The following is a 72,089-nucleotide window of genomic DNA, read 5'->3' on the forward strand; positions in this document are numbered from 1 at the left end:
ATTCTTTTCAAACATTTGGTCTAAAGAAAAACATAAATACTGGCAAATGATTATTCATATGGAATAAACATTGAATCGAGTAAAATCTTATTTTCTCCAACTGATTTAAGGGGAACATTAAGATATGAGGTCCAGATTTCACAATAAATGTGCCAATCATATGATTTATTTAATTCTTATGTTTCATGTAGATTAAAAAAAATTCCTGTAAAAAAGACAAAAATTGAAAATCTGTAGAAAATAAAAATGTAACAAATTTTATAATAATTTCTATACATAAAAACCAGAATGCTATGAAAACTTAGAAACTTAAAATACAAGTTTTAATTTTAATGATAGTCAATTCAACCTTTCTAAGTTGAATAAATTACAAAAAACACACTTGAAGAAGCCTTTTGATAAAGTTTTGAATATTTTAAAAGAAACTACATTTTTCAAAATTCAATATCGATTCGACTTTCTACTTTTACACAATCATCATTAATATTAATAAAAAAATAAAACCATAAATTTGATGAACTAAAAATATCTTTTACAAACTAATCACTAAAGCATATGATCATTAAAGCAAATGATCATCAATGAGTTTTCATTTATAACAGACTTCTTGCAACAGATCCCAGCAAGGTTTGAAAACATCAAAAGTTCTCTATCTACAGACAAGTTATTATTAACTATAGTCAAACTCCTTTCTGCTCGGGGTAAATTTAAGCTCAGATTACTTAATTTATTTTACCAAAGTTTAGAAACAATTTGAAATTTATTATGTCAAAGTATTAAATAAATTTTAAATTAATTTAAGTTAAATTACCATTAAAATACTTATTCATATTAATTGAAGCAAAGAGTCAAGAAATATTTCAAAACAGTTTCAGTAATTTGCAAAGAATATTAGATACTAACTAAGCAAATTTGTATTTTGACATATAACAATAGAGTTTAAATTTAAAACATAATTTAAATGTATATCACAACACTGCATTAAGGAGATATCTATTAAGTTACAGAATTAGTTTGAACATAATTAATTTAGTGGAAAAGCTAAAAGAAGTACAACACTGAATATATGAAAATCCTTTATTGACAATGCAACTATACATGAAACAATAAAAGTGGGTAATAATAAGAAAAATTAATATAGTGAATATTGAAATTAAAAAGAAAAACATCCAATATCATTTTTAAAGAATGATAAAACATGTACATGTTTACAGAGAACATACATGAATACAAAGAATGGTTCATTATTAAAAAAAAAAAAGCCTGAAATTTTCTTAATTGATATAACTGATATTTTAAAAAAATGAAAGAAGACAAACTTCAACAAAAGTGACATTTATCAATGACTAAGTAAAGTGATCTTCTCTGTCAGCTCCTACACCCTCACTGTCCTCAATGTTGCTAAAATTCAAGAAATGAGATGGTCGATGAAGTTCATGGTAGAATTCTTTAGGATTGGCCAACTGTAAATCATACTTCATATTGGCATCGTGTCTCACACCCATGAAGTTGTAATTCCATGAGCCTTGGGCAGGAACCATGAAGAATCCCAGGAAACGATGAGTTAAAAGCATCTGTGCTCTTTCATAGTGAGATGGTAAATAACCTTTGGGATTATTTCCTCTATCTGTGTTTTGACGTCCCCAATCATAACCACCAGGAGTCAGCTTGTAAGCATTCAATGAGCAAGATCCAGGTGTAAAACTGCAAGTTATAACAATAGTTTTTTCACCATCCCAAGAGGGATTATCATTCATGATATTTGCATGTGTAGTGACATCTTGAGGAGACAGCTGGGGCAATTCATTTGGCTGTGTATGTATCCATCCAAGAGGTTCCATTTCTGACAGATATTCATGGGTAGGTAAAATGCTAGGCAAGTGAACCATTTGATGTGTACCCCATTGAGGAGCCATGACAATGCATCTAATTTCTTTTACTTGAGGTTGGTCAGAGGGACTTACACCATATAGATAACCAGCAATTTGTGTTCTCAAATCAGATATAATGATAAATTTCTTTAGAATATTCTTAGGCAAAATATAGGTGTAGCCAGTTTCTTTGATATCATCAGAAGAAACATAAATGTGATTAGTACGAAGGTAGAGATTAGTAGCTGAAATGGCACGTACACGCCACTCAGTCTTTGAAGCAAAGGTATCTTTTTCATAATTACTGGTTGTTGATGTAATAATTTCATCTCCATGCTTGTTGATAGTTCGGGTTGTTGTAGCAGTCAACTGAGTTTGTTCTTTTGTTTGCTTTTCAATTTCAGCAATCTGCTGTCGTTGGGCAGATGGAGCAGATATTTCCATGCCAAGAATAATATCTCTAATTTCAGACTGCGTTAATGAAGCAACATTAACATTATTCTTTTTACCATAATCAGCAAGAATAAGATCTTTTAACTGAACTTCCACTTTAATCCATTCCTCATCTGATAAAGAAGGCCAAATATGATGCAATTCTGTTACGGTTGTTTTATCAGGTTTCAGAATAACTTTTGTACGCTCATTATTCACATGAAGAGCCCTTAAAATCAAAATAAGCCTTGAAAAGGCAGTATAAGAAGAAATGGTTTTCAGCCAATCATCATATAAGTTGAAGAGAACCATCTGTGGCTCAGTCGCTTTTAAAATTAGATCACCAAATTTTTCAACTTTCAGGCAAGCTTGGAAAGGCAATTGCAGCTCACTGCCTTTAATAACAATATTAGGGAAATCCAATAAATGTACTTCAAGAGGATCTAACATACCTTTTCGAGTGACAATAATCTGTTTAGGTTGTTCTTCAACAGGTAATGAACGGATCAATGCAGCAACTTCTTCAGCAGTTTTCCATTTGGCCAACTGACCTAAACGTTTTTGTCCAGCCCAGACAGAAGTATGAATAATTTTCAAGAATAACTGACCAGTACGGGGATTGAAAATAAAAATTGCACCATTGATAGGTTTAGTGGTCAAGTTACCTTCAAAGGTTTTGTGAATGGTTACTCGATATACATTTGTATCATCAACAAACCAAATAATCTGATTAGAAAACAGTTCACCGTAATTCTGAGATGACAAATAAGGCTCAGTAGGTTCAGAAGAATATAACTGCAGACCTTTTCGGATTCTCTCTCGCAATACATATAAAGCAGGATTTGCTTTCATTATCTTGGCCATAGCTTGTTGAATCAATGGTTTGGCACCAGGGAACCAATTACCATAAGCACTGTGCAAATTATAAGCCAAATCAATAGCTATTAATACACCAGTGGGAGATGGATAAATGCTCATGTTGTCAGTAGTATAATCTAAGAACTTAGCTCTAGCATAGCGCTCAATATCATGAGAATCATAATCTCCCCATCTTAGCTGTACATCAATCCAGTATTTTTGGGTGCTTGTTACATCCATGGTATCCTTTGAGTCTGCTAACAAAGAAGGTCTAGAACAACTCCATTTATATGCTGCAAAGAGCAAAATGTCGGCACATGAACTATTCATTTTGTATGATTTTCTAGGATGAATAGTTTCTTTCTGCACTGTTTCAATTTCCAAAGCATCCAATTCTTGATCAAAAACTTGACATAAATCCATAACAATGCTTTCATGGATCTTTTGCCACAAATGAGCTCTGAATATTTGAATAAGAGAGATCTTCAAAGTTGGAATTTTGCCATGCATAAATATTCCAGTCAAATCGAGCTGCACTTGAAATCCTACATAGACATTGGCCCTATTAATTGTAGGGGACCACCATAAAGTGAACCGACGATTTGGAATCTGATTCAAACCTGAGCGCTGGGCATTTGTTAGTTTCTTGTATTTCATAGATTCTTCAAAACCACTAGCTTTCTCCCAAAACAAACCTTCCCAAGTTGGGAAGTATGTGCCTTTGAAGAGGGTATGTTCTAATATGCCTTCTACACCTCCTAAAGCTTGGATCATATCAGTACGATAATTATTTAGGTTCCACAGTTTACCATCATGTCTTTGATGGGTCCACCAGAATGGGTTCTGCTTTAATACTTGGTATTGTTTAAAGTCTGTACGTACTCTCCAGCCTTTATCATAAGCAAGTGTATGTCTGTCCTTCTGGAATAATGTATTAATTCTAGGAATGCCACGATCCCAGCTATCTTCAAGATCTTCTAGAGTCAAACGTCGATTTTGTGACAAAGCTTCTTGTCTTTTAAGGGCATATTCAGCCCAGACTCTCTGTGAATCAATGAATTCACTTTCCCAAGGCTGAATATAACGGTACAAATTTGGTATAACTTGATCTTCATCATGACTCATACCTGATCGAAAGTGTGTTATTCCTACATCTGTCTGCTTTGACCATCTAAGATCAGACTGGGGGATCAAAACATGTCCCATAGATAACATTCCTAAACCACCTAATTCTTTAGGTGTATAAAAGACAACAGGAGGAAATCGACTAGGCATTTTGGAATTTAATCCAATTTTAATACGTGTTTGAATTTTGTTTTCGCATTTCACAAGCAGGTCTAATAACTCTTGTGTATTAACAACAGCTTCTCTGAAGTAAGTCATCAGTCCAATCAATGCAGTGTTCCACTTATTGACAATTTTTGTAAATGTTGTAGATCCTGAAGCCATTAAAATCTGTCTCACTCTATTATGGAAACGTTGCATGGATTCATCATCAACTCTTAGGAAGCATTGAGCAGTCCTTTCTTTTGTCACTTCATTTTGCAAATTCCATACTCCATCTTTATGAGTAAATTCTTCATGAGTCATTCGACATTTTGGGAGAATTCTGCATTCAAAACCACTCATATTAAATAACAGATTGGGATTATCTTTACTGTATACAGAAACAAAGCTGCTTTCCCACTGAACAGTTGTGACTGAGCGAGGTAACCTGTTCTTAATATCCCAGAAAACAGCACGACCAAGGTTTACATCATGTTTCATTAGTCTCATGCGTGCATCTCTCGGCCAGCATTTTTTATTATTATATCCCACAATATTCTCATTGTTTGGATCAGGATGTTGTGTCAAATATCTCTGAATTAGATCTCTTGCTTCTTCAGCAGTGAAACGGAAGAAAATATGCATGCGTTCAATGTATCTGGAATATAGACGGATTGGATGAGCAGTCTCTGTGGCAACATCCTTGTAAGTCAAAAAATCATTAGGCATCTGTGGTGGTCCAGCCATTTCACTGGCCCTCTGAAGACCAAGAACTAGAAGATCTAGAACAAGTCCGTAATACTGTACTATGAATGATGCAAATTGAAGACCTCTTATGATACCATAGGAATTGATATGATTCATGTCTTTGTAGTTAATAACAACGTTACTTTTGGCTGTCATGTAATCAGCAATATTATGATCAACAATAAGTTTCAATAATCTATTCAGAAGAGTCAAGTCAATTTTTTCATACATTTTTTCATATCGAGATTCTAACATTACACAACATTCTCCTTCTGATGTATCCCAAACATCTTGCAAGTTGTTAATGCCTTGACACCATTTGTAGACAAGTAGTGGAGGTGGTTCAGAATCTGCAGGCTTGATCCATGGGGGGAACAAACGTCTCTTGTCAGCCTCATACCAAAGATATTGGTCTAAGTATGCATCAGTGATTTTTTCCAATGGTTCTACATCATACACAGGAATTAAGTGACTGTATAAATCCATGAATTCAATTCCAACTTCCTTAAATTGCCTGTGAGTGAGAAGATGACGTTTAATACGAGACAATGCTTCATGAGGATTATCATATGCCTGCTCAATCAAGCCAAGTTCTTCACGTTGAGATTGATTCAATCTGCTTTTCACACTGTATGCTTCTTTCAGGCGCTCCAAAGCAAGAATTAATAGCTTGGTATCATGTTTATATGAAAGTGGAGGAAATGGTATAGGAGAAAATCTCCTACTTTCAAGCCAATGCACAGTGGTAGTATAAATAGCAACCGCTTCCTCAGCGCTAATATAAGGACCATCTTTCAAATAGTTGTGCTGTCGTTCTTGTTCAGCCTTCAAGTACAGACGTGTTAAACGACCAAGATTCTTTTTGCAAACAGTTTTATCAACAGTTGCACCTCTCCTGATACGTTCACGATTGTAATGAGCAGTATTAGTCCACCAATCTGCTTTCATTTTTACATATCTCAAGATCATATTTTCAATAGGAGTAGGCAAACCAGGTACCTTCCATGGAATATTAGCTTTCCAGCACCGCCAAGCTTCACTTAAGTGTTGCAAGATGGTCCTAGCTTTGTTTTGCTTCATTCCTTCAGGCATCATGTCCAAGATATCATGCATGACAGATGCTCTCAATTCAAGATCAAAATGGCTTTCAACTCTTTGTTTTGTAACAGTTTTTGCAACACCTTTAGAATGTCTACCTTCAAACTGGCGAGACAAAAGATTTCCTAGCCATCGCTCTAAAAGTGGTGTTACACCTCGCATGAAAAACAGCCATACTCTCCAACCAGGTGCCCAAAAGCCACAGCCAGGTCCTTTACCAATTGGTCCAGTATTAAATCGATAGTATATCAAATGCTTTAGATCCTTACACATTCGGATTTGTCTCATCAGCTTGTATTTGTATCTGTACATGCCAGTCAACTGACCAACATGAGCAAATATGTATTGTAAACCATCTGCTAACTGGAATGCATCAACATTATTCAATCGATACTGTACATGACTGTCAACTACAAGCTTTGTAAGTCGAAGAATTTCTCTGCACAAATGGAAAGCATTTCCAAATCTAGATTTTTTCCTTTCTTTAGTAGTCAAAGTTTTAACAGGTTTTAAATTGAAATTGTAATCTAAGTGCAAATAGTTCAAATTCTTACGATGGATAAGTAAATTCAACATGTTGTATCCTTGACGGCACACATGAAGTCCAACTTCAACCCAATCCAGTGTAGTAGTTTGGAAGAATTTAGTAGATTTGAATGATCTAAACAAATATCTTTTCTTTTGAGGTTTTGGTGGTCGATGTTTTAGAGCATTCAAGACGTAATACTTTAGCAATTTTTGGTAAGAAACTCTAACTTTAACAGGCATAGCAGGTGGACAGTGTTCTCGATACCATGATTTAACAAGTGGAACATCAATAGCTCTTCTTGTTCTTCCTGATCGCAAATTAAAGGGTCGTGGAGCCCAAAGCAGAGCAATACCATTTGCAGTATCATCAGTGTATAAAGGACAATCTTGTAGAAATGGCTGAACATATTCAGGGAGCTCAAATTCTTCATCATCATCTGGTAAGGATTTAGATCCTTTCACTTGATGACGATGAGATATTGGATTGATCAATGGATCAAAATAGAATGCTGGCAAGTCAGGATCTTCCGTTTTGATAAACACAACATTTGGAGTATGATACCACGATAAGTGAACATAATGTGGCAAATTGTTATACAAATATGGAAATGCAATGCGATATTCTGTACGTATGGGCTGACGAATAATAATTTTGTTGATATCATTAAATTCATTCCAATCTTCATCAGCAGGATTGGCATCCTTGATTAGAGGCTCAAATTTTGGTCCACCAGGAATAGACATGTTTAAGGCTTTAGCTGTGAAAAATGATTTCAAATCAAACAGATAAAAATAATTGTCATCAACTAAATCTGTCAGTAACTGATTAGCCAGACGATACAGAGTAGCCATCTGTGGCAATGTAAGATTCCATTTGCGATAGGTAGTTCCATTTACATGCTTTGTATCTAACAAAGGCTTATGATCATATAACCATTTACATACTTCTTTATCTTCCTCAGGATCCAGCACCATCTGAATAGCTTCTAAAGGTTCAACATCCAATATGTTATCAGCATAATCCAAAGGAGGCTCTTCATCATCAAATGGAGGGAATCGCATACGTTTGAAATGTCGACGATCACGCTTTTCTCTTCTCATCATAATCCACATAGTGCCCCATTGAGCAATATACACAGGTTCAATTACCCAAGGTATTTCATTTACAAATGTAATTGCTCCAGTGATGTGATAGAGCACTTTAACATCTCTGATCTGTTCCCATGGCATTGGCATATTTTCCATCAATTTCAGGACAGCATGTGGCATATATTTAAGGGCTCCAAGATATACTCGTTTATCATGACGATATTTTCGACTGCTCATATCGCCATGATCACGGATTATTTTTCTTATATGTTCTGGGGGCATTTCTTCTTTCTGCGCATCAACAAAACCGAATTTGCGCTTTTCTGCATATCTTTTACTTTGCAATTGCTGCCATTTTCTCGCCTTCTCTTGAAGTTTTTCTTCCGATAACACTTCAGGTTGCTTCAATAGTTGTTGTTGCTGCTGCTGCATTTGTTGTTGTTGCATTTGTGCCTGGGCTTGGGCATGAGCCATTTGAGCAGCAGCGAAAGCTTGCTGCTGAGCCAGCATGCCCATCACATACGGATGTCCAATCATTTTTTTACAATATGTTTACGATTTACGCGGAAAGCAAATTCTTGTCGTAGTTTATTTTTCCATTCAGAGTAGTTTTCACATTCTTAAAAGTAAAATCGGTGTTAACGTTAATACACGATAATGGTTTACATAAAGCGACACCATTCGATTTGCGGTTATAAGTATGATACAAAGTTACCGGTAAACAAAACAAAAAAAAAAGCATAGGCAGGTAGTACATCTGTTTTCAGATAAATATTAAAAGTCGTCTGTTTACCAAATATTAGAGTTTTCAAAATGAATCTTTGAAAAAATTATTAAGGATTTGTTGAATAATATTTTCAAATTTTCCCCAAAGAAAGTTAAAGGATATTAACTGGATTTTTTGATAAAATGCTCTAGTCTGATATCTATGCAATGAACCGATTTTAAAAAGACCACCATATGGTTCATCGAGAATATTGGAGACATTTTTTTCAATGAAATCGTTTCTGCATAATTTATTCATGTTTTTTCAGCAAAATATTTTTAGAAAACCGCATTATTTTAATAGCCTTACGGCTGTTTATATTGTGCGCATGAACTTTCTTGATGAAGTCGTCCCATTATATAATAGTGTCATTAAATGCAATTGTAACATTATAAAAACAAAAAATAAAAAAAAAATGAATAGGTAATCTCTTTTCTAATTGCATTTTTTCATTCGTACTATTGTAATTTCATTTGCATATTCTTCACTCAAATTATAGAAATTAACTTTCAGTGATGGAAGAAAATCATGCGATTAAATATCCGACGGAGCGATGAAAAGGGCTTACATTTCATTGTAATAATAAAAAGCTATTGTTCAAAATTTTGCAAGAAACCAATTAAAAATAAAATTCTAGGAAAAATATGATAGTAATTAATCTGATATCATTTAAAGGCAGTTTTTTGAACTTGAAAAAGATATAATAAGTTCCGTGCAGTAATATTTTCAGAATTTATTGCGGAAGAACGCCAAAATTTCACTTAATTTTTAATTAATTAAAATTGTAATAAAATTTCATAAAAATTCTTCCCCAGGGATTATTCTTATATCTTAAAGTACTATGTGCCACATTCGGTTAACACCCTCTAGGTGGAGTAGATTCGATAGTTTTAGCTAAATCAGTCTCGTCTGTAAAGCATCAATACGTACAAACACATTCTCCTTTGATATTACCCGATTCAATACTCAGCGTGTTCGTCTGAATTAATTTATACATCAATAATGATGGGAAAAAATATCAATTAAATATTTAGAACTTCTTGATCTTTCTATGCAAAGTATTTGTAAACTTCATTATTGATAGACATGTAATTCGCATTATTTTAATTGTCTTTTTTGTACCAATCTTTTCATTGGGTTAAGATGCATTCGGTTGTTCTTTTTATATTTTACAAAATAATAAAAGAAATTTCTAAAATAATTCCATTTTGAAGTAACACGAGAGTTATTTTAAGCTAGAGTTTGTAATTTTAATTTACTATCAGATAATGGGGATGACAACCTTAACTCCCCAAATCTGAATCTAAATTCTTACTAATTGAATGCTGCAATGCATCAAAACAATTTTTTAAGAAATTTGACACTATATTTCATGAATTCATAATATTTGTCTAATTATGAAATGTAAGAAACAAAATCGGTTAAAAGTCTAATCCGAAATAGACATGATTCTAACACCGGAAAATTCTCTTATTATTACCATAAATAAGAAGCAATAAAATTTATTTAAATTATCCGGGAAAGGGTTAAAAAAGACATAAATTTACACAAAAATATTTTAGAAAAACATTTATTTATAGTCAGTTTGTAAATATAAAATTATAAATAATTTGTGAAGGATTGTTACGAGCGAGGATAGAACCTAGGACCTTATAGTTCGCAGCCGAGTAACAAGACCACAAGAAAAGGTAATTACTCGTGTTTCGTAGCTGTTATCTGGCTCACTTATAAGCTTTTCACCACAGTGCTGTTTTTTAAAAAATAACATTTTTCTCTTTTTCTTCCGATGAAACAAAATTTAGAATAAGTTCATCTCCTACTTTTCGGTAAATCTTTTTAATGGCATTAATAGGAACTTTGGCTATTTGATTGATGCATTTTATAAGATCAAAACCCGTTCTGGGAATAAACAAGCTGAATATTTGTTCAGGGTAGCTTTTGATTATGAGTGCGAGAAAATATTAACATGTTCAATATCCATTTAATTGAAATTTATATAAATCGACTTTTTCTTTCGCTAAAAAAGCTACAATTCGTATTTGTATTGTTTACTCATAAAAATTAAAATTTTTTACTATCTTAACTTCTAAAGAAAACAACCATAAATGATTGTTGTGCTTATTTAATTAACCAAAGATTCTTCATCTATGTATTATTTAAGTTTCACGGTAGGACTGAAGCTATCAGAATCAATTTTATCAGATTGTGGTATCAAATATTTAAAGATTTCCAGGATATGGCGGATTGGATGTAATTCTTTTTTTATTCACATAAAGTATTCTATAAACTTTGAGTATAGACCCAGAATTATGGCCAAGAACTTTACAAGGTGCCGAAAGAAGATTTTTTTAGAAAGACAGTGTCTATCTAAATCATTGTATAATTATTAATTTCCTTACACTGACACTGATCGATATTTTTTCGATCGACACTCAATTAATATGCATGAATTCTAAGTAATGGAGAGCAGGTTTTACAGTTGTGTGGTTATTTTGTATCAAATGAAGATTTTAAAAATTGGTAGTAACGCGTTAAAACTTTCAAAAACCATGAAATTTCCAAAAAATTTTTCAGACCCAAAAATTAGGGCAAGAAATGAACCGAAGGTAAAATGCAAAATTATCGATACGGCTGCTCGAAGAATTATTAATACATAAACAAACCATTGGTAGGAGGCACTTATAAGAAACGTCACAATCACTAAAATGCTTCATAAAACCAAAGGCGGCAGCAAAGATTTGCCGACGGGGGGACAAGATATAGCCGAAAGGAAGGGTAAGCACGATATCTCTAATTACGCTTCAAAATAACTCATAATAATTAATTTTACGTTTACTTAAAGAAATTCAAGTATTATTCAGCTATTTTTCTATTCAGATGCTGATCCTTTCTTTCATTGTTAAAACTTTAGAAAGGTATTTGTAAAAAATTGTTCACAGTTTCTTTTACTGATCATCAAAAGATTGTTAATATTTGAGTCTATTTCTTTATGAGACTCTTGTAATTTAATTTCTCTGAGATCTAATTTTAGAAAAAATAAGGTTATATTGCATTCTAAATTGAAGTATACAGATAGAAATACATATTGCTTAAGAATGGCGTGTCATGCTAAATGAACAAACGCATGCTCTTATTATTTTATATCAGAAGCTATATAAAATAAATGCTGAAACAAAAAGTTTTATATAAGAAACTTTTCTTAGAACTTCAGAAAAGTATAAAATATTCGACGATTTCGCTAAGAACCGATTTTTCAGCGTAGTCCCCTACCTAAAATATTTGTTAAGTACAGATTGCAGCAAAGAGCAGAAATTCAGATGTGTTACGAATCCAAGGGGAATAAGTGCGCATGCTCTACAAAAATTTATTATAATTCTGATATGAAAAATGTAGAATGCGGAAAAGATAAAATGATATTGTTTCCCAAAAAGTCTGGGGAAAATATTTTGTAAATATATGTACAAATTTACGATTTTATGTGAGATATAAAAAATGGAATGCTTAAACATTAGAGTCCCATGTATTTATTTTTCATTATATATTTAGGCTTTGAAAAACAATGCATTTTATTAAGAAACAATAAGATCTTGAATATGAATTCCTCTATCCTCATTTTTAGGCTTCTAACTTTTTTTTTAATTCGAAGTTATTGCAAGCTAATATTCCTCTCCAAAAGTGAGGTTTATCACCTCAGTTTCATATATTGGTTTTTCTTAACCCCTTCTTGAATAATGACGAGTCTGACTCGCGTATCGAATAACTAAATTTTTAATTTTAATTCTTTGAATTAAGTGAAAGTATTCAGTAATTTAGAATGCAAAAATTACTTGAAAAAGCATCATTACCTCAAATACCCTTATATTATTTTATCAATTAAAATGATAATAATTGACCCAAATAAGGTCTTCCATTTAATCAGGAAGTTAACCAGATTTGTATGTCAAAGGATCAATGTGTTATATATACTACATATTCTAGAATAACTTTTTTAATCATCCTTTTATCAAGACATCTTTATTAAAAGTCTATTAAAAATGTAGAAATATCTAAAATTATATAGTTCTTTTGGCGAATAATAACTGAAAGAAAAAAAGTATCAATGATACGTTCCCCCATTACATAGTCATAATATTGAATGCAGAATCTGAAGAATTTAGTAGTATTTATTAGTTTTAAATACTTGGATAAACTCTTTTAGTGCAGCTAAAAAGCTATCATATAATTTTGTTTTTGTCATCAATTGTAGTCGATAATATTTCTTTAGTGTAATAATCGAATCCTGATAAATTAGATTGTACTAGAAAACGAATATTTTACTGGTACAATCAAATGAATAAAATGACGATTAATTTTAGAACTTTAATTTGAATGATGAATTATGAAAAACAAGTCCTATTCATGAATAATAAAATAGTATTAATTTCTGTAATAATTCCACTGGCAGGTAATCGAAGTTGCTCGATGCAAAGGTTTTCTCCATAACCTATGACAAAATCTTAGGCGAAGGACAAAGATTAGTTGGGGAAAATGTGACGTCTTATTCACTTACCAGATTATTCATTATTCTATTAAATATGGCATAAATTATATGCTGAATGAACATTACAACATTTAGATCAGATGATTGAGAATTTGGACGTAACGTCATCGACAACGATCACACTGAATTCTTAGTCGACCGACCTTTTTTGGCAAAATGTGACATGTCTTATGTCTTATTCACATGTCGCCTTGTCGATTATATTGCCAAAAGTAGTGCAATTCAAAAGCTTGATGAACGACATTTGAATCAAATTTCAAATCTGTGGATATAGTCTTTGACACTCACCGCATTGAATTCACAATCGGCCGACTAAAACTTACAAAATGCGCCTATTCCCTTGTCGATATCTTATTCATTTGTCGGTTATATTGCCAAAAGTAATATACATTATAAGCTGAATGAACGACATGTGATTCTGATGTCTGAAAATCTGCAAAATTAACGTCTTCGACATCCGTTGCATTCAGTTACTAGTCGGTCTATCGGAAATTGTACACAAAATACGGCATCTTACTGTCCTACTACCCTATTGATTATTTTACCAAATATAGACAAAACATTTTAACCGTTACTTGGCTATTGCGATTGTTTACAATATATTATCTTTAAAGTGGTTTTTAAATAATCATGTTCGATAATGAGCAGCTCTCTACAATCATCCTGTAGCCTGATTTTTCAACGTACAAATGACTAGTTATTTGAACTCAGTCTTAAAGTAAGCGGAATTTTTATCAGAATTATATCCTATTATGAAGCAGTACGCTCAAAAAAAGAAAAGACTAAACCTTGTTACATTAACAATTAATTTCTCCTTATATACTTAAGAAAGAATTATGAAAGTTATTGAAAGAAAGTTTTTGAACTTCCCACCATTTGAAAGGTCCACAGGGAAATAAATTATAATTGGAGAACTTAATGACTTGGATTTAAATGTGTTGTATATCAGAGGGAAGATATGTGAACGACGGGTACAGTATGAAGGATAATAAAACAGAAGTTCCATTGAAATAATTAAAATTAACAAGGATTCCATTTGAAAGATGCATATGCCTTGCTAAGTGTTTTTAAAAAAACCCAATAACTTGATAATTTAATACGAGGCCTTAGGTTTATTAAACTGAACTGAGCAATTTCAGTTTTTGTGTCCATAGGCATTTGGTTAAAAATACTAAATTCATTAATCCAATAAGTACGTTGATACAATCAAAATATTATACTGGAATTTTTATAAAGCTATAAAATATTCCTTAAGAGTCTTCGATCGGATAAGTTCTTCGATGAAATCATTATTGATGCATAAGAAATTGACGTTGAGACTAATTTTAAAGTAAGTGACTACGTTAAAAAGTCGATTTTTTGGGGGGCGGGAAAAATGATTTTTTTTTTTAATTTCATATTTTTAATGTCTGAACAAGTTTGTGTATAAAACCATTAGAATTTAGTGTATAAGTCTATTTTTTGGGAAATTACACTGCTTTTTATATTTGCATTTATATATATTTTAATGCTATTTTACATTTTTAGATGACATTCTCTCAAATTCTATTCTTTGATAGAATTTCTTACAAAAAAACCTCGCATAAATTAAATTCTAATGGAAAAATTTTGTTCAAATTTGGTATAATAGTTTCTCAATATGTTCTGCAGTTCCTGAACTAGAGAATAAATAATCTATTCATTTAGAAATCTTTTATAGTTTCTTTAATCCTTCACAATCTGAACAAAAAAAATAGAAAATTTCATGTTACTTATCATTTGAAATCCAATATTTAAAGAATAGATAGAAATGCAACTTATTTTTTTATTTCAGGAAGTTTAGTTTAGTATATATTGTTAAGGAATCTACAAAATTTTAACCAAATCATTTGATAAACCTCTAAACTAAAAGATTTCTGCTTTATAACTCTTTTTTTTTAAAAAAAAATAAATAAATAACAAATAAAGCCCGTTTTTTCCCATTTTTTAAAAAAATTTGCTATTTAATTGATATAATTTTGGTTTCATAAATGTTTTTTCAATGTTCTTTTACGGAAAAATACAGAAATATAGTTATTATCGAACGTTTTTCAAAAAGGTCATCTTGAACAAAACTACATTAAATCACTGATTACAAAAGCAGAAGGAAAATGTTTCTTATTCGAAGTACGAGATGAACAGATCGAAAATTCAAACAATTTTACATTTGAGCAAGCACTAAATGCACTAAATATTAGATTTGGACTTAATTAAAATAGAGAAAGTATTTTTAATTCTTATAAGCATACAAACTTTAAGTACTATGTGTAAAGAGATGCTACTAAAGCACTGTAAGAATTAGACATATATTTGAATTGATGGTAATTCTATTGATATAAATAAAAAAAGAAAATTAGAGAAAATTTCAGGAATAACCGCATTTTTTGGGGGAAAAAGAAAGATCAAGCAAATACTAAACAAATCCCAATATTAAACTTAATAACAAAGTTGAATTTTGCTCCAAATCTTGGCATTGCCATTATGGTAACCGTATCAATAATTGTTAATTATGGCGATTAATTAAATTTGCATTCAACTCATACGCATTATCGTCTTAATGACTTAGTCACTGTGCTATTGGGCATAAAATTGCTGATAAAATAAGCTTTTAAAAATATGATAAAAATTTGCAAAACTAAAAGAGAAAAAAATATTTAGTGCACCTGGGAAGAATTTTGTTGAAATTTTAATTAATTAAAAATTAAGCAGAATTTTGGTGTTTCTCCGTGATAATTTCCGAAAATATTATTGAGCATGTATAAATTTTATGTAGCTCCAAAATTTAAAAAATATTCTTTTTAATGATATCAATCTTATAAGCATGCAAATTTTTTCTAAATTTTGTAACGTCTTAAAAATATTTTTTTGTCTAATTTTCAACAATTGATTATATTATCCTAAAATTCAAAACATTTTCATTGTTTCATCAAATATTTGACTGCGTAATGTTCACCCGTAGTTGAAAGCTTAAAAAAATGTTCTATATATTGTCTATGTAGCTTACAAAACGAATAAAAAATGAAATTACAGTACCGCGAAATTTAGAAGATGGATTAATCAAGCTTCAATATGTCATTGAAAGGATTTTTTTGTAATGGGTTTGGTCTCCATTAGTAAAGTTCATGTGCACAATAAACAAAACATATGTAAGACAATTAAAATAACACGGTTTTAATGTTTTTATAATTTAATGGAGTCAACGCTATATTTAAACGGCATAAAGGAAATTAAATGTAACTAGTGTCACTGGCTAATCAACAGACAGCCAAAGGCGGCTAGTTAAAAAAAATCATATACTCATATACTTTAAAACAGTATATGTTTAAAGGGGCAGCAATTTCACGGCTAGAGAGAGCGTTACTAGAATGTGTGACCAGAATAATTGAAGCCCCGTTTACTGCATCTCCGTAGCAATATTTACTAAAATTAAATAAAATATCATTAGTACAACATCTAACAAGTTTTATTGCCATTTGAACTATCTATATGAGCAATTAATACATACGTTTAGAATTAAAATAAAATAGTAAATTTCAAGCGACAAGCGGGAAAAAAAATGCCAAAACTAAATGCATCTAAAGCTTCGAAAATCAAAATCAAAACTTAACGGCGTTCTGGAAATGTACTCATCTTACTGAGGATTATCCTTTTGTGGATTACAATCGTTCAGAAAGGCTATAATGAAACGAGCAGCATTTTCCTTGTCTTGTTTATCAATACGAAATCTTTTTCGATAATTATGTATTTAGATTTTAAAATATTGTTACGAAATTTCCGGGGTTCGTTTGGATAGTGGGAGTTATATGGTGTGGAGAACACTCAATCAGCAGGCGACAGTAGAAAATGAAACAACGACGTTTATTTACACACGACAGCACAACGAAGACACACGAAGACACACAGGACAGCACAAAGACGACAACTATATACAGCACAGAAGACGATTATCTTCAGCCGAGACGTGCAACATACAACAGCAGCATTCAACAGTCTCTACCGCAGACAGTAGCGCACAGCTTAGTTCAGCACTAGCTTCACTTCGTCGCTGCTCAGCTTATCTCTGGAAGGAAAGTTCTTTACCGTCGATCCCGACTACTCTTCGACTCCACTGGTCCACGACTACGTTCGAGGCATAACTCGGTTCCTACTGGACGGATCTGGAAAATTCTTGATGTTTCGTGTATAATCTATTTTGGCGCCAAAGTCGCAGCCAAGTGACCAAATGGTCGCCAAGTTTGTCGCCAAGCTCTGGGACCTCCTATGGAACCAACTATGCTGGGAAGCCACATCACAGATTCGTAACAATATCATCTGACTGTAAAAATATTCATTAAATACTAAGAAACGTGAATGAGTAAACTATTTTTGGATAGAAGGCTGTATTTTCGCTCTTTCCAAAAGATATATTTAAATTCAAAGAATCTTTATATAAAAATCATGGAATTAGAATATCTAAAAACAGGAATACAATTATGAATAATAGATAATTATTAAAAATGACCAGAAATCTGCAGTTTTCTAATAAAAGAATTCAAAACTTAATCTAAATTCGAAGTCAACTTCTACAAATATTATTAAAATCAAATATCTTTAATTAAAATTAAGTTCAACAATTCAAAGAATTGCGGCATGGCATTTAAATTTTTTCAGCTTCAGTTGTAATCGTTTTCATTGTCTTTCTGTTATATACAATTGCGAATTCGGATAAGAGGTTGTAGACAGAAAATCATTTTGAGTTCCATCCCCTTTTCAGTGTCGCATATTTATAGTCAGCTAAATACTGCGGTATACGTCGGATCAATTTCAAGACCTTAAGGCACGAGAGGAGCACCTCAAACAATTGTACGAAAACCCCTGCTGCTTAGATATATAACTATATTTGAATCTCAAACCAAAACTGTGATACGAAAAGCATTCATCGGATAAAAGTGGGAAAACGCTGCAACAATCAATGAAATTTTAATGCATCTAATCGATTGCAATACATTCTATGTAATAACTGCGGGGAAAAAAAGTGAAAATTCGATATAAAGAATCTAAAAAAATTTTTTTGGTAAAGAATTTAAATTTGTTGTTTGTTCTGTATAAACAGAAAATCTACACTTACAAAACGAAAGAATTTGTCGTCATGTTTGACATGCCGACAAAGACAAATCTAGTAAAATAACATCTTTGAAATTTAGTACACTTTAGTTTTGATTGTGAATGGTGGTTATACACCTAGAAGACTCAATTTTAAAATTTAACGTGAAAAATAATTTAATATTTCGTATTGCTTTGAATTACTTTTAGCACGTATTTTCCTGTAATATCATTTCTAACGATTGTATAAAAAATATCTGTGATGTTAATAAGCAATTGTTCGTTTTGCTTGAAAAATTTGTTTTGTATCTCTAACATAATCTACTGAATTTTGATAAATTCAGATAAAAATCCACTTTTCTCAAATAATTTTGAGAACTAGTTAAAATTACTGCATTTGATATTCTACTACTATCTTCCAAATTTCGTCATCATTTTTTTTTTTTTGCGGTCATTATTTGAATATTTCTCTCAAATTTAAAATAAGGGCGATCAAATTACCTTTATAATTGATTTTTAATTTCTCTGTGGTTTTTCTGATGTGTTTGATGTATTTTTTTTTTGTAGCAAACATTTTAATTTCATTGTCTCGCTTTCTTTTTTTTTAGCACATTTTCATTTACAATTGTTTGTTTTGATTTTTATCGTCTGTAGTTCATCAGACGATATTATTCACAAAAAGAAATCACCATTGTTTCGGACAATATTATTTTCAAGAAGAAAAATAAATCTGCAGGATCGTATTATTTTTTATATTTCGTTTTAATAGCTTTGTTTTATAAATGTTGCTGTGGTTTCGATTTGCATTCGTAGCTTTATTTATGCTATTGCGGTTTCGATTTTGCTGGCATTCGTCATATCATAAATTACATCCAGTTGGTGCTGCTCGTTTAAAATAGAGAGATGACAAGCATGAAAAATCAATTTCTCATTTTATCAAAATAATATCTTATTCCCATTATTTAAGGCCATCTCTTTATTTATTGGCTAAGAATAAGAATTCTATCAAAACTAAGCAAGCCATCATGCCTCTAAATCAACCGGATTAGTCCGGGTAGTCAAATCGAATTACCATGAAAAATAGCGAAAGAAGAAAAAAATGCAAAACAGTAATTTTATTAAAGTTTTGTTGAGTCAGATATCCTGAAACTGGTCTCTAAGCTTGTACCCGAAATATGTTAGCAGAAAAGGGTTTACTAACATTTTTAGATGGAGTGGAAATAAAAAAAAAACTTTTAAAAATTTAAACTGATGTAAAAATCTAATGTTTATTTAATCATATAAGAAAAAAATTTAAATAAGTGAAAATTAGGGATAAGATACTTTTTTAACTTCTTTTAATTTGAGGAAAAAATTTTGAAATTCTTTTTAAGTATATGTTATGGAATAATTGATAAAAATTTCAGATCTACATTTACATTTTTTTTCCCAATTCCATTTTATCAAGAAAAACAAATTCTAAAATACCAATTTTTATCAGTTGGAATTCGAAGAAAGAAAAAAAATATTATTAAAATATTAAAAAATATTATATTATTGTTCGACAACTCCAAATGATGCATAATAAGATTTAAAAAAAACTATGGAAATTAAATTTTAAATTAATCAGGTATTGTAATTATCAAACCAAATATATTTTACGACGTACGTCACGCAAAATGAACTTTATTTTTGCTTGTATTTTTGGCATTTTCAGAAAATTAATCGCTAAGACTTTTTTTTTTTTTTTTTACCATTTGAAAATTATAAAACACTATTACAATTCTTTAGATTTTTTTTTTCTTTTCCGGGATTTCGACTGATAAAAAAAATACCGAAAGGAATTTTTCGATGGTCTTGCTTTTTCGACAAAACCGATTAAAAAAAGTAATGCTAATATAGACCAGGAATTTTTACTAGTTATTACCTTCTGAATAAAGCATTACTTAAGTGGAATTTCAAAACTTCCATTTAAATTAAAAGAAGATTAAAAAAATATGTCATCTCAAATTTTCGCTTATTTTAAATTTATTCCTGATTTAATTACGTTGCCATTATGTTTTATATCTAATTTTTTAGATCTTTGTAATAACTGTAATGTGTTGTTTAAAATCAATAGCTTTTTATTTAAACGTAAGAAAACCGGTGTTAAAGCTTCCGCCCTAAGTTTCCACTACTAATTCGGTAACGACTCCAAGCAGAGGCCAGTTTTGGACAGCTGGTTCAATAGCTTAATCAAATAAAATAATCTGTTCGTTTTGGGCTACAGTAAAGTCTTGGAAATTGGTATCAAACCATTGCCTTTTCCCGATTTTTTTCTATATTATCAAATGTATCATGCATGCTCTTAAATGCGCTTGCATAATTGAATTGCGAAATGATAATCGTAGACTTAAACTGTTAATAGTCTACGGAAAAATGTAGAAAAAGAATAGATTTTTGCAAATTGTTGTATTATCATGGAAATTAAAATATGGATTAATAGATACTGGCAAGAGCAAAGAATGTTATTTAAGTTCTGTTTATTGCATACTTAAAACTATTAAGGTACTAGAAACGTAACCATACGCTAATAAGAACGTATAAATCTCCATTTCATTTATCGATTAAATTTCGTGGTATTGAATCTTCACTTTTTGGTCGCCTTGGAAACTAGACGGATATTAAAAGGAATCCTTCTGCTTTGGTTTCCAAGAATAAAAGAAAATCACACGATTAAATATTTGATAAACAATGAAGATTGTTTGAATTTTAGAACAATAACGTCATCTATTTTTGAGAATGAGAGGGAAAATATTGTTAGAAAGTTTGTCAAAAATCTGGAAAATAACTGTTAAATTGGTATCTTTAAAAAGGCAGTTTTTAAAATTTTGAAACGATGCAACATTAATTCTTGGACAATAATATAAATGAAAGTTATCCCGAGTAAATACCAAAATCTAACTTAATGTTTAATTAATTATTAAATTAAAAATTATTTAATTAATATTAAATTTAATTAATCGCTCCAAGTTACACATGTCTAGCCTCCAAGATATTTATATGCCAAATCTGATAGCTTCAGATCAAACGGTCTGCCTGTAGAATGGCAATACCCATGCATACACATACACACGCACCTATATTATTAGTACAGACTAACCGACTTTAGCGACCAGCAGGTTCATGGATAATATTGGCTGTATTTAATTTCAGTTCAATCTTTTATGTATAACTTGATGCTTCTGATTCGATCGAGAAATTATAATTAGTCATCACATTATAACAGATATGTTATTTTAAAAGCCTTATACCAGTTTTGCTTATTGTGTGCATGAACCTAATGGAGTCGAATCCCGTGATATCCTAGTGCCCTTATTAAATCTATTCCAGTTGCTGTTGTCTTTTGCGATAATACTATTTTAATATCCGATTCCTCCTGCAAACTGTAGAGACAAAAAGCTTCCTTAGCTTTCAAAATTAACAAATTAACAAAAACAAATAACAAATAACCGAAATTAACAAATTCACAAAATTCTAAAACAATCAAAATTATTTGAAATTCATAGTACCAATAAAGCCTATTGTATAAAATTATACAATTTTTTTTTAAATACTAAAGATTAATAAATTTGCATCATTAAGAAAACAATTTTTAAAATTCTAACTTGGCTTTAAAATGGCATTTTCACTCTCCATATTACATCTGTGCTAAATTCAAACTCTAGGTCAAACGATTGTTATATAGAGTTTCAATGCGCTCTCACACTCACGTGACTTTAGACCAAATTTGTAAATTTCTGTCAAATTTTGAACGAAATCCATTCAGAGGAAGTCAGTCTGTCTGTCTGGCTATTCGAATATAAGCGAACACTATTAACTACAAAGCGTAAAATGAATAAAATTTGATATACAGATTTAACATCTAAAATATGGATTCTTATCAAATTTTAATCCAAATCTGCAAAAAGTTTGACCATCTGTCAGTCTGTATGTTCCCAAGCATATAAATATGATAACTCATAAGTCAATGAAACTCGATATATGATTTTTTACAACTATACAAATGTATAATGTTAGAACTGCAACTCCACATTAAATTTTAATTCATTCGTACGGTATATAATTCCAAACATATTTATTTTTATTACCTTAAAACAAATTAGCATTTCTAATGAATCCATCGCGAGAATATGTATTTTGGACACCTTTTTGTAGGATAACTGACATCACACGAAACTGCAATTATAGTCACAAGATCATATACCTAATATCATTGATTTAAGCCTCTGCGTTTATGAGCTTTTGCATTTCCAAGTATGCTAAAGTACAAACCGACAGAGGGTCAACCCGTTCATAAAATTTGTTCAAACTTTGAAAAAAATTTACATTTTAGATGCTACACCTGTGTACCAAATTTTATCTAACGAGCTTTTTGCGTTTCGCCGTTATTGAGTTCACTTATACTCGAAAAGCAAAACAGACAGACTTCCTGTGAATGGATTTCTCGTGTATAGGAGAAAGTAAAAAGACTAGGTAAATTAGCTTTAAAAAAGATAAGTGCATTTGTAAAGAATCAAATGAATATCGATAATACCACTGCAGTTTAGTTTTAGAATCTGAGTTTTCAAGATGAAAACGGTCTTCATAATTCGGAGTTCGATAAGGAAGGATTTACAAGGCAAATTCTCCCTCCGTGCCGCTTTTTCTACTATTAAAAATTATTGTATTAAAATTATTGAATTGAGTTAAATTTTAAATCAGATGTTTGGATTTATTAAATCTATGAAAGAGCTTACTTAGGAATGTATGAAAAATATTGTGGAAAAATAACTTTTCTTATTTTTAATTCATTTGATTTTTTAACGTATTAAATTTCTTGAGTTTTTTTTAATTATTATTTCTGAATTAGTCGTAGTCATTCTTCTTGAAGTTTTCTTACAAAATATGCTGATTCCTTAATCAGCATTACTTATTTATATCTAGCATTCTGTCTTGCATGTCTCATTGAGCTGCGTAAATAAATGTTGAGGTTCTTTAATGTAGGAAAACATTTTTCTCTGCTATGCTTGTCACCACATAATCATTTAAAATATTTAAAGAAGAAAGACCCTATCACACTATTTGAAAGTTTACGTTTTCCGTTCCGGAAGTTTCAAATCTCATCCGTTTAGCTCAAAACGTTTTTTAAGTTGTCTTTGTCACAGACAGACAGATGGATATTTTCCAAAAATGTCTTTTACGATCTCCGAAAGATCTAAAACATGGAGATTCGTCAAAATCTCGTGTTCGAATTTTTTGACGATTATAATATTTTCTATATACTACGTATACGTGAAAGTAAAAAATACATGTTGTTGTGACGCATGGCACTTTAAAGCCCTCTGACAGTTATCTGTCAGCGATTTAAGCCGAATAAGCGCCTCTTGTTTTTTTCGGTAGCGCCATCTAGGGCCAAGAGTACGACAAAGTTATTCACGCGTCTCAACACTTTTTACGAGGCGGATTTCATTCATGTCTTTCATTCACTGATCGTAATTTAGACCTGAATTAGAGAACGATCACCTCTGAACTAGCACCCCCAGTGATATTACTCTGTACATGGAGGACTTTGTGACCACGACAGATTTATCCGTGCGCCAGCCACCCCACACGCGGTGTGTCTTCTGCCTGCGGGATTCGAACTCACAACCTGAGAGATGCGAGTCCAACGCCCTTCCAACCAGGCTAGCGCAATCTAAAAATGCTGAAAAATGATAATTAATTATAAAGTTAATATTACAAAAGAAAAACAGGCATTCGATTAATCAAATAATAAAAATAACTGCGTCATAAACTATAAAAAAATAACTTTGTATGAAAATTATTAGAATTAGCTATGATACGTAATTTTTATATCATTTTCTTATACCTTGTACATATGATAATTTTCAGAAGAATAATAAAATTTTGATCCCATTCTACTAAATTATTTTTAAATAAATATCATGATGACTGTAATATTGCGATCTTGAAAAACGAAACTTAACGAAAAGTTTTAATTTCATGAAATTAATAATTGCTCTCAATATTGTCTAGAAAATCGAATTTAAATTTTTGTAACATTTTAGAAAAATCACCTTTAGTCAACTTATGAATATAACCTGAATTTTAATGAATGTATAAAGCTCATATTATACATCAGTTCGACATACATTTCAAATCTTTCTTTTAAAGAAATAATGATGCTTTCAATTAATTATTGTAAGTAATCGACGCAAATTATTTGGAAGCGTAGCGAGAGTCAAAGCTTCAAAAATTATAGTGATGGGCATGAGCTGTCCTATTATTCCAATATATGCATATGCAGATAAACACACACAAAAAAAAAGGAAGGGAAAAAAAAGGAAAGTAAACAAGGACATTTTTTATTGAAAAGTTATCAGCATTGCAGAACCCGCAGAAACGATGGACCGAGATATTTTTAATTGTTCACCACATCCGTTCACTTTTTTTAGTACATCCTTGGGTCAACCCTGTGCCTCTCAAGCAGAGGAGATGTGAGAAATTATCTCATCAGAAGAGATTTTCATTAAAAAAAAAGTCTTCATTTGACTACGAATTTTTACTTTGCCGTATACAAAGTATAAAGTGAGCAAAGTATCATCATGATTAAAAAAGAAAAAAGAAAAGAAAGAAAACCAGCTGAAGTGGTCTCTCCGAAACTTTCTCACATAAACTCTAATAAAGGTGTTATCCTAGAGACAGCCTTGCACAGCATTGGCGTACAATAGTTACGAAATAGTAACTTTTAGCATGAATTTAGCATTTTTACTGTAATTTGGCGATTAATCCCTCACATGTGGGTAATAGTACCCAAAAATTGAATTTCTATTTTAGACGCGTTTTTCTTAACAGACTAAAATAAAAATTTAACACAAAACTACACTTGTAGCCACAAAATCACGTACCAAATTTGATGTATTTAAGTCATTGTGACTTTGAGTTATTGCTTTTACATGTTTCTTAAAGTACAAACCAACAGATAGTCATTCCGTTGTTAAATCTGGCACAAACTTTAACAAGTATCTACACTATAGATGTAAAATCTATGTACCGAATTTTATCGATATAGCTCTCATTGTTTTGTAATGACTGTATTAATTTACATTCGACCATCCGGATAGACGGACTTCCTCTGAACAGATTTTACACCAAATTTGACAAATTTTGTTAAAAATCGTATGCAGAATTTCAACCATCTAGCTAAAAGCGTTTTTAAGTCACAGACAGTCGTATATTTTCTAAAGATGCGTTTTTTGGACGCAAGGTTTTGTTTAATTTAGCTATATTAACGCCCCGTTTTTTAAAGCAACACTAGAGCTATTTTTGGACAAACCTCGTAATTTTGAACCGCTGTCAGACGACGAGGATGACACCAGAGCTGACACCTCGTTTCTAAACTTCCACACACCACCAGCGTTTGACCCAGACGGATTTAATGTGCACCAGATCCATTTACACGATGATTCTTCCGTGAAATTGGGTCTCGAACCTGACACCCTCCAGTACCGAAGCCAAGACCCTACACCAGGTCACCGCGACTCTTTTGAACTCAAAGAAGTGCAAAACGTGCAGATTTTTCAAAATCTCGAGTTGGAATTTTTTGACGATTACTATGCTTTCTCTTTATTATGTATGCCAGAAAGTAAAAATTGAGAGTTGATTAAATTTTTCTTAACACATGCGACAAGATTGATAATCACTAACACAAGAATTGCAGATTTCTGTCGAATTTTGGCCGAAATCATCGACGGGAAAATTATCTGCCAGCTCTTTCATTTCAACTCAGTAACTCAAAATTTCTTAAAATTGGATGGATCAAATTTGGCGCATAATTTTATAAAAGAAATTGTCTTTATGAATCACAAATTTGTAAAAAATGCAAGGATAACAGCTATAAAATATTGGTAGCTGTTACTTCATTGGCAGCACAAACAAAATTTGCATCGTCTATAACGAATTGTAAATCCATTAAAATTCGTACTCAATTAATAGATGAAAAGAAAGTGAAAGTATCTACACTTTCAAATTTGTTATCTGTTTTGACCAGATAACAATACAAGTCATCCTATACACTTTATTATGTTGTTTTTTCATGGGACGCTTAATGTGAAAATAGATTGAATTGACATATGTCATCCTTAGAAATCTCTAAGCTGAATCCGTTTTTGGCTTCATGGAATTATAGAAGAAAAGTCGCATCGGCATGAAATTGGTGCAAACGAAAATTTTCATTTCTCCACATTTTAACGAAATGTGTTATATATACTGTTGACAATTTCGATAAATTCATGAATGATTGGCTTATTCTACATGACTGTTGTTGGGATGCACTTGAATTTTACACTCTCATTAATTCGACTTAAAGTTCGCGAGAGTTGTTTGGATTCTAGGAAATACAATAAATCAATCAAATGAAAAGCAGGGTTTTAAAAAACAAGAACAGAGGAAGCACCGGAGTGGACAATCTGCTAAAAAAACGGAAAAAAAAAAAGAAAATTTAGTTAAAGTTCCATTTTGTCAGTGTAAAGTTGGTTATATACGGTCACTCAAAGTTCATACTAATGGAATGAAGATATTCAATGCCATCCTTTTTTCTATCAATTTGGATCGGCAATTCACAATAGCTTTACACCAATCCACTCGGTGAATGTTAGCTAACAATGTACTGAATTCTTTTCCTCCACTCATCTAACGAGTTCTCTTCTCATTTGCATTCACCGATCATTCATTCCAAATGACACTATAAATACTCGGATGGATTGGATTATAAATCTTCCTCTCCCCACCATGCCAATTTTGACCGGTTTTTGAAATTGACGTTTGATTTTCGTTACCATTCCATCAGTGTGGAATGATTGTTAATGCTCGACTTAAAAGTACAAATTTTTAGACTCAATCTCCAACTGGGCGAGTGGTTGGTAGCTAGCAAAAGTTTTTTTTTTTTTTTTTTTTAATCATCAATAAAGAAACCAAACATAAAAAGGCAAAACAAAATTAAAAAAAAAAAAAAAAGAAAAATTACGAAATGATGAAAATATGTATTGGAATGTATACAGTGAAGACTAGGAATGAACACTTGATGAAAAATATTAGGATGACAGTTTAAAGAAGTTGAAACTGGAGCTTATTTGTGATTTCCTGTAGTTGTTTTAAGAATGGTGATTTAGATATCCCCATTATGCTCCATTTGATGTCTGATTTGAAAAGGATAGACGTCTGTATGTGAAAAATAATGCATTTAGGGATCATTTGGTTGATTTTTCGGAATTTCACCACATGATTTTCAACAGGCAATCAGTGGGTATGCAAATGCAATTGTGCACTTTGTAAGATATGAGAGTGTGAAGTTCTATGGGAATAACTTATTCCTGGAACACCAAGGCCCCCTAATCCCATAGTATCTAATTTTCCCCATGTTTTCCTTATAGAGGCATATTTTTTTATAAAGCCGGGCTTGACATTCTGGAAAAATGCCGCGGGCAAAGTAAAATTGTTTGATGTGAAGTTGCAAAGACAATTTTTTTTAACGTATTCCGAAAAAAAAAAATGATTTAAGTATTGCGCCTTATCTACAATTCGGCGTTTGTTGGTGAAAAGATACTCAAGTTTGGAGATTTTTAAATGTTTCCTACATCATTTGAGTAGTGTTGTCTTTGATTAATTTATTTCACAATTACGAACCATGACCTTGCCAATTGAAATCGCATCTTTTTTTTTTTTTTTTTTTTTTTTTTTTTTTAGTATTTCCTCGATTCTGAGAATAATATGGCAAATGTTGGTAATAGAAAAAGAGATTTCACGGCTAGCACGGAGTTTATGTAGAGGTGATGGTATTCTGACAAATGAGCTCTTATTAAGATAGAGCATAGGTTCCCAAAGTGGTCCAGGTGGACCCCCAGGGGTCCATAGGGGACCACACGGGGGCTTGGATTTACCTATCAACGCAGGCAGGTAGCATCATTCACTAGGTAGGTACTCAAAAATATTCGAGACTCAGTTCAAACACAGAATTAAATAGAACAATAGATAATAGTACAAATGTACACCACCACCAAATTTTTGATAGCGTTTCTCTCGTCATATCTTATCGAACGAAGCTTTAGTGTCGTTTAGTGTTAACAAAAAAAGGAGCAGATTGAACATCACAGAACGGGGAGATTTAAGATTACTTCTTACAAAACTGAAGCCAAATATTGATAATTTGCTGTCAATTCATCAAGTACATCCGTCTCATTAAAAGTATGACTATTTTTTTGTTGTTGATTTACATTTCAGAGTTCATTGTTGATTTTTTGTCAATTGTTGATTGTTTGTAATAATAAATGTTTATAATTTTGTATAACCACAAGTATTATTTTAATAAATAGGACACAAGAAAATGTGCTACTTTTTTTTTCTTCTTAACACCCCCAATTTAGGGTGATAAATTTTAGGAGTTTTGGGAATACAGTAGAAATGTAGCAGCAGGGGGTCTACCGAAAATAATAAAACTTTGAAAGTGGTCCACGAGAAAAAATAGTTTGGGAACCTCTGAGATAGAGCATATATCAAGTATAGATGAAAAAGCTTCTAAATATAACATCTGTTGAGAATCAATTAAAATCGAAATTCATTATTTGGAGAAAATAACATTTCAAAGGTCTTTTTTTTTTTTTCCATATTGTATAAATTGCTTACAGGAGAAAAGGACTTGAAATATTCTTCGGCTTCTTTTGAAAGTGAAGAAAGATTATTCTTTAAGAATCATTTGGTGGTCTAAACGAGTAAATAAACTTTTTCGAATTCTGCCATATGACTCACAATAAGCGATTAGATTGTCATCAGGCTTGTAAAATTTACACCATTTGTCGTATGAAAATTAAGCTTCTCTCATTTTGAAGACTTTAGATTCATCCACTTCATAAAAATATTTCATATATTTTTTTTTCCAGAAAATTCTAAACGTTGCATTTATAACACTTTGTAATTAGTAGCTGTCACTTGACCTTCCTTCCTCCTTGAATTGCGATTTTATTTTAAGTTCTGATTAGATACGTCATTTTATTTTTGGTATTCCACATAAAAATGAAAAGGATATTTGAGAAATGTAAGCGAATCCAATTAAATTTTGCCTTTTAAGCTTAATACAAAACCTTTTTACTGCCAATTATCTGCTTTTAATTAAATTTAGGTTACAATACCAAATTCAGTAAAAAAAAAAACAATTCTGACACATTATTTCATTACGAAGAACTAATTTTCTGTTTTTTTAAATTCAGCTGTAATAATATTTGATGCCAAAATAAACAACAAAACAAGAAACATTTTTTTTCAAATAAAAGAAAACTGCATGGAGAATAATAATAATAATTGAAATCTGCAGTCGTAAATTTCAAATTATCTTGTGAGAACAATTTTATTTGACAAAACGAATTTTGAGAGCAAAAATTGAATGTTTAAATCATAGCTTCTTCCATGAAATATATTGATAAATTGAAACAAAGAACTCATTTTGAAAAAAAGAATTGAAGTTCTATCCATGTTCATTCTGCAAAGATATTTTTAATAATTGTTAGATGATTTTGATTCGGATACCAATCTGAAACGTTCGAGATTTGGAATATATTCTGATATTTATGGTCCCGATTAGAAAAAAAAAAATTCCTACAATTTATGAGTTCCAACAAATCATATTCGTTATTTTTCTGCTACGCATTTTAAGATTACAAAAACATCATGTTCTCATATAATTTTTAAAAAAGCGCCTTTTCACCTCTCTATTGTAAATATAATTTTCAGTTATTCACAAGATTTTGCATGACAGTATTGGGTCTATTTAATCTTTCTGCTGCATCATCTAGATGTAATTCATATTTTGAAAAGGCAATGACTGTGTTTCTTTTCATTAAAAGATAGCATTTAAAATCTTTCTATTTTAAAAACACCAAATTTTACAACATAATAACAATGACTTATTTCTCTATATATACAATGAGTAAGAATAAATAAATTCAAGATAAATTAATTTTTTAACTAAAAAATAGAAAAACAAGAACTGGTTTTTAATGCTAGAATTATTATTCTCGATTCTTTTTAACAATGCATGTAATCTTCCTTTAATTTCATCTTTCGCAGGATTTCTTATATATTGAAACAATATGATTGCGTATTTATTTTTGTTGCATAATGAAAAGAATAGAATATACATTTAGCATTTTTTCCGTTCATTGACTGCGTCCGAAATTTTATAGAGATCAATAATTTCACTAAAAGATAATATATGAAATTTCATCATATCGCTCGATGCGATTTCGAACTATCGTGTTCGCATGCAATCGGACAAATAGCTGCTAATTAATTTAAAATTTTTATTTTCCATATAAAAATTTTAAACTAATTAGCAGTTGTAGTGCGAAAACCACATATAAAATGTCATATATCAAACTTTTTCCGTTCTTCAGTTACCGTGTTTACAAAAAAATTACAAAGATTTTTTTTTTTTTTTTTTTTTTTTCAAATTTGGGCAGATTTATTTTGCATATGATGTTTTTTCATCTGGCCTTACCTCGAAGAATTATTCTGAAGAATCTATAGATGGTAATTATAATTAAATTTTGAAACACTCAGTTTTGACAATTTTGTTTCTTTTCTGATTATTGTTAATTGATTGTTTAACCGATGTTTAAACAATAAATCCAGTATTGAAGTAATGGATATGAAAAATCTTAATGACGATGCTCTTTTGATTATTTTACATATTTTTTTTTTATCGAAATATGTCCCATAATGCCAGGGCCACCGCGTAGGGGTGGCAAAATTGTTCACCGCACAAGGGCGCCTGGGCCACGGAGGCGCCAAAATTTATAGTACTTATAGTTTTTTTTATTTAATGTTACTTAAATAATAGTTGTTAACTATACGCTAGCAATTTTGCATGTTTTGTATTTTCTAAGCAATAAAATGAGATTTAATTTTAATTTTAATTTTATATTTTAATTTAGTTTTACTTTTTTCGTTCCTGCGGGTTGTTTTCGTTTGTGTAAAATAAAATTTGATTGCCGATACGAACAATAAAAACACGTTCCATGTAGAGTTAGTGCTACCACACGGAACGTCTTAAAAATATAAGAATTTGTAACATGTAACAACAGGAATTGGGAATGTTTTGTATCGGAATATATTTATTCTTTATGTGCTGTGAAGCTGTTGCGGCTGAACGTCGTTGTTTAGTTTGCTTTTTTTTTCGTAATGGTGGTGGCGGCACCACCGTGTGAGTGTGCCCGGGAATTAACAAGGAATACCCTTATCTTTGCGATGTTTTACCAAAGAGGATATGCCACCTATTGATATTTTAAATGAAAACAATCTTACCGATGTTTATGAAAACAATCTTACCGATACATTTCCAAATATTGGTATAGCTTTACGGATTTCTTTAACCCTTCCAGCTTCGTTGGCTACTGGAGAACAAAGTTTTTCAAAACTTAAAATTATAAAAAACTACATGCGATCTACCATGACGCAGAAGAGCTTACCGGACTTGTCAATTATATCCATAGAGAGCGAAATTTTGGATAAATTAAATATAAAGGAATTGATACGAGCGTTTGCAGCTGTTAAAGCTAGGAGAATCCATATTTAAATATATTTTCTAATTCTTATATTTGACTTAAAAAAATGTTTTATCCTTATCTTGTTTTTAAAATTTATGAAATAATAAAAAACAATAAGATAATTTAAGTAATAATAATAAACAATAAGACAAACGTGTTGTTTTAATATTATAATTTTAAAGCTTTTCAGTTCGAAAGTCAAATTTTGAATACTATAAAAGAATATTTCACATATAATTTGCAGCACTTTATAAGAGTGCAACAGAATCCCATAAAGGGGCGCCAAATTTCAATTTGAACAAGGGCGCTTAATACCCACGTGGCAGTCCTGCATAATGCAATCTGAGGGGAAAGTAATTCAAAGAACTCGCATAAGGAACAAGTGAGAAAATTTGTATTTCAGTTAAAGGAATGTTCTCTCTACTGCCAATTAATGAATACTGCACTTCTTCTCCTTAATTATTGCTATCAATTCGTAAATGCATACATTTGTCAAGGACTTGAATCATTACGCCAGATAATGGTAAGAAATTGGAGATTAAAACTCACCGAATCTTACAATTAATCCACCTTCTAGCACATCAAATATTAAATTGATGAAAACCACAAAGTGCTAACTTAATCGGGGGAATAATTGACAATTTCATATCATAGGAAATAGAAAATCTGACGTTCTTCAGAAGTATTATTTGCAGTATACTCTTTATAATGATAAATATAATTGTAGATAAAAGTTTTTATATGTATATATTGTGTAGTAAATTGAATATTTTTTCTACTAAATAATAAAATTGAATGTTTTCTTTTTTAAGTTGAGTCTTAATTTGGTAAAACAATGCAAAGTGACAATGACAAAATAACATTCACAATATAATTCACAAGATGCCGGCGTCCTAGCAAAGTGGTAGCGCGTCTTCCCCGTGATCTGGGCTTTCCAGGTCCGAGTCCCGGTTCGGGCATGGTTGTTCTTAGGGTCCGACAGCCTAATTGGGGCCCGGGGCAAAAACTTCTACGAGGACCCCCCTCAGCTTCATTTCATCAGTAATGAAGAACCGATTTTTATGGTGGTATTTAAATTTTTCATCTCATTATAGATATATAACAAGAAAATTGACGAGAACCTAAAATAGCTATCAAGTCCCCCCCCACCCCTCCCAGAAAGAAATGGTCAGAACAAAATATCGATCTGTTCTATTGATTATCTATTTTTGATTATCGATCTGTTTTATTGATTTTCTAACAATCTGAAACGTAAAATAAACTTTCTATTCGATTTGCGTGCCCCTTATTATGTGGGGGCCCACATCAGGCTCTGGTTGCTCATCTTCTGTTCTATCTGTGAGGTGTGTGAATGTGTCCTCCCTTTAAAAAGGGGTTGTGCAAGCGAATGTGATGCATGAAGTAGCAAAGTCGTACTCTTGACTTTAGTTGGCGCTACTAAAAAAGCAAGAGACGGTCACTCGGCCTAAACTGCTGACAGATGTGTCAGCGGCTTGTAAAGTGCCATAAGTAACAACAACAATTCCCAAAACAGAGAATTATTTCATAAACAATCATAACAAATCTGAAATATTTTTTAATATCTACTTTCCAATCCTGATTCTATTGTTTTGTGATTGTTTTCCCATGTGTATTATAATATTAAATTAATTTATAAAATTTAAATTAATTGTTTATTTATAAATGTGAAAATTATTTTTTAAAAATAAAGTAGAGTCATAGTTATGCTGCTTTGAAGGAGAAGCACACTTGCTGAAAGGAACTTTTATAAAACTAATATTCATACAAACACTTTACACAAAGGAAATATTACATATAAAATTTCTATGAAAGTTATTTTCTTTTACACTCACTGAAAACATCAACAGTATTGAGCATATTTTATTAAAAAACATTTATTGCTAAAAATATAAAACATAATTATTTTTCATGGGATCGGTATTTATGTAAACAGGATTTTTAAGTTCGCCCATAAGATTAATTTTCTAAACAATCAAGAAGGGGAAGGGAGGGGACTAATGACATTTTCTGATTTTTTTTAAAACTTGATTATGCTTCAGACGCCTATCGGCATAAAATCTTATACTACATTTTCATGATTCTGTAAAATATTCCGAATGTTGGGCAATAACCTGAAGTTATCCTCCGAATGTTATTTGAAATTTTGTTCTAATGGAGATATTCCACACGTAGGATATAATGAATGAGTGTTATATATGTTACGGATAAAAATCTTTCCGTTATTTGTAATATGTAAGTTTGAAAATGGGATGGAAATTCTATACTCTGTTTCACCCTAACTTGGCAGTAGTGTATATTCTAGGCTAGCCGAATCGCAGTCGTTGTCAGGGGAACTGGGTTACTTTAAAGTACAAAGTTACTAGAAATGCAGATCGCTGGCGAAACTTTATCTCGCAAATTTTTCACCAAATAGTAAATATTTATTTACTTTATTATATTTATCACTTTATCGGAGAATTAATTGTTTCTTTTTTTTCATTATTTTTTCAATATTATTGATACATTATTTTAATAAATCATTAATGTTATTTCATTTCGTTTAATCGTTTCTCAAAAGAAAACCCTAAATCTTTCAATATTCTGTAAAGCTTAGTTCGGCTAAAGTTTTTCGAAAAGATATCTGTATCATCGTACACATCTTTTAAAACTTTATCTAATGTTGGAGTCTCATTTCTACTAAAAAATGCATGGATTTTTCGTCAAACACAGGTTAATGTAAAATCATCATATTTTAAAAGATCTGAATGTTTACCTACTGAGCCAGGTCGCTTCTTTCCAGGGATACTTAAAGGACTGGATGCCTTTATTTCTTTTTTCAAAAGGAAAACTGTTCATTGCGAAACACCTGTAAGGTGCGAAACTTTATCGACGATTTGATTGATAGAATTTTGAGGGTTTTCTCGGAGTCGAGAATAAACATTTAATATGTTTCTGTATGCTGCACTTTTTGTTGGTTTCACTCGTCTTGAAGGTGTTCACAGCGTAGTCGGTGATAACACTTTCTCTTTTTCAGACATTTTAGAAGTGAATAAAAATGACGAATCGAATAAATATTCAACAATCAAAACTAATAACTACTAATGTGATTAATGGTATCAAAAATATCAGCTGGTAAAAAAGCGAGAGTAAAAAAGTACGAAAGATGATAACGGTTGCGAACTGAATGAAACTGAGTTGGCGGAGACGTAAAAGAAAAGCGCGCCAAATATTTGACCTTGAAGACCGGTTCTAGCCAAAGTGGAATCTTTTAGTTTTATTCGTTCGCTTTATTTACAAAATACTTAACAGATAAGCACTTCTAATTTGAGAATAATTTTAAATACATACTGATAAAAAAAGGATTTATGTAATTTATGATATTATTTGATAAATTTCCGCGCATTTTAAGTATCTTAAAGTCGGAATTGATGGGGAACTCTTTCCCAACGCGGAGCGTCACATTTTCTGCCTTTTACAATACTGCCAAGTTAGGGTGAAACAGAGTATAATTTAGTTCCTATCTAGCCTTTTTTCAAGGCAAGAATTAAACCAATCTTAAGCAAAAATCTTTATTTCGAAAAAAAAAATGAGACGAAGATGATTCTAGAACTTTTTGTTACAGCATAAATTTTTAAATCAGAAATTTAGCGCATTTCCTTGACCTGAAGTGGATCATCGTGATACATCCGAAACATACAAGAACATTTGCATTCTTGAAATTATTTTTACTGATATCTCATAAAGAGTCTCTTAATGAATTTAAAATTCAGAAATTAAGTTATAAATATAAGCTTATTTTTTTTAAAAAAAATTTCTAAATTATTTCTAAAATTCCTACAAACATTTATACTACGGTGCAATCCTTTGTGCGAATTTCTAATTATTATTGATTATTCGTCAATTTTTCCTTCATCGAAAGAACGGTTTCTTTTTGGTATAGTGGTGCGAGTCATTTTCTTTCACTAATTAAAAACTTTTACTTCATGAGAATTGGGCTTCAAAGCAAAAATTGAAATTCTTTTGTTCTTTCTTTAAGTATAATTAAATGCTATATTTAAATTCATTTAAATTGATTTGACGTTGCAGAGTTCTCTTTTAATCTTTGAAACACTGTACATTTTTCTCAATTGTCGTTTCCTAATATTCAAAACAATGGTTATGAAACTCAAGCAGTTTCAGGAAAGGACTCAAAGCAATTGACAGTATTATTAATTCCCCCTCTGGACAGAAATGGAAACCAGTAGAATCAGTTGTCACTTTCCGAGAAAGAATGTGTTTTTTTCATTCTTTAAATTTTAATTTCATACTAATTGTTTGAAAATTATTTTTTTAAATCCTTGACTCTGTTTCTTGACAATGTTTCGTTGTAAGTTGTAAGATTTAAAAGATGTTCATTTTCTTTGGAATTCATTTCCTAAAGCTGTACTCCCTTTCTTAAAATTCATAAAATGTAAGCGATGCATGATAAATAATAATACCTTTTTGAAATTTATTAAAGTTAAAATGAAAGTGCGTTTTTTAACCTAGGTGCTTGAACTTTCAGCTTCCTTGACTTTTCAGATCTATCCTCTCTCAACCCGACTGCAATCCTGTTTATTTCAGTTTCTGACGTCAATTTCAGCTGTTGTGTGAAGTGAAGTGTGAGACTATCTTTGTGCTTGTGGTGCTTTGTCTTCGAGCTGTTGTTGAAACAAATACGTTGAATTATTGTACGACGATTTACTTCATCTGGAATCTTAAACTGAAAATTTTAAACAAAAATTACTTAGAATGGCTCAAAATCCTACAAGTAGTGCTTTACGAGCATTAGCCTTGGAATTCAAAAGCCTTCAAGAAGAGCCAGTTGAAGGTTTTCGCGTCAAGCTTGTTTCGGAGGAAAATCTCTTTGAATGGGAAGTAGCAATATTTGGGCCTCCTAAAACATTGTATGAAGGTGGCTACTTCAAAGTAAGGATTTATTTTCTGTCGATCGTATCATAAATGTATTGTCAGTAAATAGAAAATTTTTATGTTCGATTTATCTTTGATTTTTATTTTTAGTTTTGTTTTTTTATTGCGTAACTTGTTTCCGTTTCGAACTGATTTTAATCTTTGTATTTATTCATATGCATATATATTAATTTTCAAATGAATCAGAAGAAATTTGCGAAGTTTTATAATTATAAGATTGATATATATTTGCTTATCTGTCGCCCATTATTCAATCAATCATTTTTGTTTACCATTGATATATGTGTAAAAATCCTCGAAATTATGTAATTAAAATAAATATTGATAGACATTTTTCACGTAATTTATATATGCAAAACTACTTTTAGTTATTATTCAAATATTTCTGCTAATGAAGTTTAGAAAATTTACTCAAATCTTTAATTTTCATATTTTGTCCCTAAAATTGCTTCAAAATTTTATAAAAATGCATATTTTATAATAGAATTGTTATTGATTTTTATCATTGAACTTCACTGTGTGAAATTTTTTATTCTGTAAAAATATATATTTCATCTAAATTAGGTTATCCTTTTCTGTTTTAGGCCCATGTTAAATTTCCACCTGATTATCCCTATTCACCACCGTCTATTCGATTTTTGTCTAAAGTTTGGCACCCTAATGTTTATGAAGTAAGTAAATGTTCAGATCATTTTATTGCTGCAGTTGTGTAATTTTGTGTAGTTATTACTGATGATTTAAAATGTATTTTGAATATAAGAGCTAACTTTTGAAAAACAAGCACTAAATATAAAATTTCCAAAAAATCTCTTCTATGAAATAATTCATTTATTATAAACAAATTATATTCATTTTAATGATTTTGAATAAATTGTTTGAGAGATTGATTGAAATTAAAAATGTTTGTATATTAATAAAAATAATTTACAAATTTAATTTCAACCATTAACTGTATAGCCTTGTTTACCATTTTTTTATTTTAGAATGGTGATTTATGCATCTCTATTCTTCATCCACCTATTGATGATCCTCAGAGTGGAGAACTTCCATGTGAACGTTGGAATCCTACCCAAAATGTCCGGTATGTTTTCAATAATATCCATTTAAGGCTGTGGCAAGCAGTAGAATATATATATATTCTATGTGATGTAAATATGGTGTGATTGTAATTGCCGCACATCTGAGCAGCGTGCTGTAGAGAAAAAATTTTATTTTGTCGCGAATATACCAATTTACAGTAGTTTATAAAGTTATAGTGAATATACCAATTTTCAGTAGTTTATAAAGTTATAGTGAATATACCAATTTACAGTAGTTTATATTCTGGATAAATAAATGATACAGAGAAGGGTGAATCTGTCAAAAGTGACATTTTTTAAACCTTTTTTGTATATTAAAAAAATAATAATTGGGGTATTGATTTAAGTGTTAGTGTATAATCAATTCTGTCCTAATTAAAATTTGTAATTAATATTCATTAGAATTGTATTTGATTTGCTTATCTCCTAATATTTATTTAAACCTTTTTTTTTGCATCGCATGTGTTTTTTGGTTTAAAATGATTTACTAGAGAAAGATACCTTAATTCTACCTACTGTTCTGATTTTAATGCTTTCATATCTTTTCAAAATGATTTAAAATTTATGTTGAGACATTGCTTTCTATTTTAAAAGTTCTAATTAATATTTATTGAAAATTTTCAATTTTTAACCATAGTTATTCAAGAAATAAAATTAAGGAAATAGAATTTTGTATATTAAGGGTTTACATTTATGTAATTTTTTGTATTCCTTTGTTTATATTAAAAGTTATTAATATGTTTAGTTATTAATATTATATTTGTAAATCATTAATGTTTTAATATGCAACAAAAATTGAATTAACTGTTTTTGATCAATATTAAAAATTTGGAAGATGTCTTTTTTGTGATAAATTGATATTTTTATTCAGTTTTTCTTTTTATATTTATGATATTGTGGTGAAAGCTTATATAAGCCAGTTAACAGCTACGCTACATGGGTAATTGCTTTTGTATTGTGGTCCTGTTATTGAGCTGCGAACCATGAGGTCCGAGGTTCCATCTTCACTGATATTAATCCGCCACATTGGTGATCTCGGACGATGAACCTTCAACCTTCGTACAGCTATTGTGCCGCCATCTACGCGCAACCAAAGTCGTCAAATTCACTTGACGCAGCAACAGCATCAGCAACCACACGCGCTCGCCATAACGCTTGGCACTACTCAACTGGGTACAGGCCCATTAGACTCAACAGCTAATACATCACCACTCGACAGCCATATTGTTCGTCTCACCTCCGACTTACTGGAGGGAGAGTCTGTGGTGAAAGCTTATATAAGCCAGTTAACAGCTACGCTACACGAGCAATTGCTTTTGTATTGTCATGTTACTGGACTGCGAACCAATAGGTCCCAGGTTCTATCCTCGCTCATACCAATTCAGAACAATATATTAATTTAGAAATTAATAAAAAAAGCTATTGATTATTTTTTTTATTAAATTACTTATTTTTGTTTGAATTTTTATTTGTCTGAATAAATCAAATATAATAAAAAATTATGTGATTAATTTAGCAGTTAATAGCGTGGTTTGCATAGTAAATAACCATATAATTTTTAAAATACAGTTTAATGTTACTTTCTGCATATTAAAACTTCTAATAAACAAGTTTATGCTTAAGGCTTATTAGAATAAATGATATCCAGGGATATTTTTATTTTTTATATGTAACATTATTGTTTTCTGTGATAATGATACAATTTATAGTCATGAATCAAAATAAAACAAATATTTTCGTTAAACAAACAAAAAATGCATTAAAGTAATGTTGTCTTGCATTTTGTTTAATTTTAATTTTATGAAACTAAAAAAAATATGTTTTTAATGGTAGAATTAAATACTCTATCATCAACACAAAAACTCTGAATTGTCGGTCAGTTCTGTTCTTTTTCTCTATGTGTGTGTGTTTGAAAATTTTTTTAAAAATTATTATTAAACTGTTGGATTATTAAAATTCTTGTTCCTTTTAAAAAATGCGAAGTTAGAACTAGATTATGGATGAGAATTTTAAATATTATGTGAAAAAGTCAATGCATACATACATTGAGAAAAGTTTACTGGCCTAAATATCATTTGATTGATTTATAATGAGTTAACTATTTATTTTTAAAATAGTTGAAAAATATAAAAGATGAAGAAATGTAGATAAGAATATTTCTATATTTAAGTTCATATTTTATAATGTTACAAATTATGTGATTTTGAAAGTTTTTGTTTTTTATCTTTAAGATGTTTTTTTTTAAATACTAATGAAACATTTTTTATTCACATGAGAAATTAAAACAAACAAACAATAGTTTTCTTTTTGAGAATGTATTGAATTTAATAATTATTAAATATAAAAAAAAATCTGTATTCATTATTCTGTTTGTAAAAATATAATTCATGATTAAAACTCTTTTCCAATAGTTCATTTAAAAAAAAAAACTTTCAAAATGGACTAAGATTTTTTAATTATCAGTTTCTTTTGATATATTTTATATTTTAATTTTTTAAAAGTGTCTATAAATAATGGGTTATGATTGTAAAAGTTATCTTTTTATAAGATTTTAGGGATTTTTTTTTTTTAATGTGAATCATTGCATAAATATTTTACCTTTTTTATAAATTCTACTTTGACCATCTAAAGCTTTTCATTCAAACATCCGTTGGAGAATTATAATTTCTCCATTTGTCACTAATGTACCTGAATATTTTCTCATTGAGCAATATTTTTATTATTCAATATAAATTTATATTTAATTCCTATAATTTGAACCAGTGCTTAAAATTAGTTTTCTTAAGTTCTTCTAATTCTTGTTAGTCTTTGTTCTCATTATTTGGTAAAATTTTAAAATCTACCAAATTTAAAATGCAAATTCTTACAAGATGGATCTTTAGGTTCTTTATATTTCTGTTTTATATTATGTAAGTATATGTGTATTAATCATATACCAGTGGTTAATCACTGTCAATATCATATATATTGCAATCAGCATTTAATCAAATAAAATCAGCAAATAATCATCATAAAAAAAATTGCCAAATATGTTGTGCTAATCCATTGACTGTGTCCGTCAATGATATGTGATTAAGCCTAAAGTTTATTAGTGGTAAGTTGTTTATACACAAGTGCTGCCATTGAATAGTTAATTGATTAGAAAATAATTTCTCAAAATTTGTTTGAGATTATATTTCTGTCTTTTTTTATTTTGCAGAAAAATAGAAATATGGATGTAATTCACTAGTTCATTTGTAAAATTTATACTTATTTAATAAAGAATTTCATAAACATTTAAGTTTGCAACCTATATTGCTTGTTACTTTTCAAATTTCATTTATTAGGATGAATTAAAAAAAAAATAATAAATGAAAGTTAATACTTTTTTTTAATTCTTATGTTTGATAAAAGGAGAATCATTATGTTATGTCTTTATTATGTATGTTGTTTAAAATAAAATGTATAAATTTATATTTAAAAATTGAATCAAACCACTGAAGTGTGAATAGTGTGTGTGAATTTACATATATTGCTACTGGTTTCTAATTCATGTTTGAATATTTTTAGAATCTGCAAATACTGTTAAAGTTCTGACAAATTTTGTTCTAAATAGATTAAAAGAAGTACATGAATGCTAGTATATAAGTAAAGTATTCTGAATTAAAAATTAAAACATTTCATTGCTTTATAGAGCATGTTGGAAGAAAAAAATCACAATGGTATTTCTTTTAATATAAGAATGAATTGAAGACATTATGGTAATGAGCAATTTTTAAAAATATGAACTGTGGGAGAAAACTAGATCATTATTTTATCTTTTTTAAAATTAAATGATTTTTGTGGTATTAAAAAATTGTCTGATTTGCAAGGAATTTTTTTTTTATTAAAAGCCTTTTTAAAAATAAATTAAATTTTCTACCATATTAAATTTACTTAATATAATTATTTTTAGCTTTATCTGTTCTATTTTAAATTAATCCATTAATATTCAATGATCTTATTCATGTAACAATTCTTTTCTGTTGTTAAACCAAATGTATTCAATTGCTCTCTTTTTTACCTCCCTCCTTTATTTAATAAATCTGCAATTTATGCAAATACCTTCCTAAATGATTTTTAAGTGGCATATACCTCCCTGATTTTGAAAATAATAATGCTTAATTTTGAGATTCTTTGTTTTCCTTTATCTTTTACGTTAATGCAAAGAAATTTTTTAAAAAAAATTAAATTAAAAATTTAATAAAATATTAAAAAGTAATCTTTATTCTTTGATGTTTTATTAAATTTTTAGAATTTTCTGAAGCATTTGGTTTAGATTTTTTTTGTGTGTATTTTTCTCACAATTGGAAAAAAATGAACTGAAATAAACTTTGATTTAAGTTGGACGATAATGGGTTTGATGCAATATAATTCAATACTTAATATTAGATTCATATTTTACCAATTAAAATTACTCATGAGTCGGTTGATTTAAAATTATAGAACAGTTTTGTTGCGTCTTCACTTGATTTTACTTCACATGCATATTTCTAAAACATCTCTTGTATTTAGACAATTTTCATTGAGCGGGGGGGGGGGGGACTTTTATGCTGATTAATTCAATTCATGAATTTTTTGAGATTCAACTAAAAATAGGCTGAATGAGAATTATCAATGATTTGCTTATAACATATATAAGATATACCTTATCTGTATTTGCACTTGTTATGATTGATATAACTTGATTAATTTTTTATAGAATTTATAATCTATGAGAAGCAGCGTGCAAATTAAAAGGAATTCTTATAATATTTTCCAGAACTATATTATTGAGTGTAATATCACTTCTAAATGAGCCAAATACATTTTCTCCTGCCAATGTGGATGCATCTGTAATGTACAGGCGCTGGAAGGAATCTAAAGGAAAGGATAAAGAATATGAAAATATAATAAGGTAAGGTTGTTATTTCTTTTAAATCCTCTGTGACTGTCATAACAATTAACTTCATTTGAAAAAATAGCAGTAAAATTAAGTTTATTTACCTCTGAAAATCATTGAAAATGACTAAAATCAAGAAAACCTATCACTCAGAGGTCATATATAGGTAGAGGTGCAATTTAAGATATGGTAGGAATCGATTTGGGTTAGTATAGTAGAAATCGTATGTTTATAATGGTCTAGACCTATCATTTGCTTGCAGTAATTGAATTATTCTTATACCTATTTATAGTATGATACTGCACAGATAATGTTAGAGACTCTAGCTTTTTTTACTGCAGTTATTTTAATTATTGCAGTCTTAATGAAGATTAAGAGAAATATATAGTTTCGAAAGTGTCTTAACTTTCTCTGTGTTCAATCCTCTCAGGAAAACGTTTTTTGATACATATTTTTAAAAAAAAATATTTAATGATTCTCGAAGAGTTAGAATTAAATACTAAAAGACTTAAAACTGTTAATAGAAATTTTCCTAATTGTAGTAGCTTCTTATTTGTATATTTAAAGTTAAGATGGTCTAGAATTGCTTTTAATATCTAAAGAGTGTACATCAGTGTACATTTTATCAGTTTCTATTGTTATTGAACTGAAGATTAAAAATGTTAAACAATGCTAGTGCCAAACAAAACCCCAAACACTGTTGCTTTTTTTTTACATTAAAATATTAAATGAGTAAGGTAATTTAATAAAACAAGGAAAATGCTTGATAGCCTGCTAAATAGTTCAAAAGAAATTTTATAGAGTTCATTAATAATTAGCACTCTATGCATTAATTAAGCAGATTTTTTTTAATTACCCAATAGCAACAACATTTACAATATTCACCATTTTCAGTGTTCATTAGTTCTTTGAAGCCCCATTTTGGGCCGTAATGTAAAGAAGCATAAGTTGTTTCTGTAAGAAAATAGTTTTTAATTAGAATAATCAATAATTTTTTTCCTTTTATACATTTGTTAAAGTTCTTATGGGCTTTGTTTATTCTTTTTCTTTCTTTCTTTCTTTTCTTTTCTTTTTTTTTTTTTTTTTGGAAAATTGTAGGGATTTTTAAAATTTAATATTAAGATTTTTTTTTCTTTTTTTTTCTGTATTACAATTCTAGATTTTAGCTTTATTTCAATTGGAGATAATTCTTTTTAGAGAAATTTTCAAGAATTAGAAATAACTGTCTGAAGAAAAATAAGCAGTAAACTATACTTGTGCTAAACTGTTATGAAGAAGATCCAAGTCACAATGCATCCAGAGATTATTATTGCTTATTTTGAAAAATAACCTTCAAAATAGACCATTACTACAGTTTGCTTTGAATAAATGCTGAGGAAATCATTGAGAAAGAATATCATTCCTTAGTAATTTTATTTAAGTTATAAATCAATTTTTATTTCTGAGTTTGTCACATTTTTTGATAAGTATTCAAATTCAAATTTCATGATAATTGAATTTTGAAATTTGCTACTTTAAGAAGATGTCTTTACTGTGCTATATTCTGACCTATCATTTAAGATTCTGATATTTTTTCAGGAGTTTAAAACTTGATAGTATAAATAATTCTATTATCCTATTGTTGTAGTTTTCATCTATTCTTCTTGCTGCTTCCAAATCTCAAAGAAAAGGCTTCAATCTAGATCTAATTAATGCCTGAGAAATTATACAAAACTTTTGATTACTTATTTAGCTTCCAATTATCCTTATATTTTGAATTTTACAAAATTACTGAAGTGAGTTTATATGGTAATCCACCTCTACTGTATTCATTAAATAAAGCAGGTGTAAATAAGAGTTTGTCTTTTTAATTCCATAGAACTAAAAGATTGTTTTTTTTTTTTTTTAACAATTCTAAACTATATTTTCATCTTTTATATTGTTGAATTATCTTCATAGGTGATAAAATAGTATTGATTAGGAATTCCAGTCTAGGTCATTTTTTTCAGTCACATTGTTTTATAATTAGTTTACATTTATATATGTCAAACTTTCTAAGAAAAATCTTTGCACATGTGAACTATTTAGAAGTATGTGAACAATATAGTTATCAAAATTACATATTAGAATTAACAACCTTTTATCTTCAGACTTTTTTTAAAAAAATTGCATGCCCTATATTTTTGAATAAATTAGATAAATCTGTTTTTAAAGTATTTTGTTTTAGTCTATGAATAGCTTATTTGTATTAAATATTAGGAAGCAAAGTTATTATATCATTTATTTTATATTGATTCATTAATACTGTAATGTTTGGCTAGTTAGTATATCTGAGATTGCACAAGATTAAAATCCTTTCATGCATATTATTTTTAATGTAAAACTAGTTTTAAAATATCAGTTGAATCAGAAATGTTTTTAAAATAGCAAATTTTCATCATAAGTTATTTATATGTGTACATGAGTACTGATAATTTTGTACAAAATTGTTCTTTTACTACTTAGCTATTTATTAATTCTTGAAAATTTAACAAGAAAAAAATTTACATATAAATGAATTTAGCATCATTGAAAAGATTCTCGCATTTGTTGTAAATGATGTTCTTGTTGGTCTCCTATACCCCAATCTGTGACAGTTTGGTTTAGTTTATTATAGCCAAAAGATGCAGCCTTTGCTGAACATCTGTTTCATTTTATCTCTAAAGCTTTATTAATTCTTGCTTTTATTTGAGTGATTGACTCAAACTTAATTTTAAATATCATTAAATCATTATTTTAAAACTAAGGAAAGCACAGGCAAAGGACATATTAAAATAGAAGGGAAATTTGAAAAAAATAGTGGTAAGGTAGGCGATATGGAGGAGGAAAAAATGTGGCTATTTTTTTATGAATTGAATATGTGATTTTTATAATTTGAAATGTTATCAGTATTCTTCCTTTTGCGTTATTTTATAAGTGCAAAATGTGGTTGAATTCAGCACAATTATCAAAGGGAAAAAGTGGAACATATATAAGCCACAGTGATTTATATTTATATTATAAATAAGTACTTATAAGCAGTTTATTTTGATTTTAACTTTCTTAGAATATCTTTCTCACAGAACATTTCAATATTTAAAGAAAGCTAACTTGAAAATATTGATAAATTTAATTATTGAAGGCGGTTGAGAATTTTGTGTCTATAAAAAGTTAGTGTAAAATAAAAAGATAAATTCTGCTGAAAAGGCAAATTTTTGTGCATGAAAACTGAATAACAAAAGTAAAATTAAATTTTAAAAAATTATGAAATTGGGAATAATATGGCAAGAAAAATTAACTAAATTAATAATATAGGATTACAAGTTCTATTGATATATCTGCAAAAATATGTAATCATTAAATATAATTTAAAAGTAAAAGCATTATTAATTTTGATTTCTAAATTATTTTTATCAAATTTTGCTGGAAAACTTAGTTAAATAGTAATTTAAATTTATATTTAAAAAAATATATGTAAAAAGTACAAAATATGTATCATTTGATGAAAAAAATATACATTAGTTGAGTTTGATACATTACTGAAATGTTTAGGAAATACTGAATCAGAACAAAGCCTACTATTTTGATCATCCTAATGATTAGATTTTTGTATTTTAAATCTCTTAGACCATAATTAGGAATCTTTTTCTCTTTGAGGTGTATCAAAGTTGAATGGTAAAGTGTATGAAGAAGAATGGGAACCCCTCCCCTCTCTCTCTCCAGCATATATGATTAAGAGCAAGTTAAAAGTAAAAATAATTAACATTCCCTAGTCAGGAAATACCTGAAAGAATATTTATTAGATATCAGTTTAAAAAGGTTTTATTAAATATTAGTTTAGACAAGAAACCAAAATTTCTTTATTAATTGTATTAGGAAGAATAAATTTAAATTAAGAAAAAATCAGGAACAGTTTTATATTTTGGAAACAGACAAAAGATTAAAAAAAAAAAAATGAATGAAATGTGAAAAAATATTTAAGTTATTATTGATTAATTCTTGTTATACATTGTTTTAAAAACTTAATGTAAAATTAAAGAATGAAAAAAAAAAAATGTTTTGAAAACATTAATTAATATACATTTCTTAGTGATAATTTTTTAAAAAATGGAGAAATTTGAATGTGCAAAGAAGAGTTCATTTTGTAAATTAAGCATTTTTGTAATATATGTAATCCATTATGACCTTTAGAAAGAGAAAGATAAAATTTTAGCTTCTGAAGAATGCTAAAGAATTATGTAATATTTCCCTAAATAAATTAATTATAAAAATTTTAATGGGATGTTTTGGTCTTAGACTTTAAAATAGATATGGGAGTTTGTAATTTTAATTCAGATTATTTCAGAGTTTATTAATAATTTTTAGTATTTTTTTGTTTGTAATTTAATTAATTTATTATTTTAATTATTTAATAGTTTAACCATGATTGATCCAATTGGATTAATTCACTGCTAGAAATTCAAAATGGAAAATTATTTATTCATATGTTATTGTATATTTTTATAATTTATAATTCTGATTTTATTTAAAAAATATTTTTGCCTGAATTTTTTATAATTCTTATTTTAAATTATTTAGGAAGCAAGTTTCAGCTACGCATGCCGAGGCTATGAAAGACAATGTTATAGTGCCTATGACTCTAGAAGAATATTGCATTAAGCATACTGCTAAACCTTCTGAGCAAGAATCCGATTTGAACGATTTCTATGATGATGACTATGGTGATGACATGGATGATGAAGAACAGGAAGAAGACTATGATGAAGATAATGAAGATTCTGGCAATGGTGAAACATGATAAAATTCAGATTCCACATAGCATATTTCTATAAACTTATTGAATGTGAAGCAATTTTAGGACCTTGCCAGTATTGCCAACAATGTGCAAAAACATTGAGGTGTATCAAACTTTAATGGCAAAGTGCATAAATAATGATTAAAAAAAAAAAGAATGTGCATAATGAGGATTGCAAAAATCATGTAGCCGTCAGCATCTCATCTTGCTCATTTTACTCTGAACATTTTAAAAAAAGAGTTCCATGATTATTAAAGTTGTATGTAATTTATTCTTTTGTTGATTTATTCAAGATACCAGTGTTTGGAATTGTTACTTTCTTGTTTTTATTAGCCTCTTCATACTTAGGTGTTCTTCTTTTTGAGTCTTCCATTGTGTGGCTGGGTTTCTGAAAATTTATGCATGTTACACCGTCTCAAATGAAAATGAATGCTTTTTCACCATGTTACCTAAATCCTGTTTTTTCTGCGCTTAATAAAATATTCTTTTGGTGATTGAAGTTATGGATGATTTCTTTTTTTGCAATATTTATTTTTTTCACATCATTTATGTTTAAAATTAATGTTTCAAAGCATCAGATTAAATCTATTTATTTACAAAGCAATACCATTTACTAATGCTTCTCGTGTGCATATTGATATATATATATATATATATGAAGTGTTTGAATATTTTACTTGTAGATTAGAAAGAGTACTTCATTATAGGAAAGTGGATACTTATCCAGTTCATATCTTAAATTTCATAAATTGATATTTTTAAAAATGAATCCTAAACTGATTAATATTGGCAACTTCTGTCTTTGAAATGCCTGATATATCATTATGAAATAGATTAGGACTCATAGAAATGTTAACTTATATTTAAATCAGTATATAAATTTTCACACATATTGAATATTATTCTACAGATTAATGCAGTAGATTCAGCAAACATGCAATCTTCTTTAAGTTTTTAAAGTTGGAATATTAGATGTTTATTTTAATTGATATTGTTCCTACCAGTATATTTTGATTAAATTCAATGTTATTGTTTAACTCAGACTATATTGGATCTTGGTTTGTACTTATGCATAGAAATTTTGATCTCAAATATTTTTCTTCTCCATCAGCTACAATCTCTTATTTTAAATGTTTTTATCAACCTAATATAATTTTTAAAAAAAAACACTTGGTGGATATAATAGCTTGGAAAACCTTTACTGATTTAAAGTTTGATTTGAGCTAATAATTGACATGAATGAGATAAGAATTTTGTATCATGATTTATAAATGATTGGTTTATTTCAAGGCTGTTGATATTTCGCCTTTCGAATTATAAAAAGAGTTGAGAATGATTGCATCTTTTGGATATGCTTAATGTATTTTATATGCGAGTGAAAAAAATTGCTGAATTTCTAGAAAAACAAAAATTTTATAAATTGATATTTACTTTACAATACGATATATATTAGTTGGATATGCTGGCATACTGATGTCATTGATAGATTAAGCACATAATGAGTGTCTGCATGGTAAGATTTGAAATGTTAGTATATAATTTACTATTGAAATAAAAAAAATTATGCAGTTAGCCATTTTGTGTTCATACCCCCCCCCCACCTCCTCCTCCTTCACCAAGTGTTAATTAACTGAAATTTTTGATAATAAACTTATGCTTTTTTCAGACATGTTTTTCTATTCAAAAGTTCTCAGAATTTTCTTTCAAAATATTTTGAACCTGGCATATTTTAATTTTATTAAAATTGTCTGTTCTATTTGAAATTGATAAAATTTTATTTATTTCTGCTTTGACTTAAAATAGTTACTGAAAACAAAGTTCCTTTTAGTTGTGTGTAAATTATTGTGCATTATAGTGAATTCGTAGTTACACCTGGAACTATCTATATATTACAGGACAAAAACATTATTACCTGATATCCATTTTCATTGAGTATTTCTGTTTCATTGATACTATCTAGTCTCATCGAAATTTAAATACTAGTCTTGGTGGCTGATAAACAATTAGTGAATGTGTATGAATGAATTGAGATGAAATTATACGGATTTGAATGCTATTTAAGTTTTTATTGTTCGAAAGAAATGCATAATGTTGGATTTGATATGAATATTCATATTCAATGTACTGAATTATTTGTTTTTAAGTGGGTTCATTTTTAAAGACATCTGAACTTATCCCTTTGAAAGACTGTTAGAACTGTTAATATATATGCATTTGATTCTTCTATTATAAATATAATGTGGGTTGTTGGAAAACTATCAATATGCTTGTAAATAAACAGTTCTATATTGCTTGCTACTATCAATATTGTAAATATTTCTATTCCTAAGGAAAGTGAGAGGAGATACCTCAAAGTGATTCAGTTGGTATCCTGTTGGCATGATAGTCAACTGATTAAGGCTTTTTTGGACAATGATTAATTTCATATTTTTCTTCAAACACTGACCAATTACAAACAAAATTTTGTGATATCAATGGAATATGTATTTGTATTGAATACAGACTCTCGTTTCCTCTGCAAGGGAAGAATATTATGTCTGTATGTTATTGTAAAAACTTAGCTAACTAATTTTTATTAATAAATTAAGATTCATTAACATTTTGTAAATAATCCGATTTAATTTTTTAAAATTTGGAATAATGATGATGCAGTGTATTCAATCCTAGCTCCAATATTTTTCTTGGTTAATATATTTTTTTACATAAGTTAAATATTATTTCTATTTCTCTGAACTTTTGAATAGAAATTTTTATAAAAAGCTTGTATATTCTCATGCTTTGTTGTCAATTTAAAATATACATATATATGGCTACTTAAATACATGTTCTGCATAGCGTAACAATGATATCAGCTATTAATATATTTGAATTTACATTGAAATGTGTGATTTGGAATTGCAAATTAACCTGTTAAATGTAAGAAATGAATATTACAGTGTGTCTTTATTATGTATTTATTTGTATAGAACTTGATATATGTGTGTATCATATAGTATTGCTATTATTAATTTATATGCACTTATTTGATTTAAAAACAAAATTACTGTTAAACTCCACTAAATCTACACTGTTGTTTTGGTTTTGAAAGTTTATGTTATCTTTAAATAATATTTATGTAGTTGCTTTAGTGACTTCTTTTTGAATGGGTGGTTAAAATTTTCCAATAAAAACTTTTAAAATAAGATTTTGTTAATATTATTAAATTATTCATGCTGTATAATGATTATCTGAATCTGAAAAATTACTCCCTTGATTCCCAAGAGCCTGGGAACTCACAATACTGAAACATTGGAGTTCCTCTTTCAAAGATAAGATCAATTCCTTCATAAATAACAATGATAGCTTATATTTTTAATGCCTTCATGTACAAAAGAGGACTTAGCTAGTGGCTATTAAGGGATTTGTACAAAGATATGGGTTCCTCTCTTTTTTGATTCAGAATAAGATACTCAAATGAACTATACATTGTCTTCAGGTATTCAGTAAATCACCTTTAATGGAGTAGACATTTTGTTGGGATATTCAAGTAATTGCCATATTTTCCTTGAATAAACATTTCATTGATAAAAAAAATCCTTTTATTATTTCAAATTTATTTATAGGATTCACATATTTTTTAAAAGCCTTCCGTTTTAGTACTCCTAAAAAAGAAAATCTTGTGTATTTTCCAGTTTTAATCTTGAATACTTAAACAGAAGCTAGATGCAACATCTACAATTTCCTTCCGATTTATTACAAAGTTTCAACAATCCTTATTTAGCAAAGGCTTTGGTCTGGGAAAAATTTTCCACCTTTTTGTGTGAGAAATTATTCTGCTAATGATTCAGTGTCAACAGTGATAAATGTAAATGATTATTTGTAATTAAAAACAATCTTTTGAAAGCGAAATCTTGGTCTTTTCTTTACTTGACAAACATTTGGAAAATATATAGATTTCAATTTTATAAGATATGTTTTATATCTGGGTTTGTGATGCGTGGCATTAAATGGTAAAAGAGAAAATTTTTTAATATACTTATTAAGAGTTAGAAATTTCATTTTTCTTTCACCTTGTTCACAAATAATATCCCTGCTGTTATTTGCCAATGCTTAACTTATTCCTCATTTAACATTGAATAACTTTGTTTATATTATTTTTGACTTGAATACTCGCTTAGATTCTGTATTCAGTTAAGTTCTTAGCATGTATGGGCACTTAAATGAAATATTTAATCTGTACTTACTGAACATAATGTGTTAAAAGTTACAAAAAGAATCCCCTCCTCCCGTCTTTTAAATGTTCATTCTTTTTAATGGATTTCTGTGATTTAAAGTTCTTGAAAATAATTCATTTTCACTTATTAAAAAAATGTCAGTTAAATATGAAATCAATAATTAATGCAAGATTTACATTTGATAATTTTAGGAATTAAAGGTTAGATATCACTTATTGATGTGGCATAGTCATTGTCGGCAATAACTTTATTCAGCTCCGATATACAGAATATATCATTTTTTCCACTGCGATGAAAAAAGGCTCATTTTTTATCAGTGGCTTTAAAAATGTCAGTCGTTTGCTTTGTATTGTATTATTTTTTCACAACCTAAACCTTTCCATTTGGTTGGAAAAACTATCGAATGTACTAACATTTATTCCCACAGTACCTGTATGTATATATACCCTTGCCAGTGGTCTTTATACTATTGCTTAAACATTCGAAATGCATAATGAAAGAATTTTTAATAATTATCAAAATAATAATAAGAAAACAATTCAATCTTCTCTACAGTTCTTAGACTGTTATCTTGTTTTCGAATTTGTTGCAAATTTCTTCGAACTGGGGCAGTATGGAAGTTTGCAGTTCAATTAATATTTACTCCGAAACAAGATTGAATATTATTTCTGAATCGTTGCCAGCATGACGATATGGATATAAACATCGGCAAAATAAAAAAAAAAAAAAAAAAACTATTATATTTGTCAGATTCTTTCAAATGAGATACTATGTTATAAAATCTTGCGCTCTTATTTTGCGACAGACCCCCGCCTCCTTCAACTTTGTGCCAAGAAAACATTACCGTCTATGTCAAGGTAAAAGATGTTACAAGTGGAGCTTCGAAGGAATTTCCTCCTTGTCCTGCCACCAATACTCGCGCAAACAGTTCCATTTTGGAAAATCGCAGCAAAACATTGCAAAAAGTTGGCAGTGCTTCAAAACAAGCTCTTAAAGATTCTAGCTAACGCATTCTACCATGTCCAAAATTCATTTTTATTTTAACGTCAAAACCAATAAATATGTTGAAAAACTGGCAAGGGAATTTTACCAGAAGGGAACCCTATTAATCAGTGATATTTTTCATGCTTTCCAACACGAAACATAATTATTTTAATTCTGTGAATCAGTTAAATGCGTTCGACATGTTTACACATCAATCCAAATCTTCATTTTGTTGCGACATGTGTACACGTCGAATAAAATAAAAAATTGCTATTCGACATAAAAATCAAAGTTTCATCAAAATATAATACAAATATCATTTAGTGTATGTTTTTTTTTATAATACTAGGAAGCCCGTTATAAATTTTGAAAAAATTCAGTTAAATTTTTTTGATATATAAGTTATTCATCGTATAATATATTTATTGCTTTTTCAAAATGAATTGATTATTTTCTCCGATAACTATTAAGGTAAATAAAATGTGTGAAATATGAAGGCCCTTAGTAATTTTTGGTTCGTGGGGCAATCTGATATATATAAGCTTCAAAAATAAAAATTACCTCGATTTTTTTTAAAAAATTGTTCTCGATGTAAATGTTGATCGATCAAGTACAGCTTCAAAACTTGCTTGACTCTTTGGAAAACCTTTCCACAACTACATCATCAATATTTCTATCCTTAATATTTCAACAATATCTTTTTCACCAATGAATTGGTAATTTCTTATTTAATAAAAATAAAATCTTATTCGCTTTACTATGATTTTTTTTCTGCAAAATTTATTATGCAAATATTTACATTCTGTTCGACGTGTATACATCCATAGCTTGATTGTGATTACGCACGAGAGTGTTTTTTAAAAATTAAATCCACATTTAACTGGTTAAGGATTAACAAGCTAACTCAAAATAATTCCCTCACAAAGAATTTATGAAGAATCCTAGAAATTGCGCCAAAGTGAGAAAAATTCCGATATTTAAGAAAACATCTAATATTTAGTTCTAAGAATTAATAGAATAGATAAACAATCAAGACGAATGGGATCAAAAATACTTCAAGCAACTGTTTCAGAGTTGAAAACTAGGCGATTAAATATCCGTTTTTGTGGAGCAAAATGGATGATAAAATAGTATAACTTAATTATGGTTTGTTTTTTTTGACGTGAGGGGGAAAAAAAAATCAATGCTATGCCTATAAATCATTAATTTTTAAAATAAGTGCATTTTTTCTCACCTTGAAACAATGATCTATTAGAAGCGATTAAAAAAAAAAAAAACTTCATTCAATATGAAAACAAAGATAGCGGCGATTTTCTATTTGCATTGATTCTGAATCCTGATTTTTACTTTTCTTAAATGTATATACCAAAATGAAACTACAAATAGATAGATGTTTAATATTGTGATAAGTTTTGATGCCTTCTATAAAAGTACGTTAATTATTTGGGCATAACTGTCAGTTTATGAGAAAAAAAGCTCACAATTACTGGTCTCCCAAAGGCGAAAAAGAGAGATAGAAATTAAAATTTCTAATTCGAATATATAGTTACTAGGCTTGATTCGTATGTCTATATATTGTTTTTAAACCAGTGGAAGTGGTCTCTCCAGAACATTCTCGTATAATGTACTTGTGTAATATTAACTGTGCCATGGGCGAACAAAAATTACAAAAGAGTCGCCAGAATGCGGTTATTACGCCATACCAGAACACTGAATTTATATTTTGGACTTCTTTTTCTAACCGATTGAATCCAAAATTGGACACAGAACTATAATTGTAATCACAAAAATCACCAAATTTCATACATTGCGTTTTTGAGTTATAGTTTTTAGATTCTTGTGAAAAAACAGACCAACAAACGGTCAAACCTTTTGCGAATTTGGTTCCAAATTTTATCGTTATATCTACACTTTAAATGTTAAATCTGTGTAATAAATTTTATCCATCGAACTCTTCGTTTTGTAATTACTGTGTCAACTTATATTAGAAAGTCGAACAGATATCCTCTTAATGAATTTTGATCAAATTTTAATAGAAATCAATATATTCGGCAGTAAGTCTATATACAAAATTTGATACGTCTGGCTCAAAGTGTTTTTTTAAGTAATCGTTTTCATAGACAGACATATATAATTCTAAAAATATATTTTTCAAAATCAGGAAGGTCAGAAATGTGGAAATTAATCGAACGCGATTTTTTTTTTTTTTTTTTTTTTTTTTTGATAATTACAATATTTTTTCTTTGCACTCTTCATATGAGGGAAAGAAAAATCATTCTTAATTATAATAGTTAAATGCACTCAAATATATGTATTTTATATATTTGAAAGAAGCGTGGAGTAAGAAAAGTGATAATAACTGTAAAATAATTTTTAAATGATTAAAATTTGAGAAAAAAATTGTACTGAAATAAAACTAGCATCACTAAGACTTTTTTTTAAAGTAGTGTAAAAATAATTTTTCTATATTATATTCGAAGTTAACGAGGAAAAACTTTAAAATATTGATTAATTTTTAATTAAAATATAATTAAAAGATTGACAATTCTTTCTTAATAGGCATCTTTTACCTAAACAGTTACTATGTGCCCAATTTGATAGTTTTAAGTCCGATTTACTCCTTAAAACTTTCTAAAGGATTTCCTTTTCCCATTAAGATGTTACAATTTACAGAGAATACTATTCATTGCTGTACTTAAAATATTTCTTGGAATATTCTGTACTTAAAATATTTCTTGGAGTATTCGAATCTGTTCTGTGAAACGAAGCTTCAGCGTTTCAGGCATTGACTTAGGAACTTAAATACGCTTCTTAAGCTTGGTAAACGAACTTAGAATCGTCACTGTCTTAAAGTAGAATCTGTGCGTAAAGGTGTTCCAACAACCTCGCTCGCAACGCTGTCTTTCGACGTAAAATAAATATCTTTGTCTTCCTCCATGAAATTCTGATGCAACTCATGGAGTGGCGCCAAAAGACGAAGAATTACGCCACGCTTACTCCTGTTTATCTTTGTTTCGGAAAAGTTAAATGATCCAAAAGAAAAGCATTCTGCCTTGAAAATGAATTCAAGAATTCTATTATGAGGGTCAAAGACAAATCTTTTCAAAGAGAACACAATGGATGATCAAGATTCGAAATTCTTATACTATATAGCGTTCCATAAAAGCACCAGTTACAAACAAAAGCGCAGTTTATTATCTGAGCATTTCAAGGAAGGACTGTTGCGACTCGGCGTCACGAGAAAAGGAAAAATTACGACTGGTTTCTAATATAATCGTGTAGATCAGAATAGAATCCCAGATAAATTCGTTTAATACTCCATTAAATTCTAAAAATTAGAATTTAACGCAGATTCTTTTTTTTCCTTAGAGAATTGTATGTATAACTCAGACTTTTGAGTACAGAAGATTTACAAACAAGCTTGAGACAATATTTAATCTTTCAGAAGAAACTACTTTTCTTTATATTTTCTCGTAAACATAGTTTAGAAAAAGTATTGTAATGGATAAAAATGTCGGACTTGAGATTTTAACTAATATCCATGTTCTACACCTCCTTGAATTCGAAAAACACCTTTTTTGAAAATGTCTATCTCTGTGAAAAAAGATAACTAAAAATCGCATTGAATTTGACAGATGAAATTTTCTATGTGGTCTTTATACTAAATTTGTAGATTTCAATATAATTTTGAGTAAAATCCATTCAAAGGAAGTCTGTCCGGGTGTTTTCGAATATAAGTTTACACGAACAAAGATAATATAAATTAATGCGATAACTACAAAACGAAGAGAGCTAGAGGGATAAAATTCGGTATGTAGACTGAACATGTATATTGAAGACACCTATCATATTTTAAGCCAAATTCAACAAAAGATTGGACGTCTGTCGGCCTGTAATTTCAAATGCACGTAAACGCAATGACTTAAATACATCAAATGTTGAATGTGATTTTGAGACTGAAATTGTTGTTCTGTGTCAGTTTCTGGTTTCAATCGGCTGGGAAAAAACGCATCTAAAACACAAATTCACCTTTATTAGAGAACACGCGAGAAAGTTTTGAGACCACTTTTACCAGTTTTAAAAAGGGAAGAGTATGTTTCGATACACGAAAGCTTTCAGCAGTTTACAGGACATAAAAAGAGGAAAATCCAAATCTCTAATCTGAAACATTACACCGTGATGACGTTTTATGGCTTGTTTTATCAGCCTTTCTTTCCATTATTTTTTAATTGCAGCAACATTAATACGCGTACGCGTACAGACCCGCAAATCGATTTAGTAACATAGCAAGTACCTAAAACAATGAAAATATTGTAAAATAAACTTTAAAATAATTTTTAAACTTAGAGTCGGGGAATAAAACTGGCATCAATGAAAGCTTATTTTTAAAATTTGATATAAATAGATGTAAAAATGGCTCATGTGAGATAATTTGCCCCAAATTATTGAGGAAATACATTAAAACTACTATCAATTGTCAATTAATTTAAAATTTAATCAAAATTTAGAAGTTTTTTTTTTTTTTTTTTTTTTTTTTTTTTTTTACGAGGTGTACTGCCTAAGAAGTTATTATGTTCTATATTTGTAAACTGCAAGTCCAATAGTTCCTGAGAACAATTTTTTTAATCTATAGATAGTATCTAGTTTAACCAGAATCACATCAAAATAATATACAACAAGTGCATGCCACTAAACGAAAAAAAAAAAAAAAAAAAAAAACAGCTATGTCATGCATTTGTTTTGTTTTAACGTATGGAAAGTACTGTACGTCTTTTTCCATCCTGAAAATTTAAATAGAGCGCGGTAAAACAGTGACAATTTTTCGGCTCCAGAGAGTTTCAGGTTCGAAACTCGAATCCATTACGGATCCGTTGTGTACGTATGCCTGTTGCACGTTCAATCTGACATATTCTGATGGTAAGATGTAGAAGTTTGCAGTGAAAGTGCCAATTCTGGTGTCATCCTCGTTCAAAATTAAAAGGCTTGTCCCCAAACAGTTCTTGTGTTGCTTCAAACCAAGTCGTTATATTATTTGTCTTAAAATAAAAAGAAGTCATGGTGGCTATTTAAGTTATATATGTATGTTCCACATCTTCTCTTAAGAGACTGAGCCGATTTCAAAGTTTGAGCACTAATTCTTTTGGGCAAGAGACAGACAACTTTTGAAAGTAAGAAAGTCCATTAAACATTGAATTAATTTAGAAATTAAGTGAAATTTTGCGGTTTTTATGCATTAACTTCAGAAAAATTATTTTCCTAAAAATATTTTAATTTTGTCTTAAAATTCGAAACTTAATTTTTCGGCGAATAAAATTCCTTTCTGTGCAATCTTATCTTCAATTTTTATTAATTTTTTTTTTAAAAAAATTCAACGAACACGATTTTAAAATACAGTAACAGCATGATTCTGATCTACTCTATTGCACTTTTTTTTGTTGATATTTCTGTTTCTATATTTTGGATATTTTCAAAAAATGGGTTAAAATAGTAATGAAACACTGCCTAAAAAAACTCATATTTAAGTGATCAAGGACAATCAATCAATTAGAGATATAATAAAAGGATCCCTTGACTGATACAAAATCAGTTTTTATAATAAAAATATTATACGACAGTTTTTAAAATCCAAGTAATGCTGTATATATCAATTAGCCTAAATTAAACTTTCAAAACTCGGGGCATTTGATGCATGTCACATGAGCAAGAATGGTCTGTTTAGTTTAGTTAAATTAATGTCCCGTTCTTTTAAGTAACAATAACCCTATTCTGCGACGGATCTCGTAATTTTGAACCGCGGTCAGATGACGAGTACGACACATGAGCTGCCACCCCCCTCTCCAAGCTTCCACATCACACCAACGGGAGGGCGTTTGGCTCCGACGGTTTTAGCATGCGCCAGACCCGCTTACACGACGGTTCCTCGGATCTCGAACCAGAAACCCTTCGGTTCCGAAACCGAGACCTTACCATCAGGCCACCTCGACCCATGAGCAAAAACAGATTCGGATACAGAGGAGTAAATATTTTTTTAGATATTTAAATAGGATTGTACTGCATTCTTGTGTACTAGTATTACACAGATGTAATACACACTTGTTTGTTAACATTATAAATTATTATTAATGTCCATTGCTTTTTAGGGCTTCTAAATAAAGGCAGAATTAATTTGCTTCGTTCCATGATATGTGATAATTATTAAAAGCAATGTCATGATGACATATTTCAGAATAAAAATAAAAATATTTTTAAGAAATCAAAAATATTTATTACTTGCAATGTACTAAACAACAACTGCAAAGGAAGTGTAAAAATGAGGGAAGAAATTATAAGTATATAATTATTTTTGATATATAGGTTAGGATTTTTTGGTAAGTTTACTATTAAATTTCCATATTAAAACAAAATATCAAAATGAAATTATACTAAAAATCAATCACATAGCAAAATAATTTCAAAAGAGAATGGAATTTTTAGAAAATTTTATCCGATGCAATAATGTATTAATAGAAGCTATAAAACTAATGCATTTAAAAATGAAATAATGTAAAACAATTCATTTATTCATGCAAGATTTAGACTTGGTTTGTAGCTCAATCTATGAAAGCAATTTATAAAAATTCTTCAAATACTTATGAGCTTCTTAGTTTACACTGTTATAAAAGTACATAAATCAAAATGAACACTAAAATTTTGCCTCCCTCCACCCCCCTAATCGATGTGTCCCTTTCAAGTACTAGTTCCCACTTCAATATGAAAAGACATAGTGTTTATACTTGGGACTTCACTTCTCCCAAGTGTGGAGTTTTTTAAATTTTAATGAGACTAAATGGTTGAATAATAAACAATATAAAAAGTACAGCTTTTACACAATATTTTAATTATTTATCATTTACATACTGAAAATCCTTAAAAATTATATAAATATAAATCTATCATAATATAATGATAAATAAATGCTTTCAAAAATTAAAGCTCATGATCATCAGGATGGTACAGTTCTTTCAAAGGTCTGTAGGCATAAGAAGGCGAGTTACCACCAGTATTAAAAATAATCAGAGTAATTTTATCAGGTGGAACATAGTCATATGCAGGATTAACAACTTCAACCCCTCTAAACAAATCAATATCTTCAAATGAAAGAAGTTCTTCTGGCGGTAAATTATGGTTAAAGCCCTCTTGATCAGAGGAAGACACATACTGTGGAGTTAGTTTAAATACAGGAGCTAAAACATAAAATGGAACAGAATGATGTTCAGCAGCAAGCGCAAGAGGGTGTACACCACAGACTGCTTTTAACCCGCCATTTCCCATAACACAATGAGCCCCAACAATAACTTTATTCACATGAGGCATGATAGGCAACATGCATGCACTTGAAATAAGGGTAACTTTAATACCACTTTCCATGAGACTTTTAGCCATTTCTAAAATTCCTAATTTTCTTCCACCCTGAACAACTATAACATTACAAATCCGTTTTGCAGCAGCCTTGAGAAATTTCTCAACTGTCCTTGAATACCCAAAAGTTAATATCACTTCATCAGAGTGAATATGTTCTTCCGATTGCATGGCAATGACTTCAGGACTCCTTTCACATTCTTCCATTAATTCTCTGAGATTTGCTGAAATAGATTTCTTTAACGAACTTACTTTTTCACTATAATCCATTTCTTCATCTTCTTGTGCGCTAACCATCTTTTGTAATGATTCTTGGACATCATAATCTTCAATTTTACCATACACAGCATTAAGATATTCATCCCGAATAATCTTCAAAGTTCTTTTTACCATATTGCCTACAACAGTGTGGACATAAAAAGGCCGAGTCAATGTCTTGCCAATATCTCTGATAATCTTCATTAAATCATTTGCAGTTTCCCATTCAGAGTTTGTAACAACTCGTTCCAGAAGTTTAATAGTTTCACTAGCTATTTCACTTGAGAATTTAATATTTTTCTTCTTTAAATTTTGCAAGAAATCTTTTATAGATTTATTCATATCAAACTGCTGCACCTCTTCTGTAACAGCTTCTTGTTCATCTAAGATGATGGAAAATACACAATGCATTGAAATCAGCAATATAATGTTACAATTAGAATTATACATTTATAATGGAATTATTTAAACACAAAATTTCTACAAAAAATATTATTCAAGAAAACATAATCCATAGATTTAAAATTAAGAATTAACTGTCAATTTTTTTAAATAAATAAAAATTTATTTCTCCAACATTAAAATAATTTAAAATTATTTCAAAGCAGGTACTGAATAATTCAAAAATACTGTTTATGGTTACACAAATAATAGGATGGTTACAAAATAAGTAGCAATAAACAAATATTAATTTATTTCTCAAATATATATATATATATTGTTTATAATTCTAATGTTTTGTAATTTTTTATTAATTAGTTTTTAATTATATACAAGTACACAATTATATATGTAATTTATATATTATTATTATACCACTCATGGTTCAACAGCTGATTTCCAAATTGTGTAATAACAGTTGATGATATTCTCGCTTTATGTTACAAAAAAAAAAAACTGATTTTTGGATAGAATAATGATCTTTTTCCATTTAATCATTTTTGAACGAGCAGGGTTGAATCACGATACTGTATAAATATGTGAAATATTATATGAATTATTCTTGAGACATTTCATTTAAACTAAATCAAAGGAAGAACTAGAATAGATAATGAAAATTCAAGAAGGATATGAATTTGTGGATTTGAATATACCTATTAAGTACCTTTTATTAAATTCTTATTTAAATGATTCTTAAAACCTTGTTGAAAGTATCTCAGAAGTTCTATATAAAATAGTTTTTATTTATCTGCTTTTATCATGATTTGTTAAAAATCAAATAAAAAATATTTTTTGTAACTGTATAATCCTTTCTCAATCAGATGTTTAAATATATTACACATTTTTTAATAGTAGAAAAGTTCATGAAATTTTTTTTCACTATGGGGGGGGTTATATCACTGCTATGATACAGTGAAAATTATTAAACTATAAATTATATAGTAAAAAAAAAAAACTGTTTAATTGTGAAGCAAGTAATTAAGTTGTGTCATATTTAAGATGTATAATCAATGCATTATTAATTACATCTCATTAAAATTAATTATGTGATTTACTATGGGTTTTTTTATATTGTTTGGTGATGTAATTAATCAAAATACCAAATAATGATTGATTGTATGCATTTACTTCAGAAAAAAAATTATAATATTTTCAGTTAAAAAAATTTTTTTTAGCTCTATCTAAAATAAAAATCCCAAACTATAACTTCACAAGGTAGAGAATTAGCATACTGCACCAAAACACACAATCTATGCTCAAAATAAGAACAAAAGTCATCACAATTATCACTGCTTAATAAAACTTCCCTTTCTACACAGAAAAAAAAAAGAAAAGAAAAGAAATAATCTTACTATCATTTTTTTTAACATTAGCTACTAAAGTAATGAATTTCAGTTTTTCAGGAAGAATATGCTGTTTCTTTTATTAAATAAATCTTCATTAAAATTCTCGAACTTCACATTCTTGTACATGTGTGTATACTATATATTTACCATATTAATTTCACAGTTTCTCACTGTAATAAATAATAAATGTATAGACAATGAAATTAGCGTGATTTTGAATCTTACTAAACTGATACAATAAAGGAAGGGGAGAGAGAAATGAATTAAACAAATACTATAATAAAAAAAAGAGACAAAGCATACTAGTAATTACTTATATTTTATGAAAGGCATTTATTTATATATATACAATTTATCCAAAAGAGTAATGAAACTGGCTTTTTTTTCATGTTTATTTAAAAAAAAAAGGTAATTTATATTTATATGCATATTTCTTTTAAATATCCATGAGTAAAATATTGTAATGATTTTAAAGATATGTTTAAATTCAAAAAGCTCAATTCAATCACTTTAAAGGTCAATCTTTTTATAATATTAAAATAACAAGGTTTTTAGATAGAAACTGATTGATTGAATTGACTACGTGATACGAAATCATTAATTTTAAAGTTGTTGAAAAATATTATCATTTCACTAAAAAATACACATATTATTTAGTTCAAGCAGTAGAACTTAAGATACATATTTATGCACATTACTATCAGAAATATTAGAAATAGGCAGTTATCCCCCCCCCCTTCTCAGAATGTAGGATATATATACATACTCATCTTGAAAAGTATAATTATCTGGCCAAGGGATAAACAGCTTAAATTTCAATGTCAAACAGCCAATATACCAAAGAGCTGCAAGCGAAAAGAAAAATTACATTAGCTATTTCATCAAATCAAATAAATTAATTGCAATTCAAAAATATTCGTAAACACAGTTGAAAAAATGCAATAATAACTGACTTTCTAACAAAGCATTATAAAAACAGATTTTATTTCTAATAGGGAAGAAAAAAATGTTAAGCTTTAGAGTAAATATCATAAAGGATACATGAGATGGCTCTCTGTGTCTTGTATTTATCAATATTTGAAATTTTAACAACAAGCCATTAGTAAATGAGAAGAGTGCAAAAAATAGCCAGATTTACAAATAGCTTACAATATTACAATATGCATAAAAAATAATTTAATCAAGATAATCTAATTAGTAATTTTGAATGATAGCCAAACATTTAAAAATTATGTATAAACATATTAATTCTAGATAAACAAATATCTTAATTTTCGTTCTTTTAGATACAAGAACAATGTATCATCTATTCAAACCTATTACCACTACTTGTATTTAAAAAAAAAAATAAAGAACAATGCTATTCAGGATTTAATAATCTCGCTTATCTACAATTTTGTTTTTAATTAGTTCTATAATAAAGCACAGCACAACAACACAGGGCACTATAGTAATTTAACAACTTTCATTCTATGTAAGGCCATTTATCATTAGTTGTAATTTTAATAAATTCAAACAATACATTATTTTGCATGGTTTCAAAGAGCTAATTTTAATTGGTAAGAACATGAAAAAGTACATAATATACTGATGTAATTGAATGAGTATGTGTGAGAGGGGAAGGGGGAGAGCAATCCACCACAGATGATATTAGTTGTAATAATTCTATTCCCTCCCCATCCATTTTGTTATTGTGCATTTTTCAAAAATAATCTTTTTTAAACATCAAAATTGTGTATGCTTATGGTTTCATATTTTGAATTTTGTCTTTCTTAAATTTTTTTTATTCAAACACAATTTAATTTATATTACCATGTTTACTTTTGTGAAACATTATACAAATTAAAATAAAATTAATTTCTAACAAAAATTAAATGAAACATATGCATTTTGAACAAAAGATCTGCAACCGTGTCTTTGCTTTTTCTTAGAAATTTTTTATTTACAAATCCTTAGTTTTTTTGGTTTTTTTTATCATACAAAATTAAAAAACTTTCACAATATGAAATTTTTGTAATTGAAACTGAATCTCTACATTAAGCAGAATCAATTTCCCCTTCTGCAAGAGCAAGTCAACTCTTAGTTTTTGTATAAATTTTTAAGAATTAGCAGTGAAAGTCACAAATCATTTGGAAAAGTAACACTTCTTTTTAATTACATCATGATGCTGAAACATAAAAAATAACATGCTTTGATATATTTTTTTTAAGAATTAGCTCCTCATTTTACATAAAATTTTAGAAAATAATTTATACTTTTTTGCTTCTAAATTGGAAATGTCTAATTTTGATGCACACAGTTTCCATAAGATAAAAATTCAATATAATTTTATATTATAAAGATATTTCATTTGTCCTTTTAAAATTTTAATGTATTTGTGAGATACTTTTTAAAAATAAAAATGTAACTGAAAAAATAAATGCACTAATTAACCCTTGAAAATAATGCTTTCAAGTTTTCCTAATTTCAAACACATTTTAAGTAATTATTTTGTCCTCCGTTGTCTCAAGAAACTTTCTTTTAAGTTCTATTATTAAAGTTTATATCTGAAAGAAATAAAAAAATTCCTGTCATGAATAATAATTTATGCATCAGATATTCTAAAAACTTTCACTGGTCTAACTTGTTTGAAAGAAATAAAATAAATCGTTTCTTATTTCATATAGCTATGAAGGTAGAATTTATAAAATAAGTTATATTTTACTTATAAACAGATTTAGATTTCAAAAACACTTTTTTTTAAGGGATTAAAAGAAATATCATGCATCTTGCATGAGTTAAATTTCTGAAAATTAGTTAAAAATACATTAAATATACATACTTCTATATTTATAAAAATTCTAAGTATGAAAACCTACAACCAAATAAATAAATAAATATCTAAATTAGCTTTTAAAAAATCATAATAAAGTCAGTAAATCTTTTCAGAATAACCAAAGTACCATATTACAAAATGGATAGAAGATATTTTAATAATAATAGAAAAACTTTAAAGTCAAGACATTATTATTTGAGAAAACAATCAAGAGCTTTTGATGAATTTAATAATCTTTTAGTTGCATTCATTAGTTAATACCATGGTATGCTTTTGTTGCCAAGTTTGTGAAATGTTGTCAACAATTAAAATTGCATAATAGGTGTTAGCATGGATAAAGAGAAAAAGCAAAGTATTGCTTTAGAAAAATTTAATTTTCATTTTGTTTAGCAGTTAAAATTATATAGCCTGCTATATTAGGAAAGCAATTTCTAGAAAAAAAAAATTATAATGTATTACACTAAATATCCATTAGATATTCTGAAAAACATAGGGTCGATATATATATAACCAATACAACATGAGATTACAAAAGTTATGTCCCAAAATAATAATCTTTAACTTTCAAAAATAAAATGATTATCAATATTTCAATGGCATTTTTATCATAGAGAAAAATCAAAATTACAGCTCCTATTTTCAGTTGCTAATAGTAGATACATAAAACATTTGGACATAATTTCAAGTACTACAGTAACAGGAACAGCAACTGCAAAACAAGATTTTCCAAGCAACAAGAAAATGGTTATATGGGAAAATTTTTAGTAATTGTTACTGGAATGTACCTATCTTTATGATAGCCATGTAATTTTGTATGATAAATGTCTGAAATATTAGAAACCAGTAATCAAAGCATAATCTAAAGAAGTATATATCTTGTCTCTCTCATTTAAAACAAAATGAAAATCTTCCACCTTAAAATATCTTTTTACAATAGCTGAAAATATCTGAAGTATATAAAGTATCTGAAAGTAATTGTCTTTACAAACTATCTTAAAGTTATGAAAAGCTTAGTATAGATCTTTAAAGAATTGAAGAAGAAACTAAAAAGTAAAATCAAACTAAAAAAAAAAAAAAAATCATTTATAGTAATTCAGGCCATGAGAAGTTCATTTACACAAGCCTTAAACTATTTACTTTTCAAAGACAACAAGCAAATAAAAAAAAAGAGGGAAAAAGTATTATATTGCACAGCCAAGAACTATATTACGACATTAAATGCCAATATAGTAGCACAAGCGAACAACAGGTTATTTAAATTATCAATCTTTTTGCTATCCATTGCAATGAACAAATCCCTGGTGATCATACTGAAAAGTAGATTTCAATCCCTAAACCTTATTTTTCAAAACATGTGATCTACTAATTTTTCAAAATAAAATTGTTGTATTTACAAATTTGAATACATTTTGGTGGTTTTTATTCTATTGTAACAAACATTTTGTGTCTACATATATGTTTTCTGACAAATGCTATCCAAATTAAACAAAAAGTACCATTAACAACAACAACAAAAAGTAATAATTTGAAGAATTATTGAATTTTTTTGAAAAAGTAATAATTTGTAGAAAAGTTAATATCAAGATGAAAGCAAATTTGATTCATGATTTTATTACTTATCATGTTTGTAGGGGAAAAGCAGCAACATGGTGCATAAGACTATTAAATTATTATAAACATGCCAAAATGGTACAGAAATCAGTCATATTTCTTCCACATAATTGAATATATATAATTTTTTTAAGTAATGCAAGTAAAAAGCATACAATTAAGTTAATTTGCATAACAAACTGATATGGGGCTAAACATCATGCAATCTTTCAACAAATCTATTTTAGTAACAAGCTTGTTCCTTTGAATATTGGATTTTCAATCTGTTAAATTATTAATATATAAATTTAAATACTTCTTCATTATCACTTATCATGACTGAAAAATATAAATTATATGGAAATTCAAATGAATATGAAAATGATCAACTAATATCTATATATGCTTTCAAAATTAAAATATTTTAATATTAATTCATTAAGGTTAAGTATTCTTGCCATACAAATTTAACAGAAAATACTTAACAGGTTAAAAAAATTTTACACATAGAAACACCTATGTCATCATTTACATTGCATGAAAGAATAATATGATGCTTTAAAAAGCAAAATAATACTGAATTTCAAAAAAAAAAAAAAAAAAATCATAAAAAGATGTATAATATCAGAAATGCCAAATATTAAATTCTGCGAGAAATGGCAATTTCTTTTTTTTTTAACTATAATGTCTAATTTAACATTAGTCTAATTAATCATTATAATTACAAAATTAAACAAACAAAAAAACTTTGTAATTAGATAAGAAAACAAATATTTGCTACCATATTGTAAATATTGGGTAAAAATATTTTACTGAACAAACGGGATAAAAATTTCTTAATTCAAAGAGCTTGAGTTGAAAACAGATTTTAAAGATAATATCCTACTTTAGGTGCAGAAAACTCTAGAACAAAATTCCCCTTCTTTTATATGAAGTTAACATTAAAAAAAAAAAAAAAAAGAGAGAGAGAAAATTGGTTAAATATGGATTTAATGAAGTCAAGAAATTGATTACAATTTATGAGAACTTTTAACCATTTACTATTAAATTCAAACTGCAGTTTAAACACTGTTATACAACATAACTGCATTTAAATTTTCTAAACAAATTAATAAATGCAAATATTTTAATAAGACAAATGCTCAAAATGTTAAAATACTTTTGTTAGTCAATAAGATATTTACATTTTTCTAATATGAGTTTCTAAAAATCCTGATAGTATAAAGATATATAGAAGAAAGAAAAAAAAAAAAGAAAAGAAAAAAAAGACTATTTGGAAGCAAAATAAAAGATATTTTTTAAGAGATGCGACTGCTTAAAGTAAATCTTTAGAGGTATAGGAAGTTATATAAAATAATCAATTTACTATCAAAAGCAATACATTTTCATAAAATGGTTATATACGAAATGTTATCTAAGTACTGAAAAACTTAAATGCGAAATTAAATATTTTGAACACATTTTAATCATTTTGACAAAATCAGGTTAAACATACTTTCCCAAAATGCTGAGATTTTTTTAAAGCAAAAGCTTGAACTTTAACATTCAGATAATAGATTTTAAATAGACGGTGCTGTTTCATATAAATCTTTGATGATAAAAAATCTGATGTAAATAATCATCAGATTTTCCACGTGCTAAGTTAGGATTCGATTGGAGGAAGTTAAAACGCTCACCTTTAGGTTAGTCAAGATGTGAAATCGGCTTTACCTCTTATGATCTATTCATAAATAAAATCATGCAACAGTCTAAAAGTAAATGTATTTGGTAAAGGAAGATATTTCTTTTTTTTTCTTCATTATTTTGGTGCGAGTCATAACATATCTCATTGAAAGATAAATTTGAACAAAAATCTGATTCCAACAATTCTTACATTTTAAATTTTCTAAGATAATGATTAACACCTTTAATGTTATCAAAAAAAAAAAAAAAAAATTATGTCCTCAAATTTCTGCTGATTTATTTAATAATATAATATCCCATTTTAGGTTTTAATCCCAATTAGATACTTACGGTGTTTAAATCTTAGGCAGATTTTCAATTTTCCACATTTTATCAAGAAATAAAAGGCCAAAATTGTCTGTAAATAAACATAATAGAAAGAATTGCGATTAGTTTTTCGCAGAGTACACTAAAACTATGCAAATCGTGCAAACATACGCAGAAGTCAGACTTTTTGGATCACAATAAGAATAGGTAGCAAATGGCCTTCAGGGTTGGAATAAAAAATTGTCAGGATTAAGTTTGGCGAAAAGTCGACCCCAAAAATCCAGCTTTAGTAAACGGACATAAATCTTAAATTGAGCAAATATTATCTCATTGAATTTAATTTTGAAATATTCAATAAAATATGGGTCAATCAGGTGAAACAACCCTTTCGCACTATTCATGTATAATATAAATGCTCCAATTTTTCAAATACGTTTACCCATTACAATCTCTTTGTGAGCAATTCTGGTTATTATAGAAAACTTTATTTCGCATTTTTTGTAAAAACTTCTTAAATTATTAGAACAATTCATAATTAAACGTAGAAGAGCGCGATTTTCCTAAAGAGCCAGGCATCTATAATCTAACAAACTCTCAGAAACACATTGGCCAATGGATAAGACGGTACCTATAACTCGATGAGTCTCGGGTTCGAATACAGTTATTTTCTATAAACTAATGTTAATTTCTTAAAGTTATTCCTTTAATTAAACTGATTACTGAACTTACATATTTTTTTGGTATTCTTAAAGCGTTAATTTTGACAATCCAAATCGAATCAAATGAGAAAATATTAAAAAAGAATCAGGAGACAAAAAAAAAATGATAATTAGTTAAACTACATGTAGATGCATTACAAAATGGAAATATCCTGAACTTTTTGCATCTAATTAAGTAAATAAGTTAGGCTTTATATTTAATAGTTAAAAAATTAAATACAATGTTTTTCAAAAAAAAAAAAAACGAGAATTAAGAATATTTATTATTTAAATCAATATGAAATTACAATAATTTGACATTAAATAATTACAGAGGACTTCAGAGGACTACTTGTTAAATGAAAAAAAAATCTTTTATAGGAATTAATAGGAAAATGAATTCCATTCCGTAAAATTCCTTAAGCAAATATATAATAATGCAATCATTAAAATGCTTTTTCCACAAGAAAATTGTCTGAAGTCATTTGCTTTTGGCTAAATTTGGCAAAAATTTGACGCAGTATTACCATTAAATGAATTTATAGCGAGCACAGAAACTGCCTAATTAAAGCGATGAGTGTCAATATACGATGTAATATCTTCCCATGTTTTCGGCATCTCACTTATTTCACTTTAAGGTTGTTGCTTTGTTAAATCTTTTATTTCCTCTTCTCCTTATAATATCACTTCCGCTATTTTTTTGCTCATAATCTTGACTAGACATCCAATCTTGTAGATTAAGGCTGCATAGGCACTTGCTGAAACATTTCGGAGTCACGTTCGACAACGCTATTTGGCAAAAACCTCTTTCCTGTTCATATAAGTGTTCTTATGAAACAAGGCCTCAGAATAGACTGATACAAGCATATGACGTCATGATGTTTCATCACCAGGCACCCTGAGTAGAGATGCATAATCCACGATTTTTTGAATAACAAATAATACTGCTATTGTTATTTTTAAATATGCGTTCCAAATATCTGTTATTTCAATCATATTATTAATTAAAAATTATTAAATATAAAATTTATTAATTGTAATGAATACTTAATTTACTAATTTAATTAACGTGTGATTGAATTAATTTATCTGTTTCAGCTTACTTCTTAATTTTTTTTTCTCAAAACTATTTATTTAATTTATTTATTAGAGTGAACCATTTTCTGGAAAAGATGAGTTAAAAATATATGTCATTTCTTTAAAATGTTTACTTTAGTCCTATATTCTACCAACAGATGGCGCCAGCAGTAAACAGAGTACATGTAATCAAAGTCAATCTTGTCACGAGCAATTAAAAATGATCTGTATGGAATAGCGCATTATCAAATACGAATATCGGTCACTCCCGTAAAGTTGAGCGGTGACTTCGCACTTTCCAGTGAAGCCTCGCACTTTCCGGTGAAATCACCGCTCCGATAAATTTCAGTGATATGCAATTCAATGATACGATACGATAATTCCAATAACCGGTCCGTTCACTTTTCAATCCAATTACAGATTTCTTTCGAGAGCTTCCATTGGACAGATCGTATCGATTTTTACTTTCCAGTAAAGTCACCGCTCCGGCAAATTTCAGTGATATCGTATCGAATGTTATTTTCTATCGTGAGCCCAAACCTGTAATCGAAATATCATCAGTAAGATCGTATCAAGGATTTGAATCACACCCATCTTTGAAAAGTATTGATCACTTGTATTTGTGACTTTTTGATATTGGTTACGTAATAACCGCTCTGAAAATATTTGTCATCTCTAACCCTGAGAAACATCAATCGCTAAGCGAGTCGATTTTTTCCAGTTTGTTTTGTTCGCAATGCAAATCTCTCATTATGCGGGGCTAGAATGTAATTATAAGCATATTTAAGTTATATTATAACTGAATAATAAACTAATAGCTGCAGAGGCTTCCTTCCAAGCAAAATTATCATTTTATAAAATACACAAATGCATATATCTAGAAAAAAAAATCATAGCTTTAATCTAACTAACTCATTTACATTAAAAAAATACATCACAAGACTAAAAATGATTCCGAAATATAAATGATCATAAAACAAAAGATATATCCAATTTATTAATTTTTTTTAGCCATTGAAGAGACGTACGATTCAAATAGTTATTAGAATAACTACATCTCTTTGGTGATTAAAAATTTCATATTTAAACTTTGAGTTATATCACATTTGTGAACAGCAAATTTATAGATATATAGGCACCTTTAAATAAGAAGAGTGGACAGTTTCTAATGAAATGCATCGTTAAAAATATCTATAGCTTTAAGGGTAAATATTTTCGAAATAATTCGTGTACACTTGATAAATAACACATGGCAAATCTAATTCTGAAATAAATTTATTTGATGCGTAAAATCTTACAAAGAGAAAGAATAGGAAAGCTAAAGTTCGTATGTTATTCGTTTCTAAGTAACTTCTTTATTCATAAATAAGTATGCTTTCGTTTTCGGAGCTGAACTGCAAAATAAAATCCTTGATTAAAAAAGTCATGAGTTACCTATCGTATCTGGTATATAATTATGAACAAAAAGTGATTGGGAAACGTGATGAAGCAATAAAGTTTGCATAAAATTTCCAATGATAAAAACCACCAATGTCATGCAAAATTGTCATGCCCTCATCCAAAGTTTTTTTTTTAAATGACAGATAGTTTAAATACTAACTTTATATCACTGAACGGATAATTTCTGAAATTTTAAATTGGAATAAAATTGTTTTTATGCGATAGCAA

The 72,089-nt window shown here is 28.9% G+C and overlaps 3 protein-coding genes across 5 annotated transcripts; 1 reads left to right on the forward strand and 2 right to left on the reverse strand.

Annotated features, from left to right (window-relative positions):
- Positions 1-1,063: 1,063 nt before the first annotated feature.
- On the reverse strand, positions 1,064-8,574 carry LOC129974001 (pre-mRNA-processing-splicing factor 8). The gene has a single exon (XM_056087533.1). The coding sequence runs from the start codon at positions 8,424-8,426 to the stop codon at positions 1,347-1,349; it is 7,080 nt and encodes a 2,359-aa protein (XP_055943508.1). The 5' UTR covers positions 8,427-8,574; the 3' UTR covers positions 1,064-1,346.
- Positions 8,575-36,501: 27,927 nt separating this feature from the next.
- Positions 36,502-48,110, forward strand: LOC129963369 (ubiquitin-conjugating enzyme E2 R2-like). The gene is made up of 5 exons (XM_056077706.1): positions 36,502-36,837; positions 37,425-37,511; positions 37,824-37,921; positions 42,700-42,834; positions 47,395-48,110. The coding sequence occupies exons 1-5, from the start codon at positions 36,661-36,663 to the stop codon at positions 47,612-47,614; spliced, it is 717 nt and encodes a 238-aa protein (XP_055933681.1). The 5' UTR covers positions 36,502-36,660; the 3' UTR covers positions 47,615-48,110.
- Positions 48,111-59,663: 11,553 nt separating this feature from the next.
- LOC129965938 (translation initiation factor eIF-2B subunit beta-like) lies at positions 59,664-68,731 on the reverse strand. Of its 3 annotated transcripts, none has more exons than XM_056080258.1 (3): positions 68,671-68,731; positions 63,019-63,097; positions 59,664-60,848 (listed from the first exon to the last, which is right to left on the reverse strand). In XM_056080258.1, the coding sequence occupies exons 2-3, from the start codon at positions 63,020-63,022 to the stop codon at positions 59,776-59,778; spliced, it is 1,077 nt and encodes a 358-aa protein (XP_055936233.1). In that variant the 5' UTR covers positions 63,023-63,097; positions 68,671-68,731; the 3' UTR covers positions 59,664-59,775. The 3 variants fall into 3 exon arrangements, with proteins under 3 accessions (XP_055936233.1, XP_055936224.1, XP_055936216.1); XM_056080249.1 differs by lacking the exon at positions 68,671-68,731 and adding an exon at positions 68,334-68,352; XM_056080241.1 differs by lacking the exon at positions 68,671-68,731 and adding an exon at positions 68,153-68,326.
- Between the last annotated feature and the right edge of the window lie 3,358 nt (positions 68,732-72,089).

Source organism: Argiope bruennichi, chromosome 1 (assembly GCF_947563725.1).
Source record: "Argiope bruennichi chromosome 1, qqArgBrue1.1, whole genome shotgun sequence".
In the NCBI taxonomy this organism is placed as follows: Eukaryota; Metazoa; Arthropoda; class Arachnida; order Araneae; family Araneidae; genus Argiope; species Argiope bruennichi.

What these genes read in the sequence shown, in the direction of transcription:
- LOC129974001 (XM_056087533.1), bottom strand. Translation starts at nt 8,426, where the DNA reads ATGATTGGACATCCGTATGTGATGGGCATGCTGGCTCAGCAGCAAGCT.
- LOC129963369 (XM_056077706.1), top strand. Translation starts at nt 36,661, where the DNA reads ATGGCTCAAAATCCTACAAGTAGTGCTTTACGAGCATTAGCCTTGGAA. An exon ending in GGCACCCTAATGTTTATGAA is followed by an intron (nt 37,512 to 37,823) that starts GTAAGTAAATGT and finishes TTTTTATTTTAG; the next exon opens with AATGGTGATTTATGCATCTC. An exon ending in AATCCTACCCAAAATGTCCG is followed by an intron (nt 37,922 to 42,699) that starts GTATGTTTTCAA and finishes AATATTTTCCAG; the next exon opens with AACTATATTATTGAGTGTAA.